Source organism: Periplaneta americana, chromosome 13, assembly GCF_040183065.1.
Source record: "Periplaneta americana isolate PAMFEO1 chromosome 13, P.americana_PAMFEO1_priV1, whole genome shotgun sequence".
Lineage (NCBI taxonomy): Eukaryota > Metazoa > Arthropoda > Insecta > Blattodea > Blattidae > Periplaneta > Periplaneta americana.
In genome coordinates, this window is record NC_091129.1 from 86,072,766 (window position 1) to 86,144,854 (window position 72,089).

General features: G+C 34.8%; 1 protein-coding gene across 1 annotated transcript; it reads left to right on the top strand.

Moving 5' to 3' along the window:
* The first annotated feature begins 2,500 nt into the window (after positions 1 to 2,500).
* Positions 2,501 to 43,714, top strand: LOC138711642 (sodium-coupled monocarboxylate transporter 1-like). Its single transcript, XM_069842774.1, has 12 exons — positions 2,501 to 2,729; positions 11,866 to 12,025; positions 13,480 to 13,597; positions 14,580 to 14,647; positions 15,754 to 15,908; positions 20,521 to 20,661; positions 20,737 to 20,845; positions 25,658 to 25,767; positions 31,977 to 32,160; positions 33,917 to 34,003; positions 37,312 to 37,466; positions 43,394 to 43,714. The coding sequence occupies exons 1-12, from the start codon at positions 2,521 to 2,523 to the stop codon at positions 43,638 to 43,640; spliced, it is 1,743 nt and encodes a 580-aa protein (XP_069698875.1). The 5' UTR covers positions 2,501 to 2,520; the 3' UTR covers positions 43,641 to 43,714.
* Positions 43,715 to 72,089: the final 28,375 nt, after the last annotated feature.

Genomic DNA, 72,089 nt, shown 5'->3' on the forward strand with positions numbered 1-72,089 from the left:
TGTGTAAAACTGTCTTTGCTGGATGTAAATTATAAAGTGAGCTATGACTTCTACTAGATTCTTCACTACAAACTTTAGTAATGTATCCTTTGGTAAGCCATGTAGTGACACTTGCCAAAAATATTATATCTTAGAGAAGATGTTATAATCTCAAACTGAAGAAGAAAAAAGAGCCCTTATATTTCCATCTTAGGAAAGCTGCCCACTTCTATTTACAGTTCAAAGAGAAGTCATTTTTGTCTACGGCAAATGAAACTGTAGAAACTATCTGCTTTGATTTTCAGCAGAACATGGATTTTCCTACCATACCATCAGGGAATGTTTTCTACAGCAGACAGTTATGGCTTTACAGCTTTTGCATACATGTAAGCAGCACTCATAAAAGTTGCTTCTACGTGTACATGAAAGTGCGGGTAAAAAGAGTCCCAATGAGGACATTAGTTTTCTTGATCAGTTCTTTGCTAGAGTTTGAAAGAAATCTGTAAAGCATATTTTCATGTTTTCATACAACTGTGCAGCACAAAATAAAAACCATACTAATGTGCAATATTTATTCACATGGTGCAGCAAAACAGATTTCAGATCATCACACACATGTTTTCAGAGCTGAGTCACAGTTTTGTCCCCTGTGATCGCTCATTTGGACTTGTTGAATCACAGAAGAGGAAACATTATATGTTCCGCAGGACTGGTATAAAGTCGTCAAAGACAGCTCCAAAATGTTTGAAGTCATTCTAGTAAGCTAATATATGCTGAAGAATTTCGGTGAGTGTTACCAAAGCCAAAGGAACTACTAAATAACGCTAGAAACGTTCATGATTTCTACTTACAAACTATTTCAGTATAACATGCGACATAAGCAGGTTGTTCGGTGTAGTAAATCATTGAATGCAACTTTATTTTTTGACTTTCCTATTATGTACAAGGATGGCCCTTCTTCCCTCATATACCAAAAAATATATTCAGAATATCTCTAGATAAAAGCAGCCAAGTTAAAGATGCTATGAAGTTGGCATGTCAGTATGTGCCACCAGCTGATATGCCATTTTATGAGAGTTTACTGTGCGACTCAAATACACGTCAAACTGGAACTTCTGAATCTAATGATTAATGATAACTGAGAACCAAAATATATTCACAGTTTCATATATTTGACTCTCAAACAACACCTATGTATGCTATCAACTTTTAAAAATTAAAGTTACTTAAAAGTAATGTTTAAAAATAGAATAAAAATTGAAAGTATCTGTATTTGGTGGAATAACAAGGTGGCTCCAACAAATTCAAAATTTCTGTAATCCTAAAAAATAATTTTAAAATCATCTGTTTCTTAAACAATCATTTGCTTATGCCAATTACCATGTTATGTGTTAGTTTGAACATTAGAGGAAGCATTATTAATTTTTTAAAGAATTTTTCTTACTTATCTCGAAAAGTACTAAATTGGAGTTGCCTGGTTTTTCCCCCCAAGCCCCTCAATGGATAGTTGCAACAGCGCGTTAAAACTTGTCAAGGGTCATACTTAATAAATAATTTACAAGTACATAAAGCAGATAATGCGGCCAGGAATAGAGACAACATAACATATATTGTACACCTGTTTTTAGCTTTCAGGTCGCACAATTTATTCTCCTGTATACCAAGCGGTTAGAACTGGTTTTAGAAGATATACAGAATGATCCAGAAGGAATAGTAAATATTTTAGATGGAAACAGTATTGACTGTTCTCAGTAAAAATTTCATGTAAACATGTATCCAATTTTAAATATGTGTGGAGATAAAGCTATTTGAAGGTTACTCATAACAAGCTTTGAAATGATATGAAGGAATGAAAAATAACTAAGTACATACAAAGTAATAGTACTTGTCACTCTCCTCAGAGCGTCTGATGCCATCATTGATCAGAATGTATGTGGAGGAATAGGTCTTTTTAATTGTCTTACCAATAACGATGAGCATGTTCTTCAAGCATGACGGAGCCCCTGGACATGATAGAGGTCAAGTGACACATCTATATCGCTCATTCCCCTAACGATGGATCGGCCGCGTTGTTACGTACATTGACCACAAAGCACCTGTCGAGTTTTGCGTGTGGGGGTAGACGGAAAGCGAAGTATACAAAAATACAAACTAACGTAACGGAAACTGGTTTCTCAACTTGTGAGTATTATTATCCTGATTCACGTAAAATAACAAGGAGAAAATGCACTGAACTGTTGAAATGTAGGCCTACTAAAACCACGTAAATAAGCAATAAGGGCAATTATTGAATGAATATTCGTCTTATCCTCTTACCAATTGTAAACCTTGCTATGAGTAATATTGAAATAGCTATATCTCTATAGCCACTGAACATTCAGAAATGCTCACATGAACATTTTCGTTGTGAACAATATCAGTCTCTATATTTACTCGTGAATCATCCTGTATTTCTGAAAATTTATCTCTTTTATCAAACTCAGTAAATTCACTTTTGTTTTCATGCGAATCTTCCAGGTCTGTGAATAGTCTTGAATCCATATGAATATCACGGGAAATGGACAAGACATGTTACAAAATCAGCAGATAGGATGGTTGGACATCACGATATTCAGTCTCATGATGCTGGCTTCGATTCTTATAGGCATCTACTATGGCTTCTGGGGCAAGAAGAACGATACCATGGAGGAATATCTGCACGGAAGCCGAGCGATGAGTGTCTTACCTATCAGCGCTTCCCTCATCGTTTCGTAGGCATTTAACTCTGTAGTTCTTTAACATACAATTTTTGAGACTATAACCTATTATTCTAGGGTTGGCAGAGAGGTTCGAAACGGCATTACAAGAACAAAAATAATTGCTCAATAACAGCCATTTCGAGTTATAACGTCACAGCAGATTTTTATAATATCGTGTTTTGAGGTAATCCTTTCTGTATGAAATATTTCCCTGCTGCCTACTACACTTAAATTTTAAATTATGCTTTATTTAACGACGCTTGCAACTAGATTACATTAGCGTCGCCGGTGTGCCGGAATTTTGTCCTGCAGGACATCTTTTACATGCCAGTAAATCTACTGACATGAGCCTATCGAATTTAACCACAATTAAATGTCATCGACCTGGGCCGGGATCGAACCCGCAACCTTGGGCACAGAAAGGCAGAGCTATACTTACTGCTTCACTCAGGGCGACTTACTAAACTTGAATTAAGATAACTCATTAAGTGGAAATTCGCACACAAGCTTTCTCTAACATGATTTATCTCATCAATAGGAAAAACAAATCTAAACCGTTACACAATTTATGTATTATATCGCTTAGATTTCGAAATTCAAGTCTCTATTAACGAAGGCGTTTCATTGAAGTAGTAATGAACTATAAGCTTCATCTTTAAGTAATATTTTTCTCTCCTGAAAAAAGTGTGGGCCGCATTTAACCGGTGTACGCCTAGAAATAGGTTACCTTAGTACGCTATGGTGTCGTTTGCATAGTGAAATGGGCAAGTAACAGCCCACTTACCGGTGATTTAGCGAGACAGTTTTCGACTATAAAATCTGATGTCTTGGATATATCTTCCTGTTGAGCTAATTTTATTTACGACTTTGTGCAAGATTGTTTTACTTATATGTATGATTTGAGGCTTTCTCGGCGTTGGTTCGCTAATATGTTTTCGCGGGATATCAGCCGAGTTAAGATTTTGGAATGCTCCAAGCTTTCGACTGCTATCTCTGCAGCCATCTTCAAGGAAGTGATGTCCGAACAGAAAGTCGAAAGGTTATATAGATGTGGCTGTCTCAGGTGAGACAGCCACATTGACAGCCTGAGACAGCCACATCTATATAACCTTTCGACTTTCTGTTCGGACATCACTTCCCTGAAGATGGCTGCAGAGATAGCAGTCGAAAGCTTGGAGCATTCCAAAATCTTAACTCGGCTGATATCCCGCGAAAACATATTAGTGTTTTACTTATAGCCTATATAATTGAGCTTTACTTGAGTTATAACGTGATTTATGCTCCTTTTGTTTCATTTAAAATTCTGGATTGTTGGATGAAAGGGTTGAAGAATGAATGAATGAATGAATGAAATAGGCTTTGGATTTCCCGTGAAGGGTTATGGCCTCCTAAAAAGGGGAGCTCTTTAGAGATCATGCGGTGAGCTAATCCGCATGACGGTAGGAATGGTAGGATAATTTCTCATAAATATAGCACGAAGATTTTTCTATAAATTTTGCGCAATTCATGAATGAATATTACCTATCCTGTTAGATATAGCGTTAACACAAACTAAATTGAACCGCAATTATTGGAAGGCAGGTGTATACTGATGCTCTAAACTTGGCATTTCTTCAGCCTTTGTTATTCGTTCATACTACACTACGCGAAACCTTCCCATGCTTGGCTCTAGGGAAGTAATACACTATTTTCTTAACAGACGCATTCCACTATACTAGGAACTGTCGAAATAAATTTGAATTCAAACGCAAACTTAATAGACACTTGGTCAGTAATTGACACTCGTTCAGACATGGTTTCTTGTAAATATTATCTTATTTTATTACAAAATATTTCAATTTCTGGTAATTTCAATACATAAAATTTTATTATCCTAAGTTTAATGTGTACTTCACTAAAAATCGTTCTATGTTCTTAACTGGTATAATAAATTGTCTAGCCTTTATTAATCAGGTAATATTTTAGTACTTTGATTCTTATTGTAATTGTAAATTTAAAATTAATTGTAATTGTAATTGTTTTCTTAATATTGTAGTTGTAATCCACTGGTACAGAGGAAGAAAAGATCTGGTGGTCTTAGTGTCCTGCAGGTTAAATAAATAAATAAATAAATAGATAGATAGATAGATAGATAGATAGATAGATAGATAGATAGATAGATAGATAGATAGATAGATAGATAGATAGATAGATAGATAGGCAGGCAGGCAGGCAGGCAGGCAGGCAGGCAGGCAGGCAGGCAGGCAGGCAGGCAGGCAGGCAGGCAGGCAGGCAGGCAGGCAGGCAGGCAGACAGACAGACAGACAGACAGACAGACAGACAGACAGACAGACAGATAGATAGATAGATAGATAGATAGATAGATAGGCAGGCAGACACAGACAGATAGATAAATAAAGAAGTAAATAAATAAGTAAATAAATAAATAAGTAAATAAATAATAAATAAATAGACAGATAAATAAATAAATAAATAAATAAATAAATAAATAAATAAATAAATAGGATGAAAGTTGAATGCTTGATCGGCCGAATGACCTTGAGCGTTTGGTGGAAGCAGTGTGCAAATAAATAAAAAAGCACACTTCCGCATTCATTGGGCATAACTCTAGAACGGACAATTTTACATCTACCGGAATTGCACCAAACTATTGGTTGGTCTAGATTTATAAGATTACATGCAAAATCTTTTGAGCGTCGGCTAACTTAAAATTAGTGTAAAAGTGGAAAATATGTCGAGGAATATAGTGAGAATTCAAAATGTCCCGTTACATGCATCGAAAGTATGACAACCGAAGGAAAAAACGTACATGGGTTGAAAGAGTGACAGATGAGAGGAAAATCCAGCAGCCTCTCTGGGAGTCTCAAAGAACCAGGTTTTTGAGGCAGCGCTGCAAAAATGTCATGCATAGCTTAAACATGAGCGCTATTGTTTTGTCCTTCTACTCTCGGTACACTCCTGGCTGAAGATGGCGTTTAGGAGCCTTTGGTTTTACATGTCAGTGAGACATTAAGGAAAGAACTTGATATTATATGGAATGAAAATACGAAGTAATGATGTAGCGAATAAGTTCTCTTGAAGTTTTCTTTAAATTTGACTTGATATTTTAAAATATTTTATGAACCCACAGACAATTAGTAACAAAATGATACTGTTAATACGTATTCTATGTGGCGGATAAGTCTTCGACATTGCCCCGCCATATTTTTCGCACGTTCCATGTTGCTATTAAATCCTAGGAGATAGGTTACAATTAAATGTTGTGATGTCATTATGAGCCTGTTATAATGTTGGGTTTATTAATCGTCACTGTACTTATACTGGTAATATGGATTACTATTTACACATTTCTTATTTCGAATCTCTTTACAGTCACAGAAGTTTAAGTCAAATCATGGCATCAAAGACTTGTACAGTAGTGGCGAAAAAAACCGGACCGACCCTTGTAGCTATTTCAGAGCCTTGTTCACTTCAGAGCACGACAGACTGGTAAGTAAGACTTTCGTGGTTCGAATCCTGCCTGGGAAGGAATCTTTTTTTTTTTTTTTTTTTTCCTTATTCAAATTTATTCTCAATACTTTTCGATTGCTGGTAAAATTCATGTTCTGGGAATAATAAGTTAATTAATAGTAAAATATCGCTGCAATCGAAAAGTATTGGGAATAAATTTGAATAGGGATTAAAAAAACTTTCCTTCCAAGGCAGGATTCGAACCACGAAAGTCTTAGTTACCAGTCTATCGTGCTCTGGAGTGAACAAGGCTCTGAAATCAGCTATAAGGGTCGGTCCGGTTCTTTTTGCCATTACTGTACATTATTATTATTAAGAACTGAAATGAACAACAGATATGATAATGGAGTTGTGGTAAAATGAGTAAAACAAACTGGTACAACTACATATTTAAACCCACCCAAGTCACTCGTCTATATTAAATCCACCAAAATGAAAGTACAGCATGCCCAAGAAGAAACAGTACTGAAATTATAGCTCGGATATTGTGCATGTTTGCCTAGCAACAAGATTTTTATTTTTCAGAATATTTAGACATTCATTGAAATTATGATGCTTAGAATAGAGGAAAAGGAATTTTTTCATTCTTGAATAGACACTTTTGACACTTATACAATCACTGATATACTGTTAAGTTCTTTCAATAAATGAATAAATAAATAAACAAATAAATAAATAAATAGCAACGATGTTTATTATTATTATTATTATTATTATTATTATTATTATTAATATTTTAATAACTCACAAAGAATAATACATACACTAAATAATTATAACTAATTTATACATCATTCATAATTTCAAAACCACAATTTTATAACGAATTTTTAACTTATAAATATTCAATTTATGTTGGCTTAACTTACACTTACGTCTGGTTTTAGTGCTAGTTTCAACTAATAGGGTTTATAGTAACCCTTAAAAGTATTTACTTGCTAAAGTTGAAATTCTCTTTTAACTCTATAAATACTCAACAAGTACGGTATAAATATATAAACCGTCCACGCTGCTATATTCATCTAATCCTCTTTTACAACAGAAATATTTATACAGTTCATAATATAAGCATTAATTCCTGTTAACCTTTACAACTTATATATATATATATATATATATATATATATATTTTTATTTAATTTGAGGTTCTCTTTTTACACAATAACTAACCATTTCATATAATAAATTTCGCTTTCAGGTCACTGATGTCGACATTAAGTCAACATCACAGTCTACTACCCGGTATATACAGTCACGAAGCTTGGGATGATATTTTGCATTTCTCACGATAGTTGCTAGCCGCTTGGAGCGCTGTGAGTACTAGGTACAATAGACTGTCACTGACATCGTGATCTAATACAGCCCATAAGGCAGACCATCTGACTCGCTTAGCCCGATCACGAAGGGCGTCGTTTCAACCATATAAATTAATTGGAATGCATAAAGAGTAACATATATTTCTCTAAAATGTAGTGTAATAGCATTACTAAAATTTAAAGCAATGATTAGGAGACACTTCAGAAATGATTCCTTGCGAGGTAAGGTGTAATATAATTTTTGGTGTGAAAATTACGTTGTTCTTATGTATAATAGCTGCCTTTATTTCGATTAAATATTGCGAAATTCATGTAAATTCATTTATGCACGATTCAATAGTTTTCAGTTGCACCGCACGAATATTTAGATATGTAGTTTTTGTTTACTGTAGCCTACCAGTCACCCCTTTCTGTCTAATTTTAGTAGTCTCCAATGCCCTGCCACTACATATGTATGTTATGTCATATGGAAATTATAGGTTATGTTTACTATATTTAACTTATATTCCTATATTCGCAATTATACATTATAATTAAACATAGTGGGCCGTAAGAATAAAGTTGAGCATATCCTTTTACTCTACTATTTTGAAGATGTGCTTCAGATTTTAATAATAAAATGCAGAGCAAAACCTTCTGCTCTTGATGACGCAATACGAAAAGAGCACTTGCTTCACAGGAAGAAGCATTTGCTTGGAGCACAACCTTTTGCTTCAGAATTAGAAAAAAATGTATGAATAAAGTGAAGCATATCCTTCGATTCCGAAGCATATCCTTCTAAAAAGTGAAGTCTGGTCAGGAGCAGACTCATCTCTGTAGTTTACTGATCTGGTTGAATTACCAGTCGCATTACGTCGTGAAAAATACTACAAATTACGTTGGTGTACTGTTAGGGAGCAGTATGACATTTATATACACTTAATGAAGAAAATATCCAATGGATTACATCACATTTTCTGGAGGAAACACAGGAGATAAGAGGAGGGGCCCAAGTGCTAGCGCGCTGTCTACAATCCCGGAGGCCCGGATTCGATCCTTGTCCAGGTCGTGTTGGAATTTGTGGTAGGCAAATCAGACGTTGCAAAGAGTTTTCTCGGGATACTCCCGTTTCCCTGGAACATTCCATTTCATCTATTATCTGCAATAGTAAAAATAGGTTAGAGTGAATTCTTGGGAGTAGTACGGGTTTCCGATGCTGATATAGGAAGGGCTTGGAGCTCCGGTATTGCAGAAGAGATGGGTATACATTGGACCACTATGAGTAAAACTATTATTAATGTATTTAAATATAACGGAAAAAGCGAACAAATGGCTCAAGTTGTCACCATCATTACAAGATATAAACCTGAATAGTTATAGAAATTAAATTTTCCGAGTGTAATCAGTGTATTAGACTGCACTCGTGCGTATTGCTAAACATACACAGCATGGTGATATGGTGATAAAATTATAAGTATGTTGCAAGCTACATGCAAAGCAAAAGAATGCTTTACTAGTGTTGCAGTTGGCCAGGGTCCGTTCTTGACTGTAGAATATGGAAAAATTCATCAGTTCGTGATGTGTTCAGTGGATTTAAAAATACTTGTCCTATTGAGTGACGGCTTCGAACCATGGCTCATGGTATCATATCGAAATCGGATTTTTAAATAAAGAGACAGTTATTTATAACAGAACGTTCCTTTGGCCAACTATGAAGCAGGTTTCCCATTCTACAATACGCCTGTACAATGCTGCCTCAAATATCCCAACAGTCATATTGTTTGTTGCTTTGTGTTGCACAATGTAAGCTAGCGAAGTACCTATATGATCATAATTATGACTTTACAGATAATATATAGGATTTAAATGAAGATGAAAATACTGAAGAGCAAGAGGAACCTGCCACTGGAAGGACTTCAAATACATTCACGTCACTGCATTGGTATAATTTTACTACTCGTATTTTATTGATGCACACAGATTAACGTAGAAACTTTAATTAACTATCAGTATTTCTTATAGTAGGCTTAATTATAATATTTAATAATGCTGTTATGTGTACTTCAAAGACGCATGTTAAGAGGAATTTATTAGTATGCCGAATTTTCTTACAATAATTTTTATCATTTTCTGAAATGCTACCTCTTTTTTTTCCTTTTCACTTCTGGAACTTGTCACTTTTTTCTAATATTCCAGGATGTGTAGCTAAAAATATAATTGTACTTTCAAGGGGCACAAAGCTACCGCTGTCTGAATCGGAAGATGCAGTTTTAACCACGTGGAATCCTTATTTAGTTGTGATTGAAATGTAAAGTAAAAGTTAATCCATGGCTTAACAGCCCTGAAGGGCCAAGACCGACCAGCCGGCTGCTGGCCTCACGTTCACATGCCGAAGTAGAGGTGGACGATCATCCAACCAGAATGGAGGTATCGTGTGGTTAGCACGATGATCCCCCAACCGTCATAACTGGTTTGCGAAACCGGATTTTCGCTACCTATCGTAGCTCCCCAAGTGCATCACGATGCTGGGTGGGTACCAGACCCATACACTGGCCGAAATTTTATGAGAAAATTTCTTCCCTCACGAGGACTCGAACCAGCGTGCATTCCGTAACGCGAGTCCTAGGCAAGATGCCTTAGACCACGACGCCACGGTGCGGGACTGTGATTGAAATGAGTGTGGTTTATTAGCATCAGAAGGAAACTTGCTTTGTCATTGGGATGCCTACCATTGCTGCTTATCGCATTTCTTTATGAAATCGAACACCCGCACTCAGCTGACAAAGAGCGCCGACAAATACACAGTACTGCAACATGAAACGACACAACAACATTCGTGAGCACATGCTCCTGTCTTAGAAGCATAAGGTCGAAGGATAAGGTAGAGGTTATTCTTACAATTCGAAGCATATGCTTAAACTTCAACATCTTGCTTCGGAGCACATCCTTATACTTCAACCTCTTGCTTCGAAGGAAATCCTTCAGTTTTATTCTTATGGCCCAATGTCATGTATGACACACGTCACATTCTATTTGTCTGTATTTTAGTACTACAATTGAGTACTGAATTATTGTATTTATCTACTACCTAAGAGATGAAGTAACACAATCGTACGTACACAAATTTCATAGGAGTGGTGTGGTAAATTTTCTGTCTACAATTACGGAAGGTAGATGTGCTAAATTATAATCACAATATAAATTACTTTTTATTGAACCTTAAAATAGCTACAATTCTAAACTTAAAATGTTGATGCGAACAGATTATGTTAACACGTAAAAATCTCTTCACATTACAATAACACAGTTTTGTAATTATTTCTGCAACATATTATGCAACAAGAAGTAAACGGAACTTATGGACACATTACACTAAATAAAACTTTGCAATGATACACAATAAAGTTATAATATAATATTTCACTGAGCTACATACACTGAAATAGAAAACCCCAACATACATTACGGCCTGGTCTGGATCGAAAAGGCATTGATTATGCCGTTTCGCATTTTTGTGAAAAGGTGTGTAAACTGTGAAATGTTCGTTATCAGTTGTAATAACTGAAAATGACTAAAATGTAATAATTTGAATAATAATATGGGACAAGGAGACGTTCGTGGTACTATAAATATTGTTAGAAAAAGAGGTCAGGGTTATCCTTCTTCCGAAAGATCCAGGAAGTTGAGTCTATAAAATGTAACGTACACTTTATGAAAATAATATATAAACCTTATGTATTTCACATTTCAATAGTGGAAGGAAGGTGTTAATTTCTTAAAAAATAAAATACGATATCGAAAGTACAATACATTTTATCCTTTCTGGGGAAAGGGTCTGTGATGAGACGATAGTAGCGAGCCTGGTGGTTGGAAACTATCTATGGATACATATTTCAATTTTGTATGTATGCATATTTAGTAAGTATTGAGCTTCGTGACTGTATATACTAGACTGTGTCAACATACTGAGTAGCTCAATCAGCACATTCTCTATGTAGGACAGCGCCACGGATTGCGTCAATTATTTTGAATTTTTCACAGATACTCTGAAACATTCCCATCGCAACCCCGAATTTTCGTATATCATAATACGACTTGAATGTGTTATTGTATAGGGAAAGATGAAACAAAAAATTCCAGGAAAACAATTTTCATTTGATGTGGAAATAAAAAGTGAGACCATAATATGCACATTGATAGTTAATAGGCGAAAATAAATAAAATTCATATTTTCATTCAATATTTACAAATATACCTTACATTTGGAACCAGTCCTGTAATTTTACGTGTAGTAAAATAATAGTGACAATCTTTCATGAATCTGTTTATATTACGTTTCTTAGGTTCATTTCTGGAGTGACAATCTTGTCGATACCAGCAGAAATCTACTTATTCGGGACGTTGTACTCACTTTATTGTGTTGGCCAAATACTGTCGGGATTCATCACACATTACATCTTTCTGCCGGTCTTCTTCGATCTAAAAATTACCTCAACGTATGAAGTGAGTATATTAATGGATCATACGGTATGCACAGAGTGCACCAGGAGTACCAAATTTACAGAGTTTTTCAGAAGTAAAAGTAAATATTTTAAGAGGTGGCTTTATGGGTCATTATGGGTAAAAAATTCCTAAAAACATGTGTCCAATTTTCAATGTAAATGTTTACAAGTGGTGAAAAGGGAAAACAAATGGCTTGATCATTACATTTACTGCATATGTACATGGTAGCAATACATTTAAACAGTTCAATGCTCTATCACGTTTTGTTGACAACAGTATGACTTGTTGTTCATCTGAGATCGTTCATAATGTAAGCGACCAATTCGTCTTGTCTGTATTTTGCTTTATTAAACTTTGCTCTTAATACACCCCTAAAAAGAAAACTGACAGCAGCGCGGACTTAGGACATTGCTTGGCCATTTCACGTGACCACCACGACCGAGCCACTGTTCAGGAAAATGTGAGATTTCGATTATGTGTTACATGACGGCTAAAATGTACAGGAGCTCCAGTCATCCTGGAAGAACGTGATTATTCTTGTTGCAAAAGGAACTAAAAAATGCTGTTTCTAGACAATGTTGCCCTCAGAAGATATCAGAAGAGCTACACGTACCATTCTTTATAAGTAGTCAATAGTAAGCCTACATATTAATGTCTTGTTTCTTAATACAGTTTGTAAGGCTTGCTATGTGGAACACTGAACCAGCTGTACCTCCACATCTATTGAAAATTGAACACATGCTTACACGTATTGTTTACTTACAATAGTACATACCTGCAGCCTCTGAAATATTTATTGTTCCCCCTGAATCAATCTGTATATTTTAACCTGCTCTTGTAGCATATTGTTGTTGTTGTTGTTGTTGTTTAGTCAACTGTCCGAAAACAGGTTTGAACCTCATAAGTAACACCGATAAGATCTCAGAGGAAGGACAATTGTTTATATGCATCTAAAGTCTGACATGTGTAATATGTAGCTAGTGGGCGATGTATGCAATGGAGGGGGATAGGAACTGAGCACCCTACCCCATTATCTCCTGCCTAGTTGCCTTATAAGTGGTGCATTCTTGGTATCACTTGTAGGATTCAGAGCTGACTTCTGACAGTTGACTAAAAACAAACAACAAAACAAAAAAAATACAACAATATGTAGTTTTCGCATTAAGGTGGATTTCGAGAAACCACAAAATATTTAGTCTTCGTTTCAATTTGCAAGCCATTTGAATATACAATAGTGCAGTACTGTTTTAAAGTAATCATTTCCATATGAACAGAAGAAAATATAATTAAACACAGCAACAAAATTATAGCTATTGCAAAGCGCTTGAAACGTTTTTTGAAAAGGTAAAAAATCCTAATGAATAAGAAAGAAAGGCAAAGTTACACCATGTAAATATATATATATATATATATATATATATATATATGATGCTGCATATGTGCTTTTCTTCCAGTATCTTCAGTTGAGATTCAACATGACTGTTCGCATTGTGACCTCAGCGCTCTGTACAATATATCATATTCTGTTCCTATCTATAGCCGTCTATATCCCATCGTTGGCAGTGAGTCAAGGTGAGCAAGTAATTTTTATTTCGCTTGGGGATACTTTCTTCATTATAGAAGAAGCTCATAAAATTAAGCACCACTTCACCAGACAATATTACAGTACCTGTTAAGAAATAGCGCACCAAGTATAAGAGCCAACTACACTTGGGGAATTTTCGCCTGGATATGACAGTTAACGAGAAATCCCCACGATTTATTTGGAAATTTAAGTTGCATGTACTCCTATTTTGGAGAGACGAAGCAATTATATATACTCTGTAGAAAGTCTAATTGACTCGAAATACATAATAAATATTATTAGAAAGTACGTATAGCCTCAAATCTATGTATCCTATGTATGTATTTATTCACACTGCAAATGGTTTCGCGGCCAGACGCTCTAACCATTACTCCACAGGTGGACACGTACATTCTTGGGATCGGCTTTATTGAGCAGAGCAACATATACCCTCCTTTTTATAACCCTACTGTCCTCTTTTACACCGTATCAACTACAAAATTTGTTTTAAATAAAAATGTGCGATGGTCTGCAGATGCCTACTCTGGTCTGGCAACTTGTACAGAAACGGCAATGCAAAATGCACGCAACTCTCTATCGTGGCCAGGCAACTTGTACAGAAACAGCAATTCACGATGCACGCAACTCTCTATCCTGGAGAGGCAACTAGTATAGGAACAGTAATGCACAATGCATGCAACTCTCTATCGTGGCCAGGCAACTTGTACAGAAACAGCAATTCACGATGCACGCAACTCTCTATCCTGGAGAGGCAACTAGTATAGGAACAGCAATGCACAATGCACGCAACTCTCTATCCTGGCCAGGTAACTTGTACACAAACGGCAATGCACAATGCATGCACCTCTCTAGTTTAAAGTGTGCAACATTAAAAAAATGTGAACTATTACACATATTTTTGCATCAAAGTAATTGTCTGAATTTTTCGTAAAATGTTTTGAGTTTTCATATAACCTTCATTTTTTACAGTGTCTGGCATCGGCTTTGAAGTCATCGCCCCGGTGATCTCTATCATCTGCATCGTGTACACAATGCTCGTGAGTACTGGCACATAATGTAAGTTTACACGACACAGATTTCAATAAGAAATAATTTTGGGTTCTTGACCCGGTTATAACAGGTGAATTCCTGGTGGGAATACAGTGAGATTGAATAAAATATTCTGCCTCTACATACGTCGCATTAACTGAAAGTTATCACTATCGCCCAGCTAAGGATGTACTGAAAGCTACTCCATCTGAGGATACTTCTTTCAGACAAAGTCCACTGGATGCATGCAGTGAAGATATTACGACAAAGATTTGCTCGCCCAATATTAATAACCACTGCATTTGTCGACCGATCGTTATGTCAGTCTGGTAGTAATATGAATTAATGAGTCTGCCAACGAAGTCACAATTATTAAGTTAGTAGTTCAGTGAGTAATGCAGCTTGAAGCAAAGACAAAAGTTTGCTGTATGGATGGAGGTATTTCATTCCCCCATAATAGTGATCCACCATCTAGGTAAACCATTTATGACAATTTCGACGAAACCGGGTAAGTTGTTGACAATTAAAAAGCGAGCAGTCATCGACCATGTTAACGTCGATATCTTGAAAACATGGACCTAGTTGCTGCACAAGAGGCTTCCTTATGTAGTCCAAACAAATCAACAAGTATTTGGTCTCTCTATCAACTTCGCTGTATGAGAAATCTTGAAGAAGGATATTGTGACGAAGCCATATATCACATGAAGCAAACATGGCATGGTAGAGGAGGACCAATAGAATGGCCAGAACGTTCGCCGTTAACTTATTTCTTGCAATTTTTCGCTGTAAAGTTTGCTGAAAAAGGTTTTATATGGATCCAAGCTACGTAATACTGACGACCTGCGAGAGAAAATAATATAAGTGCAATTGCAAGAGTTCCACAAGTGATGTGTATCCAAGTTCTGAACACAATATTGGACAAGTTCCATACCAGAATATATTCAACACGGTGGCTTACAAATTGGAGAAATTTTGAAGATAATATACTAAGTGTGAATCATTACCAATAGGCTATAAAATGTTAATGTCTATTTAGGAACACTCCGAATTATAATAAACCGCCTCGATATTTAAAACTTATTAAACTACCTGGAAATTCTCTATGTTCTTTCAGGGAGGAATCAAGGCCGTAGTATACGTCGACTTCCTGCAAGGCTGCGTTATTCTTGTCTGTAGTGTTACAGTTCTCGTTCTCGGGTTGATTGAGAACGGCGGGTTCGCTGCAGTGTGGCGCACAGCCCAGGAGGGCGGGAGGATTATATTTTTCGAGTAAGTCTAAAATCTCCTATGCAGGTCAGTGACGAATTGAAAACTTCCTTAGTCATTTCGTTTGTATTTAACTGTAGAGAGAATATTAGAAAATTATTGCATGTGACAAAATTTCCATTCCAAATATTTGACGAGAGCTATTTGCTGGATCTCAAAATAAAAACCTTCAACGTTGGGATAATATAGCGATCTACCTAATGGTAAAATTGTTACATAAAGATAGATAACATATTCGTCATCATATAATGAAAGCACAGTTTTAGTTTTAATTTAAATACAAAACTAATTTAATGCTAACACTCACTTCCTTTCTCCAGCATGTTCTATATATGTGTAGTCTTCCCTTGGAGTCTGTTGCAGCTCTGGAACAGCCTATTGATCTTAAAACGGATTGAAATTTCGTTAATAATAATTTCCAAATATTTTCCAAAATATTAAATTTGTCTTTTATAACTTTCGCCGTCGCATTCCATACGGTTCCCATAGTATACTCTTTAAATATTTTTGATTTGATTTTCTCATGTTATTACTCCAATCTTATAATAAGTTTGCAATCTGTTTTGGTTAGTGTTTCTCTTTTCAATTCATAAACACGGACTTGACAAAACTGTTAAAACTGACTTCAAACATTTTTTTTTGTGCTTTGTGAATTTTCATTCTATACTAATAAATCGATTTCATAATTTAGCACTTCACTGAAACGATTTGTAATTCGCGCAATTGTTCTCACTTCGATGTGCATACTGAATCTTAGTTAGGTCTGTTCAATGGAAAAATAAAGTTGGACTGTTAAAGCTCTAAAATTTTACAGTTCAATTTCAAAAAAATTACGTCCATGATTGATTAATATCTGAAGAACTCTTTACCGTCATTCCTAGAAAGTGGGATAATGTAACATAAGGCAGTGAAATAGGTGGTCATAACAATGAAGATCATGCTACAGACTGAAATACCAAATAAGATGTAAAGCTATGGTTCCGCTATGGCGATTATCGCCGAGCAAACAATAACATTCGATTAGATCTAGGTGTAAATACAGAGTGAGAGAGGTATAACTGCATTAATGTTAAGAACAAAATCTTTAGTTTTTACGCAACCAAAAAGTAACATTTCTTTTCAGTATTTGAATAAAGGTTTAGCCGAAAAAAATACACACCTTGATTACAAAACTTTTAACAGTGTATCACTAAGGGACCTCTGAAGATGGCTCCCAATCTAAGGTATTTGTTAACTTAGTTCTTTAACACGTGGAAGTAATGTTTTATATATTTTTTATCCCTTTTCGAAAAAAATAATTTGTGTCTGAAGTTTGAATTCCCATTTATGGTAAAAGTATTGCATATTGAGGCGTATGAATGGTAAGATATCAATTCGAAGAACGAGTTGAAAATAATATTCCTTTGTAATTTGTTTCAAAAATATTTCACTTGTGCAATACCGTAAAAAATTAGCTGATTTCTTAGTCATTTATAGTCTGACGAAAATTTAATCAGTTAATTTTGTAAGCGTTTTTCCATGAAACGACAAAGGAATATTTTTCGCCTTGTTCTTCGCCTTAATACCATATATCTCAAATGTCTCAATACCCAATAGTTTTACCATAAATGGCAGTCAAACTTCAGATATAAACTGTTTTTTTTTTCGGATAAACCGTTGTTCAAATATCAAAATGACATTTTACTTTTTGGTTACTTACAACCTAAAGATTCTGCTCTTAAAATTAATCCAGTTATACTCTTTTTACACAGTATACGGAGCTATTTTCTTTATAGCGTTCAGCGCGGGCTGCAGCGATCTGAGCTCTCGTTCATCGCACTTTATTAACTTGGCTTCAAATTGAGAGCGATGATCGTCGTTCATTTAGAAAACAAACGAATGTCCATATCACAAACATCATGTATTTAAATATTTCTCGTAAATAAATGATGAAACCTTAATCAATACGAGGGTAGTTCCGAAAGTAATGTCCCCTATTTATTTTCATGGATAATAGAAGAGATACACAGAGCATAAAAAACAGTTAAATAGAGCACGATTTCAGCTATATACAAATACGTTTTCACATAGTCACTACCATTCGTTATCCATTTTTTCCAGCTCTGAATAAGAACCTGCATGCCGCGATCGTAAAAATCTGAACCAGCAGAGTCAAGCCACTTTGTTACAGCTGCGATGACAGCATCCTTGTCTAGAAAATGTTGCTGCTCACGTAGTCCATCAATCATAGTCTTAAAGAAATGGAAATTTGAAGACGCTAAGTCCGGACTGTATGGTGGATGTGATAGGACAGTCATGCGAAATTTTGCAACTATTCAGTGATCACGAAACTAGTGTGGGGCCTGGTCTTATCGCGTTTCAAGCGAAGGGTTTACTCCTCAGGCCTAACTCTGAAAATTCAGACTTTCAGCTTACCAAGAATTGACAGTCTCTTCAATCTCCAGGGCATCCAAAAAAAATCACACCCCGCCTATCGCAGAAGACTTATTTTCGCAACTGTTGAAAAGCACTACTCACGGCCTTAGTGTGCTCGCACCCACTGTATGGCCTTCCTACCCCTTCAGCAAACGTCGATGGATGTCTATGGGTGTATTTTGTTCGAGAGTGAGCAACTCAGTAACACATCTCTGTTTCTTTCGCACTGTATGTCAGATGCTATTTTGGTAGATTGCCCTGCTGCCACTATATGTCGCACGACAACCAAACTAACAGGACATTAGCGTGAAGGTCCAACCTTCACTACAAAGCCACTAAAATCCATCTCAGTCGTTACAGGTCAACAGAAAAAATAGGAAATTTTATTTTCGAAATGACCCTCGTATATTTATAATCATCCTTCCCTATACGATATTAGTTTCAAAAAATACAGAGATATCAATAGAAAGAAAATATTCTGCAAGGAAGTTGATGAAATTTTAGGAAAGTGTGGTGAAGTATCTGTATTTCAACATAGAATAAATCTATCTATATTCCAACACATTAGAGAAACAATAATTTACAACACTAACTATTTTTTAAAAGACAGCGTTTATATAAAATGAAGCTGAGTTTACTATTGTAGAATAAGGACTTATATATAGAGTGTGAAAGGGAATATTTCCCCCCAAATTCCAAACTTTAGTAACTACGATTAATATAGGACGAACCAATTACTTGAGACTATTCTAAAATCCTAATGAATTGTATCTTAGCACTAGTTTTAAGTTCAATAACTTGAATAGTATCTTGCATTTAATTTATGAAAAAGAAGGTGACAGATTGGAGTGCAATAAACTGAAGGGGTTCCTAAAGAAATCTCGCGTGGATTGGAAAGAGAGGAGGCTGTTCAGTAACCTTTATAAGAAACAACGAGTGAAAGCCAGAATAGGAGAAAAAATATCAGAAGGAAGTGAAATAGGGAGAGGAGTACGACAAAGATGCTCTTTATCACCTACACTGTTCAACATCTACTTGGAGGATTTAGTTAAGAATGTTTTCAGAACATGGAAGAAGTGATAGTAGGAGGAAGAAAAATAAAGTGTGTAAGATTTGCTTATGGTATGGCGTTAACAGAAGAGTAGATGATACTAAGGGATATGCTACTGGAGCTAAATGACAGCTGTGAACAGTATGGAATGAAGATACATGCCAACAAGACGAAGACCATAGTCAGAGGAAGAAAAATAAAGAAGGTAAACTTGCGAATTCTAAATGAGGCAGTAGAGCAAGTGCACAGCTTCGATTACTTGGGATTTACTATAAGCAGTAACATGAGTTGCTGCCAAGAAGTCAAAAGGAGAAGAGATTTTAATAGAAAAAGAGGCATCTTCTGCGGACTCCTGGAGAAATAATTAAGGAAGAGACTAGTAAAGTGCTTTGTGTGGAGTGTAGCATTGTATGGGGCGGAAACATGAACTTTACGACGAAGTGAAGAGAAGCGAATAGAAGCATTTGAAATGTGGATATGGAGAAGAATGGAGCATGTGAAATGGACAGAGTAAAAAACGAAGAAGTGCTGGAAAGAGTGGAAGAAGAAAGAATAATACTGAAACTGATCATAGAGAGGAAAAGAAATTGACTGGGTCACTGGTTGAGAAGAAACTTCCTACTGAAGAATGCACTGGAAGGAATGGTGAACGGGAGAAGAGTTCGTGGCAGAAGAAGATATCAGATGATAGACGACATTAAGATATATGGATCATATGGGGAGACAAAGAGGAAGATAGAAAATAGAAAAGACTGGAGGTAGCTGGGTTTGCAGTGAAAGAGCTGCACTTTGAATTAATTAAATAGCATACAACAATGTATCTCAATCAAACCATTTAGTTATTGCTTCTTTACTAGAAAAATAAGTCCTAAAACTTGTCTCCGACAATAAATAATTCAGCAAAATTACTGACTCCAAACTTAATGCTACCAAATTTTCTGATGGTATTACTTTAGATAGCAAAGAGAACTATGTTTCCTGTATGGAAACAACTCAGCTGACATTGAACGCTGAGCGATCATCGCCGTAGCGGAACCATAGCTCAATGGTTAAGGAAATGAACGCTTAAAAAATATGAAATAGCCTACACCCGCTTCTGTAACTACAAATTACAAAACATACCTGACTGAAATGCATATATTCTTATAGGATGAACCCATCTCCTTTCGAAAGAATAACGTTTTGGAGCGTCACGATTGGCAACACGTTCCAAATGGCCGTCTTTTTTAGTATAAACCAGAGCATGGTGCAGAGATATGTGTCCTTGCCAACGTTTTCCAAGGCACGCACGTAAGTTTATCTTCTTCAGATTCTAGTGCCATCAGTTGCTAAACAAACTTCTTAAACAGTGGCGATTTTTTGTAGATCAGTTGTGTTATCCACGATCGGCATAGTGATTCTCTCTCTGATGGGCTGCTTCACTGGACTTCTAGCTTACGCCAAGTACAAAGACTGTGATCCCATTACTTCAAAGGTAAGGCGAATAATAATATTATAATAATAATAATAATAATAATAATAATAATAATAATAATAATAATAATAATAATAATAATATTTGCTAACTGTGTATTTATGGTACGCCAGATTATTGAAAAACGACGAGAACACAATTTAGAGACACATATATTATTCGTAGACTACGTCAAAGCATTTGATAAAGTATTCAGAACTAAGTTATGGAATATAACGATAATGAAATGATATCCTGGATATGTCATTAGTGTCATTCAGAGCTTTTATGATGGCACTTTTATTAGTATTGACAATGGCAATGTGGTAAGCACGAAATCAGTTATCATAAATCAAGGAGTAAGGCAGGGCTGCCCATTGTCCCCTTCTATTTATTATATATATAGACGCAGCCGTTGGTGAATGGAAAGAAAAAGTAAATGAGAATTTTAGATTATCAAATTTAAAATCAGATACGATACTATTTGCAGATGACCAGGTTATATTCGCTAGAACAGAAGATCAGCAACAAAGAGCTTCCTTACAACTATATTATACTATGGCTACTTATAATCTACTTATTTCAAATACTAAGACAAAAGTAATGGCTTTTATAGGTCAGCAACCAATCAGTTCGAAAATAATATTCAATAACGCAGCAATAGAGCAAGTTTCTCATTTTAACTGTTTAGGTTGTGAAGTGTCATACAATAAAGATAATGATGTAATACAAAAACTATATAAAATTCAATACATGTGTGGCACTATAAGTAGAACTTTGAAGAATAAGACAAGAGTTGATACACAGTTAAAATTTTATAAGCCTATGGCTGTTCCAAAGTTGATGTATGGATCTGAGAACTGTGCTCTAAATTGATCTGATGTTAGGAAAGTTGAAACAAGTGAAATGAAATTTCTAAGAAGAGTAGCAGGCCTGGCCTTACCTTACGTGACCAAATGAGCAACAATGAAATAAGACAAACTTTAGGAATATATGATTTAAAAGAGAAAATATATGCAAATAAAATTAATTGGCATAATCAAATACAAAAAATGAACCATAATTCTATAACAAAACAGGCTTTAAATTATAATCCAAAATGTTATCGTGACGTTGGACGTCCGGTAACGAGATGGAGAGATTCTCTGAGTCGGAACAGGCCATGAGACAGCCTACCATGAAGATGATGATGATGATAATTATATATATATATATATATATATATATATATATATATATATATATATATATATAGGGTAGAAATGAAATAACCTTGCATATTGAAAAGGACGATAGGATACCCTTATATGAATAGAAAATCTATGTTACGCTTCGTGACTATATGCACGGTCAATTAGAAAATTAAGTGGAAGTTCCAGCAGTCTGGCAATCTCGCCGCTAAAAGTCTCCTTTCCTATCGCAATAGAGATGTAAGAGGTCAACGAACTCAGCGTACGTGTACTCCTGGTGTTCCCTTCTCTATCTACAACGTTGCGATGTGGATTGCATCGTTCAGTGGTTTGAAATAAAATTAGTGGTTTTTAAATTAAATTTACGCTAATACCATGACAGAGGGATTTTTAGATTTAGATTTGATATTAGTTCACAAATGTACGAACTTAATAATTAAAAAAATGATCTACATACAAAAGTATTTATAAATAAAAAATATACAATTTCCTAAACTAATTAATTTATCGCAAATCGCAATAATTTATTGGTTCAAACTTGCACTTACGTCTGGTTTTAGTGAATGTTTAAACTAATAGTGATAACCATTAAAACTTTAAAGCTTATTTATCTGCTCCTTTTCACAATTTACTACCATAGATATTTTTAAATCAATTTTTCCTCTTTTTTTCCTTTAAATATCTAAATTTATTCTTTCAACTTTCATATTTCTGTTTAGTGATAGGTTCACTTATACATGTTAACTAATTTTATTATTCCGTGTCGTCATACCGCATCGAGGTTAGCAGTTCTTGACATATAGCCAGCATACTGCAATAGCCAAATCAGTATTTTTCAGTGCGATTAAAATACGACAGAGGGATAAATGATTGTATTTTAGATTTTCTATCGATATGGACGAAAATGACGATCCAATTCACAATAGTTACCGAATAAGAGATTGTTGCACATTTGGGGAAAAAAATTTTCCTCTGAGAAAACTGTTAACTTTCCACAAATATGATATTACAATTTCTTTTTTACATACAATATGAGTTATTCCCTCTAAAAATCTGAAGGGTTATTTCACTTCCACTCTTAATAAATTCCGATGCCGAAAGCCTATTCTTCTCTGTTATTTCACTGTCTTTCTTGGAGGTGTCTACTTTCCATAGCGACCAGAATTCACTCAAGCCAACTCATTTTCGGTCTTCCTTTTTTCCTTCTAAGCGATGGAACCCAAATGATTGCCTATTTAGGCAATCTATCATTGTTCATACGCTGAACATATCCATACCATTTCAACTGTTTGATCTCTATTTATTCTATGATGCCCTTTTCATTTAGCACATCCATTTCCTATTTTATTGTTTCATTTGTAATTTTATCACGCTTAGATATTCCTAAGAATTTTCTTAGACAGTCTAGTTCTATTGTTTAAATTTTCTTATTCAATATACAGAGCGTTTCCGGGCTAGCGATACAAACTGTCAGGGATGATGGGGAAGGGCACATGTATCAATTTGAGATAAGGAACCCTGGTCCGGAAATGACTGAGTCGAAATTCAAAAGCAAAAATAATTGTTGGAAATTAAATAATTTTATTTATTTGTACACCTTATTTATGTATATTTAACTGTACCTCTTACATATACTGTATTCATCTGACCTTCTTTGCGTTGCCTACTTACAGTAATCCATTTATTCCGCTATCTGAGGGGTGGGAACAGGAAACTACACTAAAGCAATGCAGATAGCGTAATGTGTAACGGATATGGTTGGTCCAGATATGCAGGTCTGTAGACAGCAGTGTATGTGCACAAGTTGCAGTGTCCAGTCAGTCGATCAGTCCTAGTGAAATGGAGGAGTATACGAGAGAGGAATATGCAGACCAGATTTTCGAATACGGAGTAGACAAGCTCACACAACTTATCGGGGCAAGTATCCATGTAGGAGACATCCGGCCCATACCATCTTTCCACGACTGTTCCAAAGGTTAAGGGAAGGAGGGCACGTGGTGTCAAATTACAATTCCATTTCCACAAAACTATTTTTGCTTATTACTTTCGACTTAATCATTTCCGGACCAGGGTTTGTTACCTCAAATTGATACATTGCCCTTCCCTCATCATCCCTGAAATTTTCGAACACCAGCTTAGAAACACCCTGTATTTGGGTTTTGCCAAACTTCTGAAGGATAAGTCAAAATGCCTTTTATTATCGTGTTAAATATATCAAGTTTTCTACCTTTTGTTATATTTTTACTCCATATTTTAGAATTTAAAGCTTTCATTGCATTACGGGATTCAGTGATTCGTTTTGTATACAGTATCTTTGTTATGTGTGCCATCAATGCCAATTTTAATTTCAAATATTTAAATTCTGTATTTAGTTTTATGTAATTTTCCTCATGTATTTGAGGTTTTTTGGCACATTTCACATACACTGAAGTGCAAAACAACCGCTCACTTTAAAATATGAATGAAAATAACATTTGTACAGTATTACAATAACACGAGGATTGTCTTAGTTTAAGAAGAACAACTTTAAGTATGGTTTGGCACATAATAAAAAACAAAGTACAGTGATGTAGAGAAAATATACGAGTTTTAAAAGTTGTAAGCACAGTTCCCAGGATTAAGATTCATTCGTAAGTTTTTTTTATACTCACTTTTATCCTTGGAATACGTGCCATTGTCCTTCCAAATAAATTTTAAAAAGTGAATGGTTTAAGACGGAAGCGTCCAAAAGTGGACAGAATGCTTTAATATGTTCTTTATTGCATAATATTTGAATAATTATAAGTGCATATGAGGTTAATGAGTCATCTGGAATGGATTCACAAGTTGCAATTATAGTGGTTAAATAATATTTAATAAAATAAATAATATGATATTATTATTACTTTAATTTCAATCAATGATTTATATAAGAGGCGGATACTATTCATGACATTTGGCTTTAAGCAAACTAAACGTGTAAGATTTGAAACTCTGCTTAGTTTTATTTTAAAATGTTTCTTAAACACTTTAATTACTGGAATCCGTTCACGTCATACAAAATATGATTTACAGTAGTGGCAAAAAAACCGGACAGACCCTTATAGCTGATTTCAGAGCCTTGTTCACTCCAGAGCACGATAGACTGGTAACTAAGACTTTCGTGGTTAGAATTCTGGCTCGGAAGGAAACTTTTTTTGTTCCTTATTAAAATTTATTCCCAATAGGTACTTTTCGATATTTCACTACTTAATTAACTTAATATTCGCAGAACATGAATTTTACCAGCAATCGAAAAATATTGGGATTGGATTTGAATAAGGAAAAAAAAAAAATCGATATTTCACTATTTAATTAACTTATTATTCGCAGAACATAAATTTTACCAGCAATCGAAAAATATTGGGATTGAATTTGAATAAGGAACAAAAAAAAGTTTACTTCCCAGGCAGGATTCGACCCATGAAAGTCTTATAGTGCTCTGGAGTGAACAAGCCTCTGAAATCAGCTACAAGGGTCGGTCCGGTTTTTTTGCCACTACTGTACATAATCAGTTGCATCTTGTTGTATCATTGTATCATTATATAAAATTAAGTAATGGTCATTTTCACTGATAATACCATATACTATGTATAGACGTCTTAAATGTAATATTTTTTAACAGGCAATTCAAAGGCCAGATCAAATTGTTGTGTATTTCGTCATGAGTTTCGCTTCTACAGTTCCTGGCCTTTCTGGTTTGTTTATAGCGGGGATATTGAGTGCATCTTTGAGGTAACTTTTAACTACATAAAATATTTTAAAATTGTTTTTGTGTTTTTATACCAATCTACTCAAGTGAAGAGTTAAAAAATAACTGAACATGTTAATGGTAATTTATATCATAAGAGAGTAAAATTAGATTTTATGCGCGCGCAGAAAGTTTAGCGCCCCAAGCGAAGCCAAGGGTGATAATTTCCAAGAGCGCATAAAATCTATTTAGGCTACTCTCGTGTGCTATAAAATATTTTATCCATTAGTACTATCTAAATTTCATTACTGGTAAATCAATTCATTTTTAAATCGTGCGCTTGTGTTTGTGAATAAGTTATAAATGAATGAATTTATGGATTTTATGGTTGCTAATGTGTTGTTTGTCACTGACAAAACTTTTAATTCAGTACTGTGTATAAAACCATTGTTTAGGTTTCTATGGATGGTGAAATGAAGGCCAGTTTAGATACCAGTTTTGGATGAAATTAATTAAGAGGACAGGAATGTGAAGATAACTAAAACCATATGAGCATACAATGCCAGTATTTTGTGTAATACTGGTTTATATTGTTGCAATATTTTGTTTATCCTAAAATTGTCATTTAAACATCAAGCTAAAATGCTTGAATTATTATTTTTTACTTAACACTTTCACATAAATATGACCTGTTTCATCGGAAATTAGTAAAGATAACGATTCAAGATTCTGTAGACCTATACGTTCTTCATGACATATTGCACATAATATGTGGATAAGTATTAGATATTACTGAGCAAATGGATATTCAGATACTATGTGTGAATGCATAGCTATATTTAATTTCATTTCTCTTAACGAAATATTAATTTTTATTATAAAAATACTTAAATTAAATAAACCAAATTTTTTGAGCACAGACAGGAGAAATGAAAAAATATGAGTACAAAAATTGTGATTTGAAACTATCAACAGATTGTGAGAAGAAGGGAAATTATAATTCTATTGCGTGTTTCACATTATATATAAAATAACTTTATGTGGTATATTAAAAAATGTGCTTAATTAATTCTTATACACTTAGGATAATGCGCATAAAAATTAATGAAAATTTGTACAGGAGTTCATGAGCCCTGTTGAAGTTATAAAAGCATTCCTGTTATGGTTACACTATCCAGTCCCCTTAAAACACGTATTTGGCGAATAATTATTTACATACCAGTAAATCATCTTTATTACCTGAAATACAGTTACTGATTTCCAGCAAGTTTAATTAAAATTACGGTATATTTTACATTCAATGCTATTATTGTTTCTTTCAGAATTAAATAACGTGGTTCTGTAGTGTAAGCACAAACTTATAAAATAGATAGATATAATTTAAACATATCCATTTGACAATATTGCATACAGTTATTGTGTACTATTATTTCTACTACTTAAAGTTCGTAAAATCAATATTCAAGTAAAAGATAAGTGAAAAGATTTAAGGCTTTAGCGTCAATTAAAATTTCATTTCGATTGGTTCCCTAATAATAATTAGGGCTTTTCAGAAATTTTCCCCATCTGTGAGGGGAACGACAAGTAACCTCACTGTGAATCACTCAGAACCATAGTGAGCCAAGCGCCATTTACAAATACCGTAGAAAACATGGGTTAAAATGAAGTTATTACCATAATTCAATGGAAACATATAGCAAGTAATATAATGTATACACATTAAAACTAAATGATATGTCAATCTTCATTAAACTATGGCATTCACTTAACTTTAACCCTTGCTTTCTCCGTTCTTAATACAGTAAATGGCGGTTGGCCCACTATGGCTCTGAACCCTTCAATTAATCTCGCTAAAACAAAATCTGGCTAACGATGCTACATAAACTGTCCATTTGATACATTGTCAACAAATAAGAAACACATGTTTAATTGGAACATTAAATGTATGCCATATTGCATACATAATTTTAATGAGGGTTTGCTACGTTACAAACAATATTATGCAGTTACTATAAAGTTGTCTTATTTCACAATACAGTACAAATGTAGCTACATACTCATAATTTAATTAGTTTTAATGCCATGTTAGGTTTATACAGGGACATCATTTTATTTTTACTTCAAATATTATTGTACCCGAGTTTTTTTTATAATTCACCTCCACCCTCTCTACTAGTGAACTGCCAACCGTTCTCCACGCAGAACCAAGCCTATACAGTCAAAGTCGCCTTACGGTCATAGTAAACACAAACAGTACTGAAATAGTGAGTATCGTACGTTCCAGAAATATGTTCGCGTTTTCCAGTGAAGAAAGAGCTTTCAATAATGAACCATATTCTCGCACAGGCACTGTCGTCCGTTTGCCTATGTCGCATCCCGGTTCCCCCCACCCTCTTCTGCTCGTCCCTCTATAAAGTCTAGTGGCTGGGCTGTCTTAGCTCTTTTCTGAAAACATTAATTTCTGTTAGGAATTGGACGTCTACGAAATATTATACAACTGTTTACAATAACTCAAATAAAAGGGCCTCGTTAATTAATTGTCACGTGATTTCCCTCCTTTCTATGACTCTGCGACAAAATCACTTGGACGGACAGTAGATAGCATGTCTGAATAATTTTATATTTTCAGATCGGGCAGAACTGAAGATTGAATTTACAGTTCGCAAGGTAATCTTTTATAGAGCAGGTACAGAATTATTTCAACATGAGTTACTAATACGAAAGACGAAATTGGTAGGCCTAATTGGAATTAGGTACAATAGTCTATAGTGCGATAATATGCAAAAAGAAACTGAAGCCTGTATCGAAATGAACGCCCACCATTTTCAAAATTGTGTTTAAATATCCATATTATGATTACTTTTCAATTTAACTTCATTCTCTATATTGTATGCTAATGTACTGTAGAGAAAAATAATATACACTGCATAATTAATACGTCCGAATGGATAGCTCAGTTCGTAAGTAAAAACACTTATTGTTAATACAGTACTGTATTTTGATTAAACAAAAACTTAATGAAAATTATCAAACTCAAAATCGCGCCATTTCCTACTTTACGTAAATGTATCAACTACTTTTCTTTCCTCCTATACCTAGTAAAATGATTTGTTTCTATTTTACGCCAGTATCATCGAACTCCAGTCTTGGAAAGGGGTAGCAAATGGTATTTTCGATTCTCAACCGTTAATCCAAAGGAGGTGTAGCCAGGTTAATATTAGAAATATTAGGAAAAGTAAAATGATGTCCCTGTATAAGAGTAAAAGGTTCACTTTTGTCGTCGTCATCATCATCATCATCATCATCACCATCATACGGTAAGCAAAAAATACTAGTTTACAAGCCACCAACATAGCTCAGTCGGCAGACACAATTGTCCTATAAACTGTCTTAAAGCGACTATAGGCCTACGTGTCCTTGAATGGCAGTGTGCGCAGCTACTTACTGCCGACTCTGGTCCCGTAAGTGAATGTAAAAAGATAAAGCATGTGCACTGAATTTCACTTCAACTCATCACATTCATGAATTAACACTTAAATCTATTCAATAAATTATTGTCTTTTTGGCACACCTACATGGAAACTCTTGTTTTCCGTAACATATTATTAGTTAGAAAGTTATTCTTTTCTGTACGCGTACGGCAAAAATATTGTTACAATTCATTTTTACGTATGAATATCGTAGTGTTGTCATAATAATATAAACAGTTATGACGAAACATTGCGTTACAATTTAGCATTAGAAGACTGTGGCTCCTAGCCTACAATAGCCTATTAAAATAGTCTGCGACTTAATAAGTTAATATTTCACATAGAATTTCCATGTAGTTGCTCTAAAAAATATTGTACATATCTACACTTCGTTTCATAATGTCTAACAGGAATCTAAACATTGCCAGCACAGAAGGAGAAAAGTATAATTTGCTATTGAACCAATGGCAGAGGTCCCATTCCACGCTTGACTTGAAGTTGGGCGGTCTAAATCGTTCTAACACCGCACAACTTAAAGATAGGATTGGAATGAGACCTCTGCCATTGGTTGAACAGCAATTATACTTCTCTCCTGCTCTGATGGAAATATTTACCTCCCCTGTCAGACATTACGGAACAAACTGTAGTGCGAAAGTTTCTTTCGCTCAATCGTTTCGAAATTTCGTACTCGGGTGTGACAGGCTTACAGCCTGTATTTTAAAATTAGTTATATTTCCTTTTGCCTTACTGAGACCTTCCACGTCTTGCATTTCGTACAACACACATTATTCCGCCAGGTTATGGTCTACATTCTGGTAACATGTTGATCTCATTCTCTTTTTCTCCTGGATACCTATTACCTTGTCCATTGAATGTTAAATTGCTCTCTGACATCTAAATTCCTTACATGACCAAGTTTTGTTTTCCCTATTTCTCTCAAAGTGTTTATCTCTCTTGCCTCTGGTAAATTTTGGGTTCTTAGAGTATCTGCTCGAGTGTTTATAGCAAGAACAGGTCAAATATCATATCTATTAATTTTTATTTTTGATACCTCTCTCAGACATAATATATTCTTGAATATTATGACATTTAATGGTTCGGAAATATCTTATGCTTTCTTAGCCTGTTGCCAAAGCTCCCTAACTAACCCGTCATCACTAGCCAACTATCCTAATTTTGGTATTTATAATTGACATTAATTGTTGATTTTTACCGCAGAAATCTGCTACTCTTGCTTTATTAATTGATGTTTCGATATTGCGAGTAAAATATTTTATTGTAATAAAGCAATATAACCCTTTCAAAGACAACTGATATCTCTACAACTATCTGATCATCAACGAATGGTGCTGTACTTAAATTTAACCACATAGTTGGACACTTTTCTTATCTTTACAATCTTGAATAAATTCTTCAGTATAGAGTGGACTCTCGTTAATCCGAACTACGCTAATCCGAAAATCTGGTTAATCCCAACACAATTATATAAAAAAAAACAAATTTATTGTAATAGTAAAAAGTAGAGAAGAGAATATATGTACAAATTCATTCAATTTCCTTTACTTTAAAAAATACTGAAAATAGCACATTCAAGGCTACTTACAACCATTAGTGTTTTCTGCACATAATTTACACATCTGTCATGCTCATAAAATCAGTAATTTTCTGTTGTAATGAAGTGAACCTGTTGGTTATGGTTCTAAAAATAGCAACAGGGTACTCCCTCCACCGTCTCTCAGCGCTCGTGAACAGCATGCATTGCATTACAGGAAATACACTATCTACCAAAAAGTAATTGGGCACTGTTTTTTGCCCCTTTAGAACCTCGTGGTACCACTTCTTGTTGCTATAACAGCAGCCACCCCGTCAGGCATGTTCTCCACTAGTTTGTGTAGGATATCCACTGGAATGCGTCGCCATTCGTCATGCAATATGGCACTCAGTTGGACAATGGAAGTTGGCCGAATTTCTCGAAACCTCAATTGCCGGTCCAATTCGTCTCAAAGGTGCTCAATGGGATTGAGATCAGGACTCTGTGCAGGCCAGTCCAACCGGTGAACATTATTGTCTGCATACCATTGCATAGTAGCCACCGAAACATGGCATCTAGCACGTAAAATCCTGGGTGTCCAATAACTTTTTGGTAGATAGTGTATTTCGGTTAATTCGAAAATTTTGTAATCCGAATAGGTCTTGGTCGCAATTAGTTCGGATTAACGAGGCTCTACTGTATATGCAAAAATCATATTGGTGATGTAACTACCCTGGTTATTGAAAACTTCGGTTAGAACTTTGTTCTCCATGAACATCAATACAGTCTCTTCATACATATCATTATTTAAAAAAAAATGGAGAGTTCCAGATGCTTTTGGTATTTCCTTACATTCCACAGATTCCTGCAGTTTAATTTCTTAACTGCGTAATCAATAAATGAACTAATTAAGACTATCTAAGTGAAACTGTATTTCATTTTCATTTACCTAAACTAAACGTATAGAAATCACAAAATGTTTTCATTGCAACGTGTTTCAAATTATTTTCACTTTAAATTATCGATTAAGAAAAGTAGGCAAGGTCAGCAACTTTGAAAAAGTTATAAAAGATAAACTTCGTAAAGTTCAGAAATTAGGAACATAACAGAATTCCAACTGATAATTTATTAAATTTACCTAACCCAGTTGTAGCTTCAATGAATCATTTTCTTCTTTTTACTGCACTGTACAGACAATACAAACTTTACTGCTAAAAGGAATTTTTAACTCGCTTCATACTTGTGTTCACAGCACAATATCAAGTTCTCTCAACTCTTTAGGGGCCACAATATACTGCGATTTCCTGCGTCCTCTACTCAGAAGGAACATAAACGATAGGACGGCTAACAACATAATGAAATGCGTTGTTTTTATTGTTGGTATAACATCAACTCTACTTGTGTACGTCGTGAGCCAGCTTGGGAACATCATTCAGGTAATTGCATTCAGAATGGAAGAACAGTTTCAATAGGATGGATGGATGGATGGATGGATGAATGGATGGATGGATGGGTGGGTGGACGGATGGATGGATGATTAATGTTGGATGGACGGATAGACGGACGGAAGAACGAATTAATTAATTAATGACAATAAGAAGTGAAATAAATCGAAAAATAAAAAAAATGATATTGAAACAATATGAACGAATAAATACAATAATTAATTAACTATTAATTAAGGAAATAACGTTAAAATTCATTGCAGAATGAGAATAGAGAAACGAATTGTAGGTCTACTAATATATAAATGAATAAAATTATATGACTTAGAAGCAAACATGGCACTTAAACAGACAGGGGGTGTTGGAAAGAAATTAACTCTGAATAATTTGAGGCTGTGAATGAATAATTCAATAAATAAATACATATACCAATTAACTAATATTCTCGATAACGTCAAAAATCACACAATAATATTAAGAAAATAATATTTTACATCTTGATTCCACAACTTTTAGCACTGTATCACTTCGTAAATAGTAATATGCGTTACAAGAGCGGTATGTTGACGTTTTCATGTTCGAGGAAAAGATTGAAAAAGCGAAACGTAGTTGAGCTTTTTTAATTTCCGAGAACATGAAAACAAACATACCGCTAGTGTATCGTACATTATTTTGTGCGAAGATCGTTTATTACATACCAGAAAGAGGAATTTCTAATTAGTTGCAATGAAATCTCCATCTTGGTTTCTGTTTAATGACGGCAAATTTGGAATACCAAAATATCTATCTTCAACATTGTTGCTATAAAATGTTTTCTGTGTTTACTATACTCCAGCAGGCCGTGTCTATAAATGCGAACTTAAAACAAACGGTAAGGTTATGTAATGATTTATTTTTCATTTTAATATTTTAACAATACTATTTATATAACATATTGCAGTAATAACATCGGCATCTGGAATGTTGTTGATTTTTTCACGGCTTCCTTAATGTTATTTGCATCAGGAATGCAATAACTTTCGTGGAGTAGTAGAGTTTGCAAATATTTAAAAACAATAATTAACAGTGTAATTTAGGTGAAATTGCAGTGGTAAGTTTCCAATTTATAATTATTACTATGTTAAACGTCTCTAAAAATAATATGTTAAAAGCCTAAAGCAGTAAAATGTATGTGGCGCTTAAGCGGTAAGAAGAGGGAAATTGTTATGTGTGTTACGTTGGGAATACTGAATGTGGTATTTCACACTTACCGCGTATTGGTTTTTTGCGGAAAGCAAGCAAATACGCACGATCTCGCACAAACGTATTATGTGTCTTTCACGTGTTAAATTTTACATTACTTCGCTACATGTTTCAGCCTGCTATCGGTCATCTTCAGAACTGGTTGTTACTGGTCTTGGCGCCTTTTGTTTGTGTTTCCTGTGGAGGTGTGTTTGTGTCGTGTGTTTAGCATTTGTGATGTGTTCTGCATATTCGGAAGTGTTTTGTAATTTTTTTATGGCTGTGAAGTGTTAACATGTGAACCACACCTACAGAGAATTTTTAAAATGACAATGTTTACGCAACAATAATGTTAAGAAACCAAATGAAACTTTTACTAATTACTAGCACTTGTCACTTATGACAAATTTACTAATAGGCCTGTAGATTCATGCAACGGAAATGACTGGTTTTTTACTTACGGTATTAACTATTTTATCGCTCTGCAAGACTTGCAACAATTTAAAAATAATGTTAATTTTGACAGGTTGTTTCGAGTATCTTAGGGATAACAAGTGGAGCCGTGCTTGGAATCTTCAGTTTCGGAGTGCTCAATCCAAGAGGAAACACCAAGGTCAGTCACAATAACGAAATAACAGACGAGATAATGCATTTTATGAACAACTCCTGCTTAGAGATATACAGTGTATCTAAATGATGGCAACATGTGTATACGGTTATTATTAGGCCTAATATTATTATTATTATTATTATTATTATTATCACCATCATTATTATTATTATTATTATTATTATTATCATCATCATGACATCATGAGAAATCAAATGATACATGTCATTTGATAGTCAAAATCTCAAATTTTCAAGTAATAAGTTACAGAAAACCTATTATTTCTGTCCTCGCGGAAAACAATGTTAAAAAATGACAGCTCTATGTAAATCGTTTCGCGTTCTGCAGCTTGCAAAAACAAATTCTGTAAAGTCACAAAAGGTTGCTTCTTAGATATACTACATCTTAGGAATAGCTAAGACCGCTAATCTGGTCCATCACCATTGGCCTCCCATGTCACCTAACTTGACAGGATATGACTTCTTTCTTAGGAGTATGTGAAGGATGTACTTTATGTGCCACCTTTATTCAAAGACCATGAAGAAGTAAGATATCGGATCATTTGTGGTATTACACCCATGAACAGAACTATGTCGAAGAGAGTGTAGCAAGATTAAGAGTATCGGGTTCACGTATGCCTTGTAAAGATGGGTTCTTCCAGTAATTGTTTATACGAGTAAAATTGGAATTACAATTTTAAGTGTTTCTTAAAGAAATTATATGCACAAAATTTGTTATTAATACTGTACTTAATCATATAAAAGTGTTAGGCCTACCATAATTTTTAACAAGATGTATTATCGTTAACGCGTTATGTCTGCGTAACAATTTAAATTGTTAACTTTTAAGTTATGTTAATTTCATATTGACATTTAAAACGTACACATAATTCTGCCTTTTCCTTTTTTGTAACTGAGGGAAATTGATGCACGCTTTGTCTACAGTTTATACAGGGACATCACTTTATTTTTACCAACATTTTTAACATTAACCTGGCTATACTCGGAAACACTGTTGCCTCCTTCCATTACAGGAGGTTGATGTTATTAGTGCAATATGTAAACAAATCAGTTTACTAGGTATAGGAGGAGAGAAAAAGTAGTGTATCCATTTATGTTGCAGGGAAATACGATATCACGATTTTCAGTTTGATCATCACTTTTACGGAATTTATCAAAATACAGTAGAGTAGTAACATTTTTTTTCAAAAACTCAACTTTTCAGGCGGCTATGTTCGTTATGTAATATCTACTTTATTTAGCATATTAATTATTGGTGTTAACATACAATATAGAGAGTGCATTTAAATTGAGGGGGTCATAAGTAAAGAGCTGTAAGTGCACTTAAGTTACTTTTGAGAAAATGGGGTTTAAATATTTAAGCTTTCGTAAAATCGGTGAAATTTTTATTTAAATTTTAATGTGTGATGCGATTAAAATATCCCTTTGCCACTAAAATTTTAGATACTTTCGCTTACACTGGATGCACTTAACTCATGTTATTACAAATGTCACTAGCATTCCTTTGCTTCTAGCCACCTCAATTCAAAAAAAGCTAATCTGAATTTTTAAACAAGTTGCTGAAATGGTTGCCGTTCATTACAATGCAGGCTTCAATTCAGTATCCGTATTATTAAAAACCTTTTGAAGCATATTCTCTGAAATTGAATTTATCGTTTCTTGAATATAATTTTTTGTACGATATTATTAATATAGGTTCTTTCTTCTATAGAAAACGCAATCATATTTATGAAACACACTATAAACTGCAGTGTTTACTTCACTGTTTGAAGGCTTCGAATGCAACAGCGGCCGTAAGTTTGTGTGTCTGACGGGAGCAAGGACATTAGTGAAGGGGTGAGAGTGAAGTACATTCAGAAATGTAGGTACAATTAAAATGCAAGTAAAAATAAAATGATGTCCCTGTAATTATACACCCGACACTCATCATCTCTGACTATCTGGGCTAGCATAACTTCCTCTTCATTGTTTTTTTTTTACCGGCCAGAGGACATTTTCCTAAAGATTGCGGTTTTTCAGGTTTCCTTCTCTGTTTTCCTTTTTACTAAACTAATACGAAGACAACACCCATGCCCGAGGCGAGACTCGAACCCATAACCATTCGGACCAAGAGGTAGAGTCATTGCATGCCTCTACGACTTGCGTCACCCAGGTCGACAGCATGGATCAGCTCGTCAACCTATTGCACATTTGCCTTCGTAACAATGTCCACTCGCCGACCCACTCTGTGTTCGATACTTGTCTGATCATCAGATAAGTTCTTCATACAATTTTAGACAGCTAGAAGTAACCAGGAATTCTCACCATACAGGGCAATATATATATAATCTCTTCTGCAGCAGAACTTATGCCCAGAGAAAATGACACAACGGAACCCTGCTCGACAATGTTACTCTCGTGGAGAGGTACCGCCATCTTGCGTCTGTTGCTTCTTTGTTTCACCTATTCCACTTATGCCCACATCGATTATACTGAACCTGTGTAATACTATACTCTTCTCCAAATTACTTGTCTTCACGCTTTCAGTTCCTCACTACTTCACGAAATCAGCATCAATCTCTCATTTCTATTCCTCGTCACAGAACTTCCCTATACTCATTCTCCTGCATTATATCATTGTCTCGTCTCTGGAATTTGTTACTTAGTGACGTCAGGGATTGCCGGACAATGTCAAAATTGAAAAGAAAACTACAAAAGTATGTTTTATCTCACGAAATCTGTTTCTGAGAAGTTTACTAGATTTATGCCGAAGTTTTTATCTTCAGTATTTTGGCAATAAATTCATTTTGTTAGATTAACCCTTTCTCTGGTCTTTGTGCCAGGATACTAGAACAGCTTATTCTTTCTTGGTTTATAAAAATAATTCTGTGTTTCACTATTATTTTGTGCCTCTATTTGTTGTATATATTTTTACTTTTTGTTTTTTCTTTTATGCATCATTTAATATGTTAGACTAAATTTTATTATTTTCAATTTCTACTTGTATGCTCAGTTGTTTTTTTATGTCATATTCATTCTGTCACTCGTTATTACAGTAGATTAAATGCATCATGATGTATAATATTTTTTGTATATGTATTGCATTTCTGTTGGTGTGGAAGAGAATGCCAGATGGCCTTAACTTCACCAGAGTAAATAAATAAACAAACAAAATAAATAAATAAGTAAATAAATAAATAATTTATCATCTAGTGACAGCTCGAGGCGCGTCATATACAGTATGTCGCAACTTCATCCGTAACTTAACACTTGTCCGTGTTTGTATTTTCCATGTTATTTTATACTGTTTAGGGTGCGTTGGCTGGTAGTGTAGTCAGTCTGATCTTCATGGGATGGATCACGATCGGGACTCTAACAGCTATCATAGAAAAGAAGATCAAGCCAGTTACGTTGCCTTTGCGAGTGGACGGATGTCCTGCAGGCGTCAATGTGACACAAACACCTCAGTAAGTATGTCATACCTTTGTCAATAATAATGAACACAATAGAAATAATTATTAGAAATCAGTTACAGAAAAGACAATGCTCTCTTCAGCTAGAGAAACTGATTAGTTTTAACTCTGTTGTGAAGGTTACAAGGAATGCGTCATTAAGAACAACCAGAACTCTGCCAATAAAATAGAATATAGTATTAACTGCAATAAGGCAGGCTTATCGAAGAAAAGAAAATATACATAAGAGAGTCGGCCTCGTTAGCATATCGGTATAGCGCTGGCCTTCTGTGCTCTAGGTTGTGGATTCGATACCGGCCCCGGTCGATGGCATTTAAGTGTATTTAAATGCGACATGCTCATGTCAGTAGATTTACTTAGTTATGACTTTTAAGAAACCCACAGTTCATTCCCGCTCTCACATATGCCCGCCGTCGGTCCCTATCCTGTGCAAGATTAATCCAGTCTCTACCATCATATCCCACTTCCCTCAAATCCATTTCAATTTTATCCTCTCACGTACGTCTCTGCGTCTCCAAAGGTATGTTTCCCTCCGGCCTCCCAACTAACACTCTATATGCATTTCTGAATTCGCCCATACATGCTACATGCTCTGCCCATCTCAAACGTCTGGATTTAATGTTCCTAATTATGTCAGGTGAAAAATATAATACGTGGAGTTCTGCGTTGTGTAATTTTCTCCATTCTCCTGTAACTTCATCTCTCTTAGTCCCAAATATTTTCCTAAGCATCTTATTTTGAAACACCTAATATGTTCCTTCAGTAGATTTACTGACATGTAAAAGAACCCCTGCGAGACAAAGTTCCGGCATTCCAGCGATGCTGGTATAATCTCTGCAGTTGCGAGCGTCATTAAATAAACCATATTTTTTTACATAAGAGAACGGAAGAAATTTAAATTATGAGTAGAAGTGACAGATAGGATGGGATAACAGGTCGTTAAATGGTATCTAATGGAATGAATATTTTGAGATACAGTAGAGTTCCTTTAAAATTTCTGAAGGAATACGTAACCGCAGATGGTAGAGGGGAGGGTGGGTTTAACTCTTTCCACCAGTTGCGACGTTCTTTTGTGATCGTGCACTCTCTGTTTACAAGCATTGGCTATGTCTGCTTAGTTTCTGTGGTGGCTTGAATGCACTAGCTATGATATTCTTTAACGAAATTTAATGCAATTACGTCAATATAAATATTGAACATTGTAGATTTCGTGCCGTTTTTTAGCCTACTTCTCATTTCTCTGAGTAACTTTTCTGGTAACTCTTATTCTCAACAAGTTTGTCTACATTTAGCTCAAATGATGACGTGATCGTCGCGTGTCCTATTTCGATACTGACTTTTAATGTAATTCATTTTTAAAAAGTTCGCTCGCAAATGTATGTAGACCGAAGATTGTCATTACTAAAGCTGGGACATCTAGGACGTTTGTCGTTAAGTTACTGGATTGTCGAGTCTGTTGCAGTAATACTACCTTATGTTTTAATTACGTCTTCATCCCTTTTATAATGTGTAGCAAAATAGACTGCAGCTTCCAGTTATGTCCACCATCTTATTACAACGGGTTGCGGCGGTAGAGGGGTTCTAGGAGCCATTACACTGAATTTAGTAACCCGACTTGGTGCCTTAAAAATATTTCTTTGACATTCGATGTGAAACTGTTCACATCACTGTAGCAGGAGCGAACTTCTTCGGCTATTCGATGTAGCCCATGGGTTTAGGATAACTTTCGGCTACTGTAGGTGAAGTTCCTTATCTGCTTTTAACATGTAGCCTAGCATACGTGATGAAAATAACTACCGGTACATTATCAATTTTTATTTCGTCTGGCCATAAAAGGGTTATAGGCGTTTGAAAAACATTGATTATATTTAAATGATCTAATTTTACAAGAATTTCAGGTTATAAAAAAGCTTTATTGGGTTTGTCTTGTGGAAGAATGCCCGTAACGACGTTTGCAACAAATCGTCCAGCGGCGTCCGTGTTTTCATCGATGGAAATGCATTATTTTACTATCTCCTATACTTAGTCGTATGCGAGATATAACATCATAGTAGCATTTAGGTATATAGTATTTCTGTGAAGTTGATTGACTAGGGAGTTCCCTTTTCACGTATTTTCGCATAAAGCTTTTGAAGTGTGTGTTTTCAACGTTATTTATTGGTATATTAACACATACCACCATTTTACATAAATCTTGAAATAAATTTCTTCGTGCGGTACACATTGAATTCTAACTTATATGCGATTCTTGTCCTTGTTCATTTGAAACTGTCTTCTGTGCTTTATGTCCTTTCGTATTACAATGTTGTGTTACGAATTTACGTTTCGTACCTTCAATTTCTGTGCTATATAAATTTTATAGGATATTTACCCAACTTACTGCGAAATTTTGTGTGTCTAATTCCTCCATCAACTTGTTTACTGTTGATATATTTGATGATTCTGCCATTATAAATATTATACATTACGTAAGATTGGTAATACAACCCTGGAGATCTATTCACTACACAACCTAAATGTGTTCTGTTGCCTGAGTCGCATGCCTGTACGTAACCACTCCCCCCCCCCCTTCGTACTATTTACCTTCGACAAACATCGCAATGCAGTTAACTTGATATCGTTCTGCAATCCTAGATGTCTCAGCTTTAGTCATTACATTTCTTGCAAACACATGCAACCCTGGGAATCTATCACACGATAGTGACTTAAATAGTTCCCAGCATTCTTCGTTACAATATTTAATTGTAGTAGAAGTCTGTAATAAATTCAAGCAGTTCCATTTGGAGATCATGTGGAGCCTTACTTTATATTTAGAATAAATGAAACATTTTACTTGGTTGTTCTCTTTGACACAGAAATATTGCAATTCCCATGACTCGTGAAATAAATATCTGGACGTCTTAGGATAAGCCTTTGAAAATTACAATAACTCACATGGTCCTCGCCACTGCGAATGAACTAAAGTGAATGTCATATAAAGAGAAGAACAGCTGGCAAGTCCTCTGCCCTCAAGCCAAGGAGGTGGGAATGCTCATAGCTCAAATGCCACTAAAACGTACGAGTTACGGTTTAACTTGGCTGTTTCTGTAACAACAAACGGATAAATGAAAGAATTAATTAAATAAATGTATGATGGCATGAAGAAAGTAACGGAAAACTGAGGAATTACATACAGTCGGACACAAAGTCTACATACACCCTAAAAATAACACTTAAATTCAAAATCAATAAAGAAAATATTATGCATTCACTTTCTGTGACATAAACAGACATTTTAGGAAATGAAAAACAACATATATACTGCATTATTAATAACAGTTCCATATAATAACATCTTAAGCACACAAAAGAAAAACCGATCAGGTACAAAAGTCAATATTCATTTTGATTATTTTCACTTTCAGGCACCATTTAATATTTTGTATTTCCACCTTTTGCTTCTATCACAGCTTCCAAACGTCGAGGCATAGATTCCACCAATTTTTTTGTGTCCGCTGATGTAAATTTATTCCACTCTTTCACTAAGGCAGCTTTCAAATCCCTCTTGCTTTTGCTTTTGTATTTTTTTATCCAATGCTTTAGTTCTCCCCAAAGATGTTCAATTGGGTTGATGTCTAGTGACTGAGGAGGCGAATGCAACTGTTTTGGTATATTGTAAAGTAGCCATTCTTTTACGACAATGGCCGTATGCTTGGGATCATTTTCTTGCTGAAACACCCAGTCTGTTCCTAGTCCCAGCTTCTCAACAGATTGTTTCAAATTCTCCTTTAATATGGTGAGATACTTCCATTTATCCATAATGTCCTCAATAAATACTAAATTCCCAACCCCAGTTCCAGACATGCAACCCCATACAAGAATATTTCCACCACCATGCTTTACTGATGGAACAAGATTTTGCTTTTTCAAACTTTCATTCCTTTTTCGCCACACCTTTTACTTTCCATCACATTGAAATATGTTGAATTTACTCTCATCCGTGAAAAGTACTGTATTCCAGTATGTGGAATCTTTACTTCGATGCAGAGTTGCAAATTCTAGGCGCTTCTGTTCATTTACAATGCTTATGAATGGTTTTTCCTTGCTATTCTACTTTGAAACTCATGCTTTTTCAAAAGTCTTCGTACTGTGATGGGATGAACAATATTTCCACTAGTATTTGCGACATCTACTGCCAACTCCGTAGCTGTAATTTTGGGATCTGAATTCACTTTTCTAATGATGTGCCGTTGCTCCCTGTTAGATAATTTTGTTGGTCTTCCACATCTGGCTTTGTTTTCTACACTTCCTCGATCATTGTAGTTTCTTATTACGGTTTGGACACTTGCATGGCTCGTTCTAACAATTTCCCCAATTTTACGCAGTGAAAAGCCCTTTTTATTGAGCTCAATTATATTTTTTCTTGCCTCCACTGATATTTCAGTTCTTTTTGGATCCATGATACGCGATCAAATTATGTATTGTAATACACATCTACTGTTTTAACAAACTGCACCAATTTCACTGTGTTCACTGCAACGTCTCTCCTACAACTGACGAAAGAATCGCAGTGTATGTTCACTTCTGTACTTCAGTAAACACAAACAGCTGCATCTAACAAGCTTGTAGCGCAAGATACTGGTCTGAATACCTCGGTTTTTGTTGTTTGAAGTGGACGCAGACATAGAGTTTCACGTTAACATCTGTGCATTCAGGGTTATACAAAATATGCTAAAAAAGGGAGTGTATGTAGACTTTAGTGTCCGACTGTATCTGAAAGAAGGAATGACTGGAAGAACCGACGGAAGACTGAACTAACTGATGTATGATCAAACACAAGACTGAAAAACGACTGAATTAACGGAAGACTCACCGAAAGAAAGGACGTCTGAATGAATGGAAAACTGTATAAAGAAAAAATGAATAAAAGAAAAACAGAACAGAACGGATGTCTCAACGAACGGACGTTAGAATGAAATGAAAACATAACGAATGGAAGACTGAACGAAAGGAAACAGAACGAACGAAAGGAAAACAGAACGAAAAGAAGACTGAACGAAAGGAAAAACAGAACGAACGAAAGGAAAACAGAACGAAAAGAAGACTGAACGAAAGAGAAACAAAATGAACAGATGTCTGAAAGAATAGAAGACTGAGAGAACGGGCGACTGAAGAAACGGGCGGCGAACATACGTCTGAACAAGTGGACTACTGAGCGAATGTCTGAACGAACAAATGAACGAACGGACGTCTGAACTGACAGATGTTTGAACTAACAGATGTCTGAACGAGCTGTTGAATGACGTAACGGATGACTGAAAGATTAGATAACTGAAAATAAGTACGGCTGAACAAAAATAGGAAGACATGGAAAATAAGAGCATCATGGAAGAACAAGGGGAATAGAAGAAGAAAAGATAGAATACAAGAATAACATGGAGAATATAAGGAGAATAAGTGTAATACAAGGAGAGGACATGAAATACAAAAAGTACAAATAGAATATAAGGTGATTTCACACACGTAGTTCTGTGTAAAGATGTGCAGCATAGCTAAGTTTTGCATGTCATATTCAAATACATCTATTAATTACTGCACATTATATACAAAAATTATAATATCAGGAGGCATCAAATAAATCTGTAGTTTCTAGAAAACCACGCTCTTTTTCCCTGAATAGACTAAGACAACGTAGAAGTTAGGAGGCGGTCATAATACGATACACTATTATGACTATTATGAGTTGTTGGCCTTAAACGCCAAGAAATGTAGCGAAAATTAACTAGGTGTGTTTCTTCCATACTTTACGAATTTGAATTATAGCAAAATATATACTCTACTGTGGTTGGAAGTCGTTAAGAATAATTGTAGCTGGCACTCATGGTAGAACATCTTCAAGCTTACCGAATATTCAGTAGTTATTGTGTTGATATTTGTTGCAGAATTGTTGCTAAAGATGACAGTGTCTTCCCGCTCTACAAAATTTCCTTTGCGTACTATACGATGCTGGGAATGCTCATCATGCTGGTGGTGGGCACAACCGTCAGCTTGCTTACAGAAGCACCCAACAAAGAGCAAACCAATCTGATATATTTCGCTCCCTTCGTGAGGAAGATTCTGAATAAGCAACGAGCTAACCAGACTTCAAAGGAAGTCCAGAGACTTGTACAAGGTGAAACATCTTGCTGACAGTGTAAAACACTCACGTTTTGTTTATTGCTGTAGTATTTTTTTCTTAACCATTTGTTTTATAAAACTTGTATCTAGATACTAATTATTAAATTATTTTTAAATTGTAATTTTTGTTCCCTTTCTATTCCTCTCAAAAAATTTTACTTTTAATTTCATAATTTAATGTTTTATTTTCTTTCTTCCATTCCATTATTATCCTTTTCATTTATTACGTATTTTTTGTCTTATTTCCTGCTATCAATTATTTAATTTTCATGCATTTACTTCCTCTCCCTTGGTACCATTTTTCACATGGCGTACTTTCTTATGTGCTTTGAAATATTCTGTATGTCACACTATCTTTTATTTATAATTATTGCGCAGCGAATTTTCGTTCCCAAACGTACAGAGGATCGAGTAGTTTCGTCTGGTAGCTACATCTGGTATGTCATGTGGATACGTAAGCAAGGTCGAACTGCAAGCAGGTACGCATGGAGCCATTAAATATTAATTATGTAATGTATTATAAATATACCCCTGTAACGTATATAAGTAGAAACAACATTCTCTTTGTTTAAACAAATGTTACGTGATGTTCGTAAACGATTTGCATTTCATAACCTCAGAATATTTGTTTTCGTTCACTGGAACGAGATAGGTTTTGATAAACGAATTGTTTGTATATATTGTGTAAAATATAAATATTGATAATTTGCATATTGATTTTTTTATTATTATTTTATCCCTGTTTCAACAAAGTTTTACCGGCACTTATAGTAAAATATATGAATTTCATAATCTCAGAATATATTATGTGCTATAATATATATCGCATGACACACATTAACTGTAAATACTCTATATATAATATATTCAATTAATTTATTTAACGAAATCAACTCCGTTACGATGAACAAAAACATATATATATATATATATATATATATATATATATATATATATATATATATATATATATACCTCTCTTCTCTCACTCCACAAGAAGATACTGATGCCAGATGCTTTCATTCTTGTACTCTTTTTGCTTACTTTTAAAAGATCTGGCTGACGCGGGGTTGCTGTGTAGGTATACAAACTGCCATTGTAATAATTTTTACAAGTATGCGTTATAAATTCGAATCTTCAGTATTGATGCGGAGACACACGATATTGATTAACTTTAATGTTATTTTTCCTACAGTCTTTCTGCAACTAGTCGCAACTTTTCCGCACTAGCCACCTTCATTAAACAAATCGATACTCCCTAACACACAGTCACGTGATCCCGAGGTTAATGTGACTTAGTTATAAGAGATTAATGGACGTCATAGTTTGTATTATGTAAGTGCATGGTTAATTAGAAAATTACGCTGAAAATCGATGTAGTTTGATAATAGCGCGTCGTCTGCTCGTCTACGAAAACACACACACGCTCGATCTGAATAGCAACTTTTAGTCCCTTCATCACCGCAGTAGGGTGCCAGACTTCCAAATGGCAAGAAATAACGATACGCGTTAATCTTATTATCTAATTTATAAGTAACTCGTCCATTTTATTTAAAAACTGTAAAAAGTATAAATCATTCCTCTTCAGTTTCTCTAATGATAAGAGTAAAAACCACCCATGAAAGATCCTCTTGTATTACTGAACATTAATACTGAGTTTCACAGTGCAAATATTTGAGAAACACTGCTTTAATGCACACTACGAGGTATGATCAAGTTATAAGATTTAATTTATTTCTCAGAGATGATAGGAAATAGAAACATGACAAATGTTTCAGACAATGTGGGCACTGGTTGCGGAAGAGCACGACAGAAGGCAGCACCTTCCATCTTTGGAATTCATGTGGCGCCAACTGGTGACGGAAACGTTATAAAAATGACGACACGTTGACCTTCCAGAACAACATGTTGTAATCCGCTATCTCCATATTCGCGGAATGATGTTTTCATGTATTTTAGCAAAATGAATTACTTCAATAACAATTAACCTGAATGCCGGTATACTTGAGTCAACTAATAATAATAATAATAATAATAATATTAATAATAATAAACTGGACTTTTGTCCAAACTTTCTGATAACCATGTAGGCCTACTATGATGCAGTTGAAACAAAAGCGAACGAAATTAGATGTTAAAGAATGGAGATAGTATATGGGCTCACTCAAAATATAAACAAATATTTACTACTGTGCATATTCAAACATACAAAATTAAAATTTCATAATGCTGTCAGAATGTGTATATGGAACAGAAACGTTAATTTTGAATAGAAAAACAGATAGGCCTATAGAAAATATTTGACGAAAAAGAATGCAATGTCATAAGAAAAATTTGAGGCCCAAAAGATATAGCTGAGCAACAGAGACTCAGTAAACAAAAAATGAAAGATATACACATACATTCATAGTGACATTAGAAAACGAAGGTTAAAAACAATAGACAAACTTGGAAACATTACTCAGGTAATTTCAGTGAAATTGATGTAATACTTGATATCTAAACAAAGATTTTTTTCTTTACATTGAACAATTTACAGATAGGGAAATTAAAAAATGCAGGATATTAATAAGAATAATAGTATTACATTTTATGTCAGGAGCAATGTTATTAATTTATTTACTTATTTATTTGGTTATTAATTTATTTATTTCCTTATTAATTAATTTATTTTCTTATTTATTTATTTTGTTTTTAATCATTGTTCATTGTGAATTGATTAGTAGACCGATCTATTGAACCCTTATTTAGGGCGGCTTTTGTTATTACAATTATCTATTTATTTATTTATTTATTTATTTACTTATTTATTTTTTTAAATACGTAACGCTAATGTACTCCATTGAGTGTTACGATCATTTTCCGTAAAAACTTTGTTAAGGAATGAAATAATTTCGTTTCATTGAGATACCCTGTGTTCCGAGAGTACGATAGATAAATAGAAACTGAATAAACAAAGCAACAAATTTAGTATGAATGGACAAGCGAGTAAACTTATTAATAATGGAGTGGAGAATTGCTTGAATAAATTAGTATTTTATAAGAAAGTGTGGATAAGTAGGCCCAGTAGAATGAATCGAAGAAAAATTGACGAATGAATGAATGAATGAAAACTTCATGGAGAAATAAAATCTTGACTAAAATAACTCTTAAGTTATACAAATTAATGAACCTTTAAATAAACGAAATATTACTAAGTATATCAACTAATAAATTAATTTTAAGAAAAGAATTTTGGAATGAAAGACGTAGTGTAAAGAATTTCATATTAATGATATGAAAGTATTTATTCCACAATTTAATTATATTTCTTCTATTTATTTAGCTAATCATCTATTTATTTTAAATATATGTTACAACAGAAATAGGGTTAATTTATGTTACTTACATAAAATGAACACAAAATACAATGCAACAAACAGGATACAATAAACGAAAATTGCACAGTGAAAGAAAAACAAATAAAATAATAGGCTACATACAGCCGCGGCGAAAAGGCGACTCACGAGCACATTGTGGCTCGCAGTGCATTTCCCTTGCTTCCTACCTACAACCCCCATCCTCTAACTCACTGGAGTAAACTCCGTTCCATTTGTATTTGTCTCTGATCTGCGAGTGGCGTACCGTCGCAATGTCTCTCTCGAAACCATGTAGACTACCTCTATAAAAACGAAAGTTTCAAGTAGGATGGGAAGATGCATTTATTTATTTATTTATTTATTTATTTATTTATTTTTTTTTATTTTATTTTTTTTTTGGCAATATGATGACAATATTAAATGTATGATTTGTTCACAAGTATTACGAGGAAAACGGTTGTATAACATAAAACGGCATTATAAGTTACTACATATTACTGATGAAACATTAAAAGGTTAAGTGTTATTATTATTATTATTATTATTATTATTATTATTATTATTATTATTATCTCTATACGTCGATCCTTTTTCAGCAGATGTACGAATAATGTGGTTAGATCTTCAATTTAAACTCACAGATTTACTATGTGATGCTAAATGAAAGCTAGATGTAAGGACTTGACAAATGTTGAACTTTTCAAATCTTTGGCAAAAAATAAATATTTGAAGCATCGTTCTTTCGCTTGCTTTGTTGAAGCCATGTTCGCTACAACTTACGTTTGTGAAAAATTATTTTAAACAATGAAAATAGTAAAAATCAAATTTAGCCTAGATCATGACTTCGTGATCAACTGATCAACTACGACTGGCAGTAAGTGACATAATTCCTGATTTTGAAACTCTGTCGCAGAGACATTCTGAAGACAATTAATTTCAGGTTGTGATAATGTGTCCTATGGTTTCTTGTTCATTTCTTTCTTCGTTACACATACTAAACATTAGTTTGCAGCCTTGTACTGTATATAATTTTATTTAAGTGCTTGACGTAAGAAAAATGAAAATCCGCTAATAAGTCAGACAGTTGTTCTATTTCCCCTTCGGGTGTCCGCCTCCCTCCACAGGTGCTATGCACGTTGCAGCTTACACAGTGGCTCGGGGCACGATGGCATTTTCGACACGTCTGGGCTACAATAATGACAAAATATGGGTGCATATATAAATGATGAAAGATCATAATAAGGAATGAATAAATAGATAAATGATAGAATTAACTAATGAAAATATGAACGGAATAATAAATTAGAAATTAATGAATGCAAAATATAGGCTAACCAAGGAACAAATATTAATTAAGAAAATCATAGCCGAATTGAAAAATTCACTGCAAGATGAAGCCAACGGAAGTATAATTTATGAATGAAACATTTGACGACAGTGGCAAGTAAATGCGTGAAAGGCAAAAAAGAATGAATGAAAACTAACTGTCGAATGATGGACTCAATTATTTAATTAATTAATTAGAAGCACTTACATCAACACTGATGTTCTGAAATAATGTTTACACCATACAAAATATTTTATAAGGAAAGGATCACAATTCGATTTAGTACATAAAAGTGACTATCAACTTCGTTCTATATGGACTACATGAGTTTTGCGTATCCTACAGGCCTATTTGCATCGAAAACTGTAACTATTCTCATTCCGACTCGAATCGGAAATGCTGCTTATGTCACAATGGTTACGAAACTGAGTAATTAGTGTATATATCTTGTAAAACTTGTTCTTTTGAAAAGTTCATTTTGAGTTTTACAGGTTATTAAGTACTAGTTTGGCTGGAATCACAAGCGGAACCGTGGTTGAACTCAGCAGTTTTGGGATTCTCAAACGCATGGGAAACACCAACGTTAGTTGTAATCAAAAATGTATGCAATACGTCGAAGAATTGCGTTATCACTTCTTGCAGAAAACAAATTATCGTTACCGCATTATCATTGTTTAAAAGTTTAAAACAATTTCGCTACGTGAGTAACCGACATTGACCTACCTTGAAATTTACTACCAAGTTGTTCAAAGTAATCTATTTCATATTTCTGAAAATGAGTCACAGAATAAACAAAAAGTCTTGACATTGAATCTCAAAAGAGAAATAAGAATTAAGATTTGAACCACCAAAGTAACCGAAACTAGCCATAAATATTATTTTACAACATCCTGTGCATAGTATCGTATTAGCCTACATTATACAGGGTGATTCACGAGTATTTACCATCCTTTACGGAGCTTATTTCCAAAGACATTCTGACCAAAAATGTCACAAAAAACATGGGTCCTGTTCTCAATATTTACAGAATTACGTTTCGTTATTGAAACGCATTGTTGTGAACCCGTGATGTTGGTCAGCGTGCAGTCAGCAGCCATCGCTAGCGCTACAGAAATCAAAGGTTACGTAGAGTGACGAGTGCCGTTCACAAGCGTGCAGCCAAGTGTGCTCAAGCGGACGGCGACATTTTTTAAAACGTGTTGTAAACTCTCCAAAACTGTAAATTAGGATGCAAAAATTAACTGCAAATAAATAAGTCGGTGGAAGTGGTGTGATTCATATTGACTGTTGTGATAAGTGCATAAAATAATGTAATTTTCTAGTTAAAAATAGAAAAAGACTAGTGGCTTGTGCAGCAAATGCTGCAAAGTAAGTTCATTAGAAGTTCAAATTAAAATTTTTCAAATTTATTTCCAATGAAGAATAGCAGACATTTTGAAAGTTATTTGCTTTCATAATAGTGAAACATGCTCCCTCTGAATGCTTTTTATGCCAAATACATTTCCTTGAGCCTATCCATCTTCATTTCGTGAGCTTCAATGCGAAAACGCAAGTAACATTGTTAGGACGATCAGGGAATTTTTCATGTGGGAGTAATGCAGTAGCTATTTCAGGTCATTGCGGATTATAGGTGAGAGTTAAGAAAATTTCAGGTTCGATTAAACCAAAGAAATATGAAATTAATTTTGATTTAGTTTTAAGACGTAGCTAAAATAGGAAGCATGACTCATTACTACCTAGGAAAATTAGAGAATTACACATATAAATATCTACATCACACAGCCATTAAATATATGAAAAAACTCACATCACTTGACTAATAACTATAAAAATATTTCATTTTTAATAACAATATTTTTACCTTACGTAAGTTTTATAGTTTTCAGTAAATTATAGAGATAAAGATCTAATTTAAAATATTCTTTCTCTGCGTCTACTTACATAAAATCTCAAAAGGTTTCACTTTCATATCATCAATATAGCATTGATGTGTGTAATTAGTGGCATTAACTATAATAATATTTCATTTTTAATGGTAATAATCTCATTAAACATTCTTAAGTTTTGTAGTTCTTAATATCCAATACACAGCTGTACTCGGAAAACTACAGACCAGAGAATCAGACCTGTAAATTATTTTTATACGCCATCTGAACTCTAAATATGTCAGCAATCCTGCAGATCATGACCTTCGTGTAATAGTCTATTGTTTATTGTAGTGTGTGTTTTGTTTTATTCTGAAAAGCCATATTTCTCAAAACTGACGACAGATGGATTTTGGAAAATACGAAAATGATGTAGGAAAATTGACATTTCACTGAAAGCTACTAATTTTCTGAAATACTTTGGGTTCCAAGCTTCAAATTGAGGAGTCATTTATTAAAATCCGTTCAGCCGTTTTCCCGTAATTTCCATTACCAGTTAAAATTATATATATATATATATATATATATATATATATATATAGATGTCTGTACGAAGTAACTAAAGAGATTACTTCATATAAGTATTTAGCTTCACAATACTTAAAGATTAATGTTTTTGGTCCTACAGAATTTTTATTCTCTAATATCAATTCATAATACTTGCCAATTAAGGAAGTGATACTTCTGAGTGATTCATTCTCTATTTGCATTATTCTTTTACCTTCAAACTAAAGAAAAAACGTATTTTACAAACAACTTTAAATTAATATAACTATGAAAATATTGAGAATAGTAACTATGTTTATATGACATCTTTGCTCAAAAAGTCTTCAGAAATAAACTCCGTAAAGGACTGTAAATCCTAGTGAATCACCCTATATATGTGTGTGTGTGTGCGTGCGTGCGTGTGTGTGTGTGTAAAATATAATCTAGGCAACACACACATAGGCTTCTACGAAAGGGCACGTCTCTCACTGAAAACACATCATTCTCCATTTTTTCCTACTTTCCGTCTTCCTCTTGGTTTCCTCCTTATATAAATTGACCATCGTTATTATCCTGAGCAAGATTAATCAAGTCTCTATCTTCATATCCCACTACCCTCACATCCATTTTATATTATCCTCCCATGTACACTTAGCGGCAAAAAGAATGGGCCGACTCTTGGTCGATAGAAATGCTAAGTTATATCGCGCGGTTCACTCTTGTAAACGTAACCCACTGCAAGGCATTGCTGTGGTGTCTCTTGATTGAAAGTCATCCGTCTATAATGTAATAAACCTTACGAGCAGTGTGTGGTCCAGTGGTAAGAAGTCTAACATCCGTGCCAGAGGTTGCGAGTTCGCCTCCTGGTACGGTAAAATTATTATTATTATTTTTTTTTAACTTTTACTTAATTTATTAGTTTAAATGTGAAATGGCATTTGTTAACAAACTTCGTTATGCCCGCCTTGTAAAAATATTATTGCCCATCATCTGTGGGCTATTAATAGGTGAGACTTGGCCTGTATAAACAAAAATACTTGTTTCACATCCTAAAAAACGGACGCATATCAAACACAAATTAATTAAATTAACAAAAACAAACAATTTGTTAATATATTAAGAAAACAGGGCAGTGGTGGGGACTAGCATCTCGTCCACAAACCACCTGCGTCAACATCTGTCCTCATTATGCGCGGCATGGAGTCCACAAGATTATGAAACAGGTCTAAATTCTTAGCCATCTTCTCCCTTGCATCTAGAACTCTGTCCCACAATTCCTCAGGTGTCCGAACGGGTGGTTGTTCTGCCCAATTTGAGCGTAGGATCCTTTTGACTGCAGCCCACAAATTTTGAAACGAATTCATATCTGGTGAATTTGGAGGTCAGTCGACTGGATCGACATCACGCCTCCTCGTAAACCATCTTTGAATCCGGTTGGCGGTGTGTATCGGATGATTATCCTGCTGGCAGAAAAGTGTTCCTTCTGGATATCGTTTTCGGGCGAAAGGGATCATTACATTTGCCAAAATGTGTTCGTAGACTTCTGCCGTAAACAGACCGTGGATGCATCCACCCCAACACGCGACCCTCACGCGAAGCGTGTCGGTGGTCATTCATACAATAAACTAGGGCAGTACTATCATTTCTCCAATCAAAGTCCTGTCGGAGAGTAGCATACACAGAATGTTACTGGAGACAATTACCTGGTCGGAGAAAATGACATTTCTCCAATCGAAGTCCTGTCGGAATCAGGGCAATGAATTATTGTTTCTGTGCCATCTTCAAGCGTAATGACGAGACAAACGTTATATTAACAGAAAGCAGTATTGCTTGAAAGAGAGAGGGAGGTTTATTATTTATTAGAGTTTGGGCATATTCTAAGACATATCGCCACATAATTATAGCTTTGCGAGACACATATGATGGCAAATTTGTAATAAAAAATAGAAGATTGGGTGAGATTCGAACCTTGAGCTATTAGTACTAACGTGTTCAATATATCAATGCCGTAACAACTTACGCTACTGCAACTGTTTATATCAGTTCGGCATTATATATGGATTTCCTGTTCATATTCGCTCCGGTCGATTTTATATTCATCAATTTTATTATTATTTCACTCTTCAAGGGCCCTGGTGTATCTAGAATCAACCCGCCATTCGATTTTATTACATATTTTAGCCTCTTAAACAAAATAAAGCAAATTTAAATGGTTTAATTATGTGTTACCTAGTGAACTATGGCGTTGACGAGACGAGCATGCGCAATGTATGTCCCTGGAACTTAGAAATTGTCGGCCGGACCATTCTTTTTGCCGCTAAGTGTACGTCTCGGTCTTCTCAAAGGTTTTTTCCTTAATGATCCTAACTAACAATTTATTTTTATGTATAAGTTTAATGCTCAACCAGATTGATTCAACATCATTTGGTTTCTGGCAGACCGGTACAAAATCTCCATAGAGGATTTAAAATTTACAAGTTTTTTTACAAACATTTAAATGTTCCCAATTCATAATAGAATTTTCTCGTTACAAATGATACACTGAGGTGATGGTAAAATACCCAGTTTATATAAATATTCCGCCAGGCAGTCGTGTCTTGTGGCAATCCTTTGGGCAGCTACAGTCTCTTTACGGGGGTGATCAGGAATTATCTCTGACGTGTCAACAAGACCAGCCTATTTCTTGCCATCACTCTTTATTTGAAGATCTCAGAGAAACTCATTCTCAAACGGGTGGTTAACTCGTTTCAAGTTGTGATAAGAAAGTTGGGAGGTCGTCCGTAACAATATTTCAGTCCCCATTTTTGCTAGGGAGTCGCGATCTCATTCCCTGAAGTACCAACATGCGAAGATATCCACTGGAGGGCAACGACGACTTCTAACGCTTTGAGTGAGGCAAGGGATTTTCTGATCTCGACAACTCTTGATGTTACAGGATGAGGGAGAGATGCCACGGCCTAAATGGCATTTCTGGATTCGCCCATACGTGCTACATGACTTGTCCATCTCAATGTCTGGATTTATTGTTTCAAATTATGTCATATGAATAATACAATGCTTGAAATTCTACGTTATGTAACTTCCTTCCTTCTCCTATAACTTCATACCTTTTAGTCCCAAATGTTTCCTGAACACCTTATTCTCAAACTCCCTTAACCTCTGTTCCTCTCTCAAAGTGAGAGTCCGTATTTCACAACCGGTAAAATAACTGTTTTATTAATTTTAACTTTCGTCTTTTTGAGAGCAGACTGGATAACAAAAGCTTCTCAACCAAATAATAACAGCATTTCCTATATTTATTCTGCGTTTAATTTCCTCCCGAGTGTCATTTATATTTGAAGAGTCCACTGCAAGAATGATGGATATCACTTTCTTGTCGAAAATGAACCAAGACGGTCAATGCATAGCTTAAGACATATAGAATGTACATACAGAGTTATATGGCATTAACACTGATAGTCATTGTCCAGTAATGATCGGAAAATCACAGTTAAGCTTTGAGCGCTAAGCATTTCAAACTTTCAATTGCATCTCCTGAAAAATGTATTCCAAATGACATCCATCATTCTTGCAGTGGACTCTTATTTGTTACTGTCGCTCCAAGACATTTGAACTTTTCCACCTCTTCAAAGGATAAATTTACAATTTTTTTATTTGAATTTCGTACTGTGTTCTGGTCACGAGACATAATCATATACCTTGTCTTTTCGGGATTTACTTCCAAACCTATATCTTTACTACTTCAAGTAAAATTCCAGTGTTTTTCCTAATAGTTTATGGATTTTCTCCTAACAAAATTCACGTCATCCTTATAGACAAGCAGCTGATGTAACCATTTCAATTCAAAACTCTCTCTGTTGTCCTGGACTTTCCTAATGGCATATGCTAGAGAAAAGTTAAAAAATAGATAATAATCTATATTCCAACGCTAGCAGTGAGCCAAGGTGAGCGAGAATGTATTCTTCTTGGATAAATGTTCAGCAGTAAAGTATACAAAGTTGTCACAAATTGAAGCTTCAATTCAACAGGCTGTTACACAATCAGTTAAGAAAGTGTCAGATGGATAGGCCAACACTGTCTGGAGACTATTCGCCTCGATAGTTAATGAGAGAGTTTTACTGTGGAAGTTTTTGATTTTTAATTTTATGCTCTAGTATTCAGACAAAAGAAGAATTGCTAGCTCTATAGGAAGTAATGAAGTGCGATAGACTTATGAGACTTATGTCGTCCTGACGTTATTAATAAATTATTTTCTTTTGTGAGGGCTTTCTCGGAAATAGAATACAAATCTCCATTGCTGATTGAAGGAGTTCTAATTTCCAAAACTCTAATGCAGCTTACATTTCGGGTACCGATTCATTCATTCGAACATTCTCCAGTCTTTCCTATTTTCTGCATATGATCCATATATGTATCTTAATGTCATCTGTCATCTGATACCTTCTCCTGTTCTCCATTCCTTACAGTGCATCCTTCAACAGGCAGTTTCTTCTCAACCAGTGACCGAGCTAATTCCTTTTCCTCTTCCTGATCAGTTTCAGCATCATTCTTTCTTCACCCACTCTTTCCAACACAGCTTCGCGTCTTACTCTGTCTGTCCATTTCACACGCTCCATCCTTCTCCATATCTATGGTGTTGTGGAAGAGAAGGCCTGATGGCCTTAACTACACCAGAACAAATAAATAAATAAGTAAGTAAATAAATAAATACATAAATAAATACATAAATGAATGAATAAATAAATAAATAAATAAATAAATAAATAAATAAATAAATTAATAAATAAATATCCAGATTTCAAATGCTTCTATTCGCTTATCTTCACTTCGTCGTAATGTCCATGTTTTTGCCCCATACAGTGCTACACTGCACACAAAGCACTTCACTAGTCTTCACTAGTTCTTTCCCCAGTGGTCCGCAGAAGATGCTCCTTTTTCTATTAAAAGTTTCCTTTGCAGTTGCTATTCTCCTTTTGACTTCTTGGCAGCACCTCATTTTACTGCTTATAGTACATCCCAAGTATTTGTAGCTGACCACTTGCTCTACTGCCTCATTTAGAATTTGCAAGTATGCCTTTTTTACTTGTCTTCCTATGACCATGGTCTTAGTCTTGTCGACATTTTTCATTTATTAACAATTAAGAAATATATACGGTAGTGGCAAAAACCTTGTAGCTGATTTCAGAGCCTTGTCCACTCCAGTGCGTCATTAACCTCGAAGAGTGCCAGACAAACTGTCAACTGTGAAAAGGGACTTTGTTTCCTGTTACATTTATTCCTGGCCCATAGTGCGGCATAGATAACACAATCTTTTTCTCTATTATCTAATACAAAAGTTATATTAAAATTCATTCTTACATCTGTTAACGATTTGATCAATGTATATATAAAACAATATGTCTGTTAATAGATATATATATATATATATATATATATATATATATATATATGGCACTTTTTATTTTAATTATTTTTCACATTTATTTTATTTGTTATTTTATTTTCATAATGCAAATTCTTTATTGCTTTTACTAGATTCTGAGCATAGATTTTCTTTATATTCCGAAATTTGTTTCAATTCACTGTATCAAAATTATTTTTCGTAGACTCGAACAATATTGGATATCGTCGCTGATTTTATGAAACCCCCTATGTGACAGTACAGAGCATATTTTTTTTCAGGAGGAAAAAAGGAATTAAAAATCAATGGTACTACATAATAATGTTAGATAATTCGGTAGACAACGCTGGTGAATATGACGGACATCAATGACATTAATGAGGATCAGTGTAGCACTATTTACATTTAATTACGGTACTTTTTCTTCCTCATTAAAAATTATGCTCTGCTCTGTCACATAGGAGGTTCCTTAAAATCAATGACGATACATAAATATTGTATTTCAACATTTAAAAAAACACCACAAATTTCACAATTAGAAAATAAATTCATCTAATATCCGACCCTTTACTATATCGTTAGCGATCCTCGGCTAATTACGTCATACCTGCCAGATAACTTTACATGCAGCTTTCGTTGAAAGACATAATAAAACCGAATTGAAGTGTTTATCCTTTGTAGATGAAGGAACAATTACGAACGATATGCATTTCTATTGCTGTTTTTGGTGAAGTTTAACTTAGCAGCACCCTAGGAGTGGAGTTCAGCGTTTTCCAATATATTAAATACCTGTAGAAAGTTAGTCCCTGTGGCTGAATTGCCTTAAATGCTTCTTATTTTTGTGTGAATAACGAAAGAAAATATTTGTCAAATACATTACTTTTCTTATATCATCCAGTGTAATTCAATATAGCGCATAATTATATGATACTATATAGTTCACTTATCTTACCTTACATAGACTTGAGTTACAGTACGTCTAGAATGGAAAAACATAGCTTCTTTTCCGTATATTTGTGTTGACATAGGCAGGTTTTCCGTTTCTCTAATTCATTATGCTCGCTTCTGCAAACTTACCTAGAAGAGAAAGAGAAAAAAGTATGTGAAAAGATGCCGATGTATATGATTAAATGTGACAAGTTTCATAAGCAAACAAGCTTAATTAAGAAAATAAATATTCTATTTTAATATCCTCACTAATTACATATTTATTTCTACATTCGTAAAAAATTTTTTTTCTCTTATTAAAATACTGATATGGGATCAGTCATATCATTGTAAGAAGGAGAAGTGTGTGAAAATGTTATTATTCACAATATGATTTTAATTTCGCAAATACACATTCGCAATTGTCCATTTGAGAAGTGTATTTTGTGTCACACAGTATGATGATCGAAACCAGCGTTTCTCAAACCATGGTCCGCGGACCACCTGTGGTCCTCAACGTCTGCCCTTGTGGTCCATCAAAAAAGGCAGAAGAAAAAATAAAATTCAAACGAATTGCATATCACTCTATAGCTGAAAATCTCAGAGTTTTGAAATGACACGTGACAATCGCCTTTCACTTTTTCTCCCAGTACTGACGTTTTATGAAATTTATTACTCTATCCGTCTACTGAATTCCCACTTTACTCTCAACAAAAGAGGGATTTAAAGCACAATGAATGTGGCGTTTCCCTGCACATCTGGCGCCGCACCTGTAACCCAGCCAGGGACCACCCGAATTCATAACAGAGGACCGAACCTTTTCATGTATTGTGGCTTACTTAATAGTTTTGCCGATACCCAGTCTGCACATTGAAATGGTCACGTACTGTACGTCGTACACCAATAATACAACTCTGAGGTCACAATTTTAAACTTATTATCCAACCAAATATGACGAATTTTCATGAGTTCGTGATCACTTTCATTGCGATATTGAAACTAACAAACTTTCATTGAGTGAAAGAGAAGAGTTAATTGAACTCTCGAATGATACCGGACTTAAAATGAAATTCCAAGCGGAAGGTACGGTTTAATTTCTGGACCTCATCACAAGTGAAAAGAGAATATAGTGAACTGTACAATGGTGCTTTAGAGATTATAATTTCAGTTTGCTTCTACGTATCGACTCTATGTATGTGCCGATCTCCGACTTAAGCTTACCAGCGTACGTCCAAATATAGAACAACTGTGCAAGAATCGGCAGGCTCATCCATCTCATTATGTGAGTACCGAGATTTATTTATTTTTAATTAATAAGTTAAAGATTATTCAAACTCTAATAGCCTTGAATTATTAAAGAAACAGAAGTGAATTTTCATCTATTAACATTAGATACAAAATATGCTACAAAAATGATAAATTTACATTCGAAGAAAAGAAGAGTAATGTGGTCCTCGGAACTGTTCTGACTTAAAAAAGTGGTCCCCACTTCAAAAAAAGTTTGAGAAACGCTGATCTAATATATTAGTTACTATATTTTTATTTTATTAAATAAACTTAATCAATGGCAATTTATATATTGATAATTCTATTTTTTTTTTTCACTTAAAGTGTACTTCCGATATATTTTAATAGGTAATTCAGAGGCCAATTCACATAGTTGTGCATTACTTTACAAGTTTCGCATCTACTATTCCCGGTCTTCCTGGCTTGTTTATAGCGAGGATATTGAGTGCATCTTTAAGGTAATATTTTAAATGTAGGAATTAAATCCATAAATTGCATTCTAGTGCTCCCAACATGAATCTTTACACGAGAGAGGCTGTGTACGTTAATGGGTTATGTGTCCTTTCAAGAATGGGGAAATTGGAATCCGATTTTAATTAAAGCGCATTTATCCTTTACTCTAAAAGATTTAAATTTTCCTCTAGCAAGAATAATTAAAATTATAGCCTACTGAATTCAAATCTTTTACAAAACCCTGCGGAGCTTAAAGCTTACGCAGGTGGTATGGCTTCGAGTCTTGGTGGGGTTGATAAGGTTGCGGTTGGGGGTTTTCTCCGAGTTCTCCCATTTCCCGACGCTTGGCATCGACATTATTCTGTTATTATTTCCTATCATTCCCCGAACGCCGGCTGGCGATTAACAGAGGTAGGTGTGGGGACGAGAGGGTTTACTTGCTCGAAACCTGGATACGCAGCGAACCTCGATGTAATGAGCAGGTTGTTTTGGGAAAGCACTTGGTGGAATTTGTGCCTAATACGTCTCCTAGGTCCTAATGCCTCTTCCCAATTATACTACAAAAGAAAAATGCTTCTCAATCTAGATTTTAGAATAAATGAAGTATCATGAACCAGGATTTGTATCATTGTGGTAATAGCACAAAATTAGAAAATATCTGATTGGTTTGCATTCATTTTCAAATATTGTGCATATTGTTTTTCTACGATACAATCTTCCTCAACAAGTGATAGGGATTAGATTATCTGTAATGTCGTGAACAGTTTGTTTCGGTGCTGTTGTGATGGTATGTAGGCCTATACATATTCTCAAGAGGTTTTCATTAGCATGCATGGTAAATTCCTTTATTTTAGAGGATAATTCATTTTTAATGCATAAAACGATTCTTCTGTTCTAACATTTATCTTCTTCCTACTAAATTTTCAACGAAACAAATTATGCTATGAAGAAATGTGTAATTCGTTTGATACATACATTCACAGTACAATATCGAGTATGCTAAATTCGCTAGGGGCGATTTCCTACGTCCTCTCTTCGGAGGCGACAGAACTGACAGGACGGCGAACATCATCATGAAATGCATTGATGTTATCCAAACAACAACAAAAATAACAACAAGTCTATTAGTATACGTTTTGGACAAACTCGGCAGCATTATTCAGGTAACCAAACTTATATCTATTTGATACAGGACAGGATGACTAGAATGAGTGTGTGAGTGAGTGAGTGAGTGAGTGAGTGAGTGAGTGAGTGAGTGAGTGAGTGAGTGAGTGAGTGAGTGAGAGAGTGAGTGAGTGAGTGAACGAATGTGATGCCCTGGTGAATAATGGCGGAACTAGCGATTACTTCGAGAGAATGAAGAATGAAAGTAGGTCTACATGTTTGCTAATGAGTACAATAAATGCACCATCTGAAGAATTCATAGAAGAGCTAATGAAGGTTTGAAAGAACAAGTCACTGTAACGGGTACCAATGAACAAAACACAATGAGAATTTAAGACTGAATACAGAGACAAGCACATTTTATTTATTTATTTATTTATAAATTTATAAATTGATTTATTTATTTATAAATTTATAAATTGATTTATTTATTTATAAATTTATAAATTGATTTATTTATTTATAAATTTATAAATTGATTGATTTATTTATAAATTGATTTATTGATTTATTGATTGATTGATTGATTTATTTATTTATTGATTTATTGATTGATTGATTTATTTATTGATTTATATATATATATATATATATTTATTTAATTATTTATTCATTTATTTATTTATTTATTTATTTAACTAGCTAGCTAGCGAGTACAAATTAAAATTATAAAACAAAAATGTTTCTAGCCACTACTGTAAGGGACAGACTCGTGTACGGTGTGGCCTTAGGATAAAAGGAAACAGAAATAAGTAAATTAATGAACAAAAGTATAACTGCCCTTCTATTTCTCAAACGAACCGCAACGAAGAGCCAGAGAATAAAAAATTATAGGATGTTAAGTATTCACTTATTAATTGCCGGTATTTAATTATTTAATTCATTTTAATTTATAATGAAAATGACCCAAGCATGTACATCTGTAGAACTGCTATTAAGCTAAGGAACTGTCAGAGCACGGCTCCTTACTGTAAGAGTTCTGGAGTAATCGCGGAGTGAAATGAGACACTGAGGAGTGATTGTTCACGACAGTCAGTTTCGTTTAGAGTTTGTAAGCGTGTTGAAATAGCTTACTATTCGGTTCTGTGTTCAAATTGTTAGAATTGAATCTTCTATATTAAAAACGCCCTAAAGACAATTTAGTTCGCAATTGATTTATGCCCACAAATTGCTATTCAAGAATGAATTCTAATGATTTATGTAGTTTGAATTCAAGAAGCCACTAAATTTAAAGGAGCGCGCGATAGCGTCACGGTTAAGGCGTAACACTACATAGCCGGAAGGTCGCGGGTTCGATTTCCGATGGGGTCATGGATTTTTCCATTGACCTAATCCTTCCAGCCGCACTATGGCCCTGGGATCTATTCAGTTTTAACAGAAATGAGTACCAGGGATATTTTCTTGAGGGTGAAGGCGGCCCGCACGTAGAATTGACATCCTACTGCCACTGACTAGCAGATTTTGAATCTATAGCATTCAATTGTGTTTTTGTTCAGAATATGTTAGTAAGTCAACAAATTATTCAGTTCTGTATTAAAATTGTTGTCATTATGCATTTGGTTCAGAATATGTTAGTGAGTTCTCCTGTTACTAAGTTCTGTTTTGAAATTCTTGTCATCGTGTGTAAGTTCTATTGGTCATTATCAGTTATGACACGACGAAAAGTCTTATATAAGTACGACATCTAACATCAGGATAAAATTATACAAATCTTGCAAAAATTTCTATTTCGTACATAGCAGCATTACTGCGATTCGCAAAAAAAAAAAAGTATCCTGAAAACACTCCTTGAGGTAGGGATCTTCGTCAACTTGTTAAAAGTCATGGTAAATATGACCTCATGAAGACAAAAAATCTGTACCGCACGTAGAGTTCTTACGGTAGAAAAATATGTAAGGTGAACGACTGGAGTACATCACAAAAGATCTCTCAGTCGGCAGTATCATTTAGCAGGACTCTTCTACTGCAAACACTGTGGACGAATAACTACATTGAGTGTCATAGGAAATTATTCATGACTTCCATTATCAACAAGATTGCATTCTACATTGCATTTCATAATATCTGGCAGGCGACGTAAACATTGCCGGCAGACGAGAGAAAGATAATTGCTATTCAGTCAATTGTAGTCAAATTCCAGGCTTATCCTGAAGCGTGCTACCTCCGCCCAACTTCAAGACAAGCCCGGAGTGTGACCTCTGACATTTATTGATTGCATATCAATTCATTCCTCTCCTTTCGTCTGCCGGCAACGTTTACTTCGCCTGTCAGACATTATGGAACGAAGTATAGGGCTTAGACCTATATATTTAAGGTATCAGCAATGAGTTGTTACTAGTGTTGGTTACAAAACTGAGTAATATTTCTTGTAAAACTTGTATCATAATATGATTTATGTTGATGTTTACAAATAATCAGAAGTTTCGCCGGAATTACAAGTGCAGCCACAGTTGGACTTTTCACTTTCGGTGTACTAAATCCCAGGGGAAACGTCAACGTTAGTCACAACATGCACACACTAATTAAATAAATTTTACTTTTACTTCCTGCGAATAAACAATTAATATCTTTTATTATTGCAGTAACCGTATTACGCCTTCCTATAACCACATATATATATATATATATATTTAATATATTGTAATTTTATTTACAAAACAACAATGTAATTTTATTATTTCAACAATAATTCCTTTCTACAATTCACCTTAAACGCTCTCGTCAACAATAGGATTTGCACTCAACACAGTATTCGTTATTGCACTCCACAGACGACAACGCCCATTTACTTGGATTATTGAGAACAATAATGAACTGTTAATTGTAACTAATGTTCACAAAGCACTATTTACAAATCAGAACTGTCAGTTCTCAGTTTGTTTGCCTTGACTAGTAAGCTCTTCCAGCTCAGTCACTCGAGTTCACAGTATCTCGAACCCCAGACCTTCAGAGACAGTCCACTGTACTTCGAACTCAGGTTCCCCAACTGCGGTCCACTGCACTCGAACTCAGGACTTCCGGCTCCACAGTTACGGACACAACTCAAGTCGAACTCTGGCCTCGAAGCTGGCTTCACTGCTACACAAGACTGGGTGGCTTGCTCTCCACTGATTTTAACAACAACACTGCTCCTACTAACTTGCGTCTCTTCTTATATAACCAAACCATAGTTACGAGAAAGTTCGCGGTCAGGATGGCATTCTCGAATAATCTGGATATCTCCCCTCTCTGCCGCGGTCGCTCTCTCTCTCCTTTCCCTCCTCCTTTCTACACCACAGCACATGCCACAGGAAGCAGATGCGCGCGCACTTGCGTCGGACTACGGCCGACCCTGTAATCCTTCTGCCGGTCGTGAGATCGTATCCCAGGTCTGTCACAATATTATGTAAACAAACGATTGTATCTTTCTACTAACTTGCAATGTCTTTATGAAATAATATAATTCAATATAGAACGTAAGTAAATAGTGTGAGAGTAGGTAAGTGAATGAATGAGAGAAACAAAATCTTCAACATGACCTGTGAATGACTTAACAATATTTGAGATTAAGGAATCAAATTTTTTGAACGTTCTAATGGATCTTTCGAGTAGTCCATTCTTACATCAAATGAAGTTCTAAACATCTTCCATTAGTCCAGAAGAATTGATATGTCATTTTAACTACGGGGTGATCCAAAAGTCTCGATCCATTTTGTTGAAAGCATGGACCAACGTTAATGATTGTTACATACGTTATTTATCAGAAGCCTATGTACAATATTCAATACAGTTCAATCTGCCAACTTCTTCCACTTTGAAGCACTGCTCCCAGCGTTGCACTGTCGCTCTAAAACATTACGAAGCTTGCGTGATGTAATTGCTGCTACTGCTACCTAAATGCGTTGCTGTAAATGAGGAATGTCACGAATCTTTGTCTTTTACACATGGGATTTAATAAAACCCCAAGCAATAAAATCAAGTGGGGTTAAGTCTGGCGAACGTGGCGCCCACAGTCCTAGCGCAGCTCTGCCGATCCATCGATCCGGAAAGGTTTCATTCCGATAGTCACGCACAACCATGGTTAGGTGAGGTGGAGCATCATCTTGCTGGAAGACAACAGGGTGTAAAATACCATCCTAAATAAGCTAAGTTTTGGTGTTTTTTTCTTACTAATCCGTTTACATTCTTGAGTTATTCTATTTTTCTGTTGTTGAATATTCTCAGGCGAAGGAGTACAAACAATTGATTTCAAATGAGATCATAGGAAGAAGTCGAGCGGGGTCAGGTCTGGAGATCTCGCCGGCCATTCTACAGCACCTCTCCTACCAATCCATTTTCCAGAATCTTCTATCCAGCCATTGTCGTACAGGTACTGCACAGTGTGAGGGAGCTCCGTCCTGTTGAAAATGTAAATTTTGTTCGTCCAACACCAGGTTTCCTTCATTGACTTGGTTTTATAGCGACAGTGTGATAAGTGTAGATCAATTACATTTTATAATATGTTCAGATATAATTCTCAAGTCAGGTTTTCTTCAATGGAAATTGGTGCAGCAATATCATCCCCAAAAATTTCAGCCCACACAATGATCTTCTGTGGTAAGTGGGTATTACCTTCAAGAAACACATGAGGATTTTCGATGTCCCAGTACCTACAATTGTGTTTGACAAACCCATTTAAGAAAAAAGTCGCTTCTTCACTAAAGCAAATAATTTGTGGTAAGGTTTCATCATCTTCAATTCTCTGAGACAACTGTTCACAAAATTCTACTTTTCTATCAAAATCGTCTTCGCTAAGCTGTTAGTAACTTTATACTTTGTACAGGAAAAATTTGTTCACTGCACTTTATGTATGGAACCAACAGAAATCTTTGCTACAGCAGCTACTTTTGAAATGGAGTTGGTGGGTTTATTAATGAAATGAGCTAGTAGTTCCATCTTCGAAGTTTCATCGAGTTTTCTAGGTTGGCCATTTGCTTTATTCCACACAGAACCAGTTTCTTCAAATTTCCGAATTAGATCTATGTCATATCTGTGACTTACGTTTTTCTCAGGATGTCTCTCGTTGAAAGCTCTAGCACATACCTGCACAAACAGCGCTCAACGAGCGCGCGCGCTCTTTCCGAGCGGGAGAGCTGTGTTTACCGCTCGCCGAATCGGAGAGGAAGATACGTCAGAATGACATAGACCTGCTATAGATAGAGGAGAGGGAAACGACCACTCAGCTATCTAGTGGAGTGCAGTGCATATTCTCAGTAACTGTTTCACGTTGCTTACCTACTGCTACAGTACAGTATGGAGGAAACTAAAAGACGGAAAAGTAGTGATCAAGCAAATTCTTTCAATGTTGCATGGGAAAATGCTTATTTTTTCATAGTTGCTGAAGTAAATACTCAGTGCTTTATCTGCCACAACATTTTGAAACGTAGAAAGAAACTTAACATAATGCGTCATTACGAGTCCAAACATAAAGATACTAAAGATATTAATCTTCAACAATTTAAATATCTCTCTTCAGGGACAAGGCCAGCTCAGTGTTGATATGTTGAATAAATTACGGGATTTAAGTCGTAAACTTACACTTTTCGTAAGTCAGTTTCGGGAAGGTAATAGCCTATGGCTTACTTTCGAACGATAGAAACTTCTCGTGATGAAGCCATGTTAAACGATTATGTGCAAATGTTAATTGAAATTAAAAATGAAATTAATTCTAGGTTCCAAGATCTTATCTTAAGGTCCACACCTGTGGAGTAACAGTTAGCGCGTCTAGCCGCGAAACCAGGTTGCCCGGGTTCGATTCCCGGGTCAAGTTACCTGGTTCAGGTTTTTCCTGGGTTTTCCCTCAACTCAGTATGAGCAAACGCTGAGTAACTTTCGGTGTTGGACCCCGGACTCATTTCACCGGCATTATCACCTTCTCATTCAGACGCTAAATGACATAAGCTGTTGATAAAGCGTCGTAAAATAGCCTACTAAAAATCTTGTCTTAATTGCAAAGAAGTTTAAATTTATCATAATAAATTCTTCAACACCAGTTGAAACAATGCCGTATAAGTTAGAGGTGGGCTTGGTTGGCGTAGTTGGTATAGCGCAAGTCTTCTATGCCCGAGGTTGCGGGTTCTATTCCGGGCCAGGCCGATTGAATTTAAGTGTGCTCATATAACCTCGGCAGTTGTGAGCGTCGTTAAATACAACATAACATTTAACGATTTACAGCTCGGAATTATTGATCTTTAATGTGGCCTAAGGGCTAAAAGTCGTTTGAAGAATACTACTAGCCTGGTTGAGTTTTACAAGACTAAACATTAGCAATAATATCCACGACTACACAGGCTGCTGTGAAATAATTGCTATGTTTGGCTCAACATTTACATTTGTGAGCAACTGTTTTCTATAATCAACTTTAATAAAGGCAGCCATCGAACATCTGTAACTGATGTTTCATTACGATCAGCAGGCTACTGTTCCCTTCAGCTGCCAACAGCATAAAACCTCGTTTTGATGTACTGATAAATAAAAATATAACAAAATGATATTGTACATTTAAGTAGGTATAAAATTTCAATTATTTCTGTAAAATAAATATTTCTGTATTAATTAATAAGTCCAAGATAGTTTTGCAAACACTGAACGTGAATTCATTTCATAAACACTCTTACTAGTATTGTATTTCCTTTTGTGTATATTTTGTACGAGATCACCCCTTCTTCCAGTCCACCCTATACTGAGCGCAGCTAATATCTGCATTCCGCTCATGAGCTGTGAGCCGGCTCGGAGAGCGGAAACCTTGTGCAGGCCTGCTCTAGCAGTTCTATGAGAACAACGGTTTTCTGCTCCATAAATAAATATGATTTCTGTTCCCTCTTGAAGGGTATATACCATTTTACAATAATTTAATACGCAACAATTACAAGAAATGTTGAATGGTATTTGTAGCTTCAGCTCTAATCAACAATAGCAATCGAGGTTGCCAGGCAATGATATAAAACAGAAGATGTGAAATAAATGAGGTGTATAAGCAACTGTATGCTCTTTCGTATTTAGGTATAAAAATATAGTAGGGTGGCTGGAATTAGGGAGGGGATGAAATCTAAAATTTAATTAAGTCTGATTTCAGACTACTCCTTACTATCTAAATTGAGGTGCTTTTATTTGTTTAAATTGAATTCAATTTAAATAATTAATTATTTAAAGTAGGAAGTTTTGAAATGAAATCCCTGTATTTATATACACATGTACATACATATACACATGTATATACACATATAGATACACATACACACATATAGTATATTTCTCAACACTTTTACCCATTCTCCAGACAAAGTAAAAAATACATTGTATAATACAATACTAAAACGTACATTATATTCATATTTCAGAGCCACCGGCGTGGCTCAGTCGGTTAAGGCGCTTGCCTGCCGGTCTGAAGTTGCGTTCGGGCGCGGGTTCGACCCCCGCTTGGGCTGATTACCTGGTTGGGTTTTTTCCCGAGGTTTTCCCCAACCGTAATGTGAATGCAAGGTAATCTATGGCGAATCCTCGGCCTCATCTCGCCAAATATCATCTCGCTATCACCAATCTCATCGACGCTAAATAACCTAGTAGTTGATACAGCGTCGTTAAATAACCAACTAAAATAAAAAATAAAATTCATATTTCAGTACAACGTTGAGAGAAATAAAATGCATTCATAGCCAATGTGACAGACTTTTGACTCAAACATTAAAGTCCAAAGAAAAATGAATACTTTAATATACTGACATACTGTCCGGACATACCACGGTGAACTAGTACTGTACTCGCCAAACCTAGACGACCTCCGTCACACCACTTCTTAAAACCTGTTCTGATAACACAACCCAATGCCGGCGATTCATGGTGCGCCGCGTGCCTATTTGTAACGCTGCATTGTCACCTCTTACTAGCGATTAATGGGGTAAGCGAATTATTGAAAAATAATAGTTATGGAGTTTAATCCTCGCAACGAACTGCAAAGAGACTAAATTCTGCATATTTAAAAGACTGTTTTTACTACATACATACGAAATAAAGTCCAAAAACCAAGGTAATATAATATTGAACTCATCATTTAGTCGGTGTCAGTAGGTGATGTGCCAGTCCCTTCTGAAAAAGACTGTACATCAAATATAAAATTAATGTTTTCAGGGTCGTCGAAAACAGGCTGCAGACCTCAATAGTTCTCTTGAATTTGTTCCACATGTTTCCTATAATTAGTCCACAAATCAGGAGTTACACTTTCAAAGAACTTTTTTTTAATATTATTATTTCGGATAGAGGCCGCCCTTTAAGGTTTTTAGAAGCCACATTTCCTTTTACTTGTGACAACACCATTTCTATGGGATTCAGAATATAATGATATGGTGGCAATTTTAATATAAAATTGCCCATATTGTGCTGTCATTTCACCAATGACCTAAAGTTTTTCAGAAGTACCTAAATGTTAGTTGATTATTTTAAGGAAAATTGGTTCGACTGGAATGAGATCTGGTTTTATAATGGTATGGCTTTCCATATAGTTATTAATTTTATTTAGTATTTAATATTTATTGATTTAACCTGGTAGAGATAAGGCCGTCAGGCCTTCTCTGCCCCCCTACCAGGAGATTCCAACTATAATATGAAGACTAAAATTACAATTAGTATTAGATTTACAGTTACAATTACAAATAAAATTACAATATTAAGTTTACAATTACAATTACAATAAAAATCCAAGTACGAAAATATTACCTGACTAATGAAAGCTAGATAATTTATCAACAGTAATCTCACTAGACGTTTTGATTTATCTAGAGAAAATCAAAACTCGAGTGGGATTTAATTGACTATTACACGATTAGAAGAAAGTATATAAAGATTAGAAATAACGAAGTACTCCAATACAATAAAATATTAATTGACTTACGAAAATACAACTGTCTTCAAATGTATTATTGTACCATCTCAACATTACAAATATTACGCTAGATGCATGCTAGATGGCAGTAGTGAGCAATGCATTCTCGTCGAGAAATTCTCGATCTATTATACACGATGGCAATGTTACTAGTCAAGAAAGCTTTGTTGATTTAGTTTCACTTTTATTAAAATGCAACATTCCACTTCAATTATCCGAATCCCAGTAATCAACGTCATTTGACAGATGATTTTCAATAAATCTTAATATTAAACAATCTCTGATACGTGACTATCCATAATATCATATAGCAGAAGCTATAACATAACCTAACTAATATACTGTACACAAGTGTTAGAAAAGTTTTAATTAACGACGATGACATAAAAAATAAACATGAATAATTTTAAAAGGGATCATTATTGAATGTACAATTTTCAAATTTGAATGTGGTTGGTGGTTCAATTGATGTTATATTGGACGTGTGCGTAATACAAGTGGAACTCGTTGATTTAGGCTTACATGGTGTATTCAACTTATTCAGAATTTCCGAATGGTGCTCTTCATTTATTTGTAAATCCGATTTCAGAAGATGCATAGGTATGATCAGTGATTTTTATTAATTCTTGTTCTTGAATGCTAATGCGAGTCATATTTGAAACTGCTCTGCATCAACTGGAGTGGTTTGTAATTGTATACATATATTTTTTTTTTTGACGTCCAGACCAGTGCAGTTTCAAATGTTGGCAAACAAAGAAACAAATGCTAGGGACGCGATAAAATTAAACAAATGCTAGGGACGCGATAAAATGAAACAAATGCTAGGGACGCGATAAAATTGTGCGATAAGCAGCCATGATTGGTTGAAATACGTACCGTTTTATTGGTCAAAAGTAGTATGACGTAGTAAGTGTATAATAGTCATAGAAAAACAAAGAATATTTTATATTTATTGAATTACAAATTATACCTAGAATAACAAAATTGTATAGTGATGAAATTATCGGATATTGAAATATGTTAAGGAAACTATTGACAAGAAATCAATTACTCACCAACTGCCCAGTTAGTTTGCATTTGCATTCAATTTTATTTCGACAGTCCCTGATGCTAGCAGGTAGCGAATTCCAGAGTCTTGGCAGGGCTATTGTGAAAGAGGATGAGTATGAGGATTTGCGATGAGATGGTATTGTTAGTATAGTTTCATGACGAGAGCATGTGTTCAGATTATGGTGGGCATAAAAGTAAGTGAAGCGACAAGACAGGTACGAAGGAATAGAAGAGTTCAAGATTTCGAAGAGAAAGAGAAGTGAATGTAAATTTCGTTTGTTATCTAGTTTAAGCCAACCTATTGCTTCCAAGGATGGGGTGATATGATCATATTTACGAACATTGCTTACAAAACGTACACACAAATTATGAGCACGTTGAAGTTTCGTTTTGTTGTCACTGGAAAGGTCAGTCAGTAAAATGTCGGCATGTAGGATTGTTGTAGGAACAATTCGGTTTCGGATAAAGTATCTTACTGTGATATGATGAATTATCACAGATTATGACACTGGGCTTCTGTAAACATTTAAGGACACTATAATTAAGCCAGTTTTCAAATATTGTGGCATTCACGGAGCCGTGATAATCTGCATGTACATTAGGGTGGAGTGAAAATATGAAGTTTATGAAATCAAAATGTAATACCAGGGAAAGGTTGTGGGGTAATATCACAAAGAACAGTTCAAAATATATTTTCTCTAAATTAATATTTAGAGGTGCCCCAACAGCATATTATTTTGAAATTTTCACAAAATTTTGAGGTTCAGATTTTTTGGCGAGAGAACATTCTCCAGTGATTTAATCTGAACAGGCAATCAGGAACATGTTACAAAATACATGTTAAAAGGCTCTTCATATTTTTGGTCCCCTGTTGTTACATTTTGAAGTGTCATAAAAACCTCAATTTATAAGAAATTTGGCAATAATCGCAAAACTCTTAGGTATGATATAATTAATATAATAAAATTAATATCAATTCATTCTTATGTTGCAGCGTATTTAAATCAGAAAATCTCTAATATTAATACAAGAAATCTGACCTTCTACCCTGTATTCGCTATGCTAGAGGGGCTGGACCCATCACAATTACCTATCTATCATCACATAATGAAATATTATCTATGGGTCAAAAATGAATTAAAATCTGACTTCAAATCAAAAGAATTTACTGTTGGAGAGATTTCAGAAAGAGTTTCTATAAAAACTAAAGAAATCCAGGCACAAATTCCAAAAGTCAGTCATACAAGAAAATTACAACTGATTCGTGCTTACCATGATCAATACACAAACTTAATGAAACCTTGTAAGAAACGATATAGTGACGACAACTAAAATGACAACATTGCAAAATTCAAAGAAGAAGCAAACAAACTATTTTAGAGCAAAGAACAGAAAGAAGGATGATAATCGGAAAGAAATTAAAAAGAAAACAAGAATAAATTCTAACTAAAAAAATGAATGGGCTGAAACGGAATTTTTGTCATATTTTATGTAAAATACTATGTATTTTGTCCCTTTGGATCCCCTGAAAAATACTGTATACTGCAACCCCAATTTATAATCTCCCAAATAAAGTTTTAATATGTCATTTTACAGCAATTCATTAGCGATGTAATGAAAAACAAAATAATAGAACAAATATACAAACAAGCAAAACAATTATAATTTTAAGAAACTTTATAGTCCTTTGGGCACCTCAAAAATTAAATATAAAAACTCCATATTTTTCACATTCCTAAGTTAAGTGAAAACACAGATATTTGAAACTATTTAAAAAAAAACAGATAAAAAACAATTTCAGGTATAGATTCACTCCACCCTAATGTGCATCTATCATTTTCTTGTATGTAACGAAAAGGGCATCTTCGACAAAACCTGTTTTTTATCAGATGTGGTCATCGTACAATTTTCACTATGTCACACCAACTTTTCATTCTTGAAGTCTTTGAGTCACGCTGTTTCGTCCACGTATGCAATATATCTTTCAAGCATAAATTTCGTAATCTGTGATAAGTAATGGTATTGCCATGCAATAATTCTTGTGACACGATCTAGCATTTTTCCACTGCAAAACCTTGTAAGAAAAACCCATAAGTGAAAAAGTCTGTATAAAGTTCTACTACTATAAGGAAATTCATAATCTGTCACTCTTGGTTTGTCACGCATAACTAGAATAAGATTGTCGT

Coding starts and splice junctions, on each gene's coding strand:
- LOC138711642 (XM_069842774.1), top strand. CDS start 2,521: ATGAATATCACGGGAAATGGACAAGACATGTTACAAAATCAGCAGATA. Junction 15,909..20,520: donor GGGAGGATTATATTTTTCGA/GTAAGTCTAAAA, acceptor ATATTCTTATAG/GATGAACCCATCTCCTTTCG. Junction 20,662..20,736: donor ACGTTTTCCAAGGCACGCAC/GTAAGTTTATCT, acceptor GATTTTTTGTAG/ATCAGTTGTGTTATCCACGA.